Source organism: Anser cygnoides, chromosome 5 (assembly GCF_040182565.1).
Source record: "Anser cygnoides isolate HZ-2024a breed goose chromosome 5, Taihu_goose_T2T_genome, whole genome shotgun sequence".
Taxonomy (NCBI): domain Eukaryota; kingdom Metazoa; phylum Chordata; class Aves; order Anseriformes; family Anatidae; genus Anser; species Anser cygnoides.
In genome coordinates this window covers 53,062,227-53,124,352 of record NC_089877.1, presented here as the reverse complement: position 1 = coordinate 53,124,352, position 62,126 = coordinate 53,062,227, and the positions used below count along the sequence as shown (strand labels likewise).

The window sequence follows — 62,126 nt, the reverse complement described above, 5'->3', positions numbered from 1 at the left end:
AGAGCAAATACATAGTACCACAGGTAGGCTGGGAAAATGCAAGAACTTAGGAAGAATCTTTTGGGGCATCATAGACTGACTGCAGAGATCAGTGATCACATTGATCTCTGGGGAACTTAAGACGAGATTTTATAGCAGCTGGCCAAAATACTTTGAGATAACTACAAACAGCATGATCCTTTAACCTTTGCAATATAAATATCCTGTTGTTATCTGATGTGTTATGGCATTTCCTTGACAGAGAAGACAAGGATGGTATAATACGATATGATTAATGATCCTAGTTTTGGCATTCTGATATGTTCATAAATGTACTAAAGTTACAGGACTGTAGTTGAACCTTTAGCAAACTACAGTTATTCACCTCCTTTTATTCATGTTACTACTTAATCTTGCATGTGAGACTCAGACATCTCTTTATCAAAAATAAAAATCTTTCAGTCTGTTAAGGTAATCATTTTTAACAGGTTTTGTATAAATGATGCTAAATATGAAAGCAAAACAAAACAAAACAAAAAAGTTATGAAACAGGAGGCTGACATGCTCTTATTTTGGATTCCCTGACACTGGGCTTGAGCTCATTGTTTCAAGTACAGTAGACATTAATGTTGCTGTCAGAGTTGCTTCTGGAATAGCCTCTATGGTGTTCAGTTCGGGCAGCAATTAATGTTGATTCTGAGAGTGCAGCCAGCACAGTTAAAGGAGACCTCCTGAGCTCTGGGGCCCTAAATCTCTAGCCACTTGACATTAGTGAACAACATCAACTGTTTCCATTTCCCACAAGAAGAAAAAAAAAAAGACTTTTTTAAATCCCCCCACACACACACACTTTTTTTTTTTTTTAAAGCTAAAAGAGAGGTATGTTAGCAACTGATACCAATGTGACCTCTGTCTGACTGACAGAAGGTTCATCATTGCGTACTATACCTGTCACCACAGTAATGTATGGAGTCTCAGCTGCCCAGTGATTGCAAAGTGAAAATTCCTATCCCTGACCTAAAAGTGGTAACCTTTGGGTGCATTGCATGAAATGCAGCTTCACTGGTGTGCTATGCAGTTGTTGACAAGGTGTGGAAAATGAATATTAAAGAAGACGAGCGTTTTCCAACCTCACTATTCAACAACGGATTCTGAAAGTCCATTTAGCAAAAATCTACACAGATATAATAAAGGAGATAAAAAGGTCCTTTCTTCCAGAAGATGGTCTTCAAGGAATACATTTCTGGTGGGGTATCTGTTCTGTGTCTGAATACCAAAGGTTTTAGATGTCTTCTGTGTCTTGCAAATTATTAAATGACAGCTAAAATTATATGAAAATGTCTTTATTTTCTAGATGATTTCACATTCCAAATAAATTACTTACTGTTTTAACATTCATGGTCTAATTGTGTATAGAATATATTATTTTTTAATAAATTTAAAAAGCCTGGGAAAATCCACATGGAATTTGTATCCATAGAGGAGTTCTCATCAAACAACTAATATTGTGCTTTTGTCAGCTCAAAGTTGGAATGGTTCCTACACATTATCACTTGATTAAAGCATACAGATAGTGAATTCCCAAAGAAAATCAGAAATCATATGAGCATTTGGTACTGTTTCATACTGTTTCATTCTGTGTTCACAAGGATACAGGTGATGAAGCCAAAGAACTACAGTTTTACTGAGACTCGATACCCATATATTAAAAACAAGAAGCAAGCAAACAAACAAAGTCAGCTCAATTCTGGCTATATCTAGTGTTATAAAGATACTTTATTTGGCCTGGATTTTATGATATAAATTGAATTAAGCCACACATACATGCAGTCCATTTTTGATTTTTAGGTGGGAATCCTTCTAACTTTCTATTGTGATAAAGAAAACCATTAGATCTTGTCAGGGCGAAGAGAAGGGAAATCACTTTTATTGAAATAAGAACAAAATGATAGTGTCAGACACCGAATCCAAGAGATAAAATATTACATCTAATAAACATGTTACATATGGGATTAGACATGGGCCCCTAGAATTACAGAACAACAGAAGTTATAGGAAAACAGTAACATTAGTATTGAAAAATAATGACTAGAGCTCCTATCATGGTTAAGAAAGCAATATCTACATTTTTATTAAAGGAACATGAACAGGAGGAAAAACCTTTATACCCTTGAATATTAGAGTTTTTGGTTTAGGCCTAAATCTGTAAATCTTGCTCCTGCCTGTTGTCTCATTAATCTAAGTAGAATTATTTCTGTGAGTGACTGGATCACTTGGTGAGATCATGATCTTAACTGATAATATACAGTCTTCAAAGGCAAAAAAAAAATAAAAATATAAATAATAATGAAGAAGCCCAGCTCTTCTGGATAGTCAACATTTCTACCTTTGAAAATATCTCCCCCTCACTGTCCGTTCAGAGGCAGGTAACCCATTTATTGCCTGGGACTAAAAGCATGTTACAAATGTACACAGGCTTCACCACAACTTGATGTGGCCAGTATTGCTTAATTAAGCATATAATCAAGCATTCATGCCTGCTCCTCCCTCTTACATCTCTCTTTATCACTTTGTAATTTTCATATCCCTGCCAACATGGGGTGAAACTACGGCATCTAAACATCCACCCCCTCTTTTGTAAGCCCAGCATTGTGGTGGTTGTTTGTGTAATCGGTGTAAAAAATTTGTAAGCATGCATAGAGGATACCTTGAGATATTACTTGAAATGCAACTTTCTTTGAGTTCAACAGAGACCTTCCACCAGTGAAAGACCACCTGTCCTGTTTTTTTGAACAAGTTGCTGGTGTAATTCCAGCAGCTCTCACTTTAAGTTGGAATGATGAATTTGTGGATGCTGAAATGGAGGGAGGTAGGTGTCTGGTTCTTAGCTCCACTCATTTTCTGATGACCTTAAGGAAAACATGTTCTGCCCAAGAGAGGGGAAAAAAAATCAACAACAACAACAAAAAACACCACCAGCAACAACAACAACAACAAAACCAACAAAAAAAACAAAACAAAACAAAACAAAACAAAACAAGCAAAAATGCCTGTGTTGTCCAGGCAGCCCTTCAGTGTGTGACTCTGAGCCTGACATTCCTGTAACTCACCTACCCATCCATCCCATGTTGCCAGGCCCTAAGCCTTTACGGGAAGGACTCAGTCAAACATGTCTGATCAGCACCAAGAAGATGGTGTCACTTGACAGCATGACAGGATATGTGGCTGTTGCCTCAGGCAGAGTAAGACAAGCCACCCGTGTTCCCAGCTGCCCGTGTACATAGCTGGGGAAAGACAGACTCCAGCTTTCTCTCCCACTGTTATCAGCACTCCCACAAAGCCAGTGGTAGCCTAAACACGATCTGCTGTGCAGACTACGCGCAAGGTGAATTTGGATTCAAACATTGCTTTGCACCTATGCTTAAAATATAAAAAAATGTAATATCCACACCTCAGTTCTCTACAAAACAATGATAACAATCCTTTATTTCTCCCACCCGTTGCCTGTAATTATCTATTTAACATTCAGAACTTTTGTCTCTTCCCACGTTTTCCAGAGCCTAGCACAATTTGAACCTGATCATAGTCAGGATCTCTGGACACTGCTCTAATGCAAATAATTCTAATGATAAGAGTAATGCCCCAAGGGTGTTACAAACCTATCCTAATATCCAAACCTGATTGTAATTTTATTTAGATTTTATATTACTGACTAAGAGCGTTTATCTTCTTGCCATGTGCGGACATGTAGTTAGTGCACATTGGTTATGGGTTTCCAAGATAATGTAATGCAAACAAATCATATATCGTCAGAGAATGAGTCAGGCCCACATTTCAACTTGATTTGATTTACCGTCACCTGTGTTGCAATGACTATTAGTCTGTTGAAATAATGAAAGAAAGGGAATAAGAACTTTTAAGGCCAGTGTGGGAAAGTACCAGTTATATAAGCATCTTTGAAATGCAGGAGGAATAAAAAAAGATGGTTAGAAGACTTAGAGAGCACTGGAAATTAAACATGTGATGCCTCCTCTGAAAAAGGACTACATTTGCCTTGAAGCCAGGGTGGACTCCCCTGATAAATCTGGTCTGAATTATTTCTTCAGATTGACTCAGGACTGGTGGACACAAGTGGAATTCCACTCATGTTGGATTCAGATTAATCTTTAGCAATACACAGTACAGAACATTGGAAAAAAACTCCAAATTCAGATCTGAACTGGTGTTTCTCAGCAGTCACCACTGAGGACTAAACTGAACACAATGTTCCAAATCCTCCTGACTAGTGGAAGGACTGATACTCTCATCTGCCTGAGGTGGTCAGGCTTTGATCCAGGCTGTAACGCTAATGAAGTATGGAAGTTTAACAACTTCCCATACAAAGCATTTTGTGAGCACAAATTAGAAAATGGTGTATTAGGTGGTTTTCCGGAATGCATAATAAATACCTATTTTCCTAATTCCCTGCTTAGCAAAAAATCTGCCTTCACCCCACCAGCCCCAGCCATGCCAGCACCCTCCCCATGTGCTGGTTTTGTGTTTTGCCGACTGAACCTGGAACTGAAAGCTGTGTCTACTGGCACTCTATTTTGCTGGGTGTTTTTGCTGTGGATACACTCTGAACTGCTGGAATACCTGCTGCTCTTGAGCACAGATAACAAGGTAATGTAAGAAAAGATTTCAAAGGAGACACACAGACATGTTGTCTCATACCTTTTCTGCTCCTCATTATTTAAAGTCTGAGAGAGAGATGTGGGGGAAAAAAGAGTTCTTCACAGGTCCCATGGGGCTGCAAAGACATCAGCTCGTGAATATTTCACAAGTGTATCTCTGTCCTGTAACATTCTTGTACAGTTACCTGCAGTTCAAAGGTAAGCACAGCAAGGGATAGTGTACATTTCATTATTGAGCCAAATGTAAGAGCTTAATTTTTGAATTTATATTATCTGTTGTTTTTTTCGGTGATTAATATCTCAGTGACAATGAGATACAGTTTAAACTTAAATATAAAATCAATCTATGATCTCAATGTGCTTCATCTTCACCACATCTGGTGAATCTCTAACCTGTCAGCTATGGTGAAAAGTGGAAGACTTTGTTTTAAACAACCTCTAAATGGCAAAAGGCAAGGCTCCTTACTCTTTTTTTCTATTTTACAATCACTGTTTCAGCACATCTGAATTGATTATGCTTGCTATGTCTTTAGCTATTGAAACAAGTCTCAAATATGCAGCCCTGTTGCAAACTGTCCTACAATTATATATTTGAAAAAAATAAATAAAATTAATGGGTCCAAGGCTGTTCAGAATATGTTTGCTCTGGTGACTGTGACTGTGCAATCTCCAAATTTTGGGAAGCCTTGCTTATTTCTGGTGACAAGAGTGTATTTTCCATCTCAATTCCCTTCTCCTTCCCTTCTGGCCCCTTGCACATCCCATAAGGATTTGCCTTCCTCCCTTCAGCTGACTCTGATTTCATCAAACTAGTTCCGATAGTGAAAAATTCAGAAGAATTAGGTCTTTGTATACTTGACCTCATGAAAAAGAAAGGAAAGCAGGAGGAACCATACACAGGAAAAGTGCAATAATGAGCAAAATGAAAAATCCAAATTGCTTTTACCCATCTTGACTAGCAAACACAGCAAAACAGCATCAGCATGCACTGGAGTGCTTTGTAAGATACATATCATTAAAGAGCCTTGTGTTTTCAGTTAGCTGATTCTGTAATAAAAATTGTTGGTACTGGCAGCATTGCATCATTGTTCTTAGCAAGAAAAAGCAATTTGGCCTATTGTTTCCAGAAACAGTTTTCTCTTATAAAAACAATATAGTTGTTTAACCTAAATATAAACACACATGATGTCAATAATTCTATATACATTACAGACTGTTACATGGTCTTTAACAACTGACAGTGCTAACAGATAAATTCTACATGGCTGGTTTTGCTCATTTATTACCAAGAGTAAAAGGCACCATGACTGCTGTTGGCTCTCTTTGCTCTCTGCAGCACTGCTCAATGCTCCCTACACACACACAATTCTGGCCTTTGGGAGGCGGAAACTTCTCTCCATAGGACTAAATGTGCTGTTGTTGAGACTTCTCCCTTCCAACCTGACTGCTGCAGCCCAGCAATTTCTGGGGGTATATAATGACTATATTCAGCATTGGAATGGACTAGGAGCCAAAAAAAAGGAACTCATTCTAATATGGGCTCATTGGCCCCGGTCAAGCTGCTCTATTGTCCTGTCTGTAGAACAGCAGTATTGATTTTTGTCACAAGGAAGACTTGAAAACGAGTTAGTTAACGTGAAAGCTGTAGAGATCACCAAGTTAGTTGTCAGCTGGAGGTCAATATCTTCCAGTTCAGCAGACTACTTGGGCTGACTGAATTTTTTTTTTTTTAATATATATAGATTGCTCATACTCAAGCACCTCAGATTTCCTTCTCATAAAGCAGCTGGATGATAAATATTACTGATGACCTCGTATGATACTCACAGCATTAGGCCAAAAGTGACTGAATGAGTTGTAGGGAATCTTCCTCCCTGGCATTACTGACTCCTGCCTGCCCTTCACACTGCCACATGGTCACCACAGGACACACAGATGATGGCAATGTCTGCGGAAGAGAGGTGACAAATTATTTAGCAGGTTGCATGAAATAAGCTCTGGAAAAACAGTGTAGCCCACAAGAGGAAAGCATACTCCTGTGTGTACAGAAGATTTATTCATTCAATTGCCTGTGAGTGAGCAGAAATTCATGAACACTTGCAGAAGGGAGCTGTACCCTGGGATGGAAAGAAGTGATATTAGGGTTAACGAATCAACTCTTGCACAAGTGCTGTGGCTCTTAGAGTCTCAGAGTTCTTTAAAATCTGGACAGACCACAATAAAATTCAGTGTAGTCTCATACTTTGCCCTGATGATGTGCCAAAGTGTGTTGTTTCTGAGCATGGATGCAGTTGCAACTCACATCTGGTTGGTTCACTGCTTGCTAGCCACTCCAGGAGACACAGCACGCCCATACCATTCAGCAGGTTGACTCTGGATGACAGGGCAGTGACAAAAGGTATATTTCTGATGGTACCTCCACATTTTAGGAAGAAAATGGAGGTCCTGAGATGAAAGGGGATCTGGCCACACCTGCACAGCTGCTGTAGTCACGTCATTAGTGAGACCACAGATAAAGAGCCAAGGTTGGATCAAAACACTCACTATACTTTGGACTGCTTTAGTACAAATTTGGAAGCTGTTCATTGTAATACAATGAAAAGAATACAGTGGGACCCTGAAGAATATTACTTATAGAGGTGAGTGAGTGCTCAGGTGCTTAGACCTCCAAGAACAAAAGCATGCTCTTCTCATAGAAGTGGTAGGATCCAGTATTAAATCACTCTAAAGTACGCTCATAAGTATCAGTCACATGGTCTGATCCCCTCCTCCTACCTCCCAGCCAACTTTTCTTTAGCAAATCATAAAATGCTGGGAAGGCATACAACCACACAAAACTTCATCTCAGTTTCTCTGTTATAAAGACAATCAGATTTTCCTTGTGATTTCTTCTTAGATTACTAAGGCAGAAATTAGCAATTAAATGAAGAATTCCTATATTGTAACTAAAACAGTCTTACTACATCCTGACTTAAATCACATGAATGTGTTTAGGGTGTGAGAGAAGTGCCTTACAACTTCTTTAAAAAATCTCATTTACATATGACATAACATCAAGGCATACTAGGAGTTAACATGACATTAATTCTATGGAAGAGATAGGAGTTGACTGTTTAATAGTTTCTGTTTAATGCTAGGCCACACAGACAAATCCTTCTGTGAATTATCTAGAGAGCTGTTAGGGAAGGATAGATATTAATTGGTATGATGCAAAGCGGGAGGGACATGTAAGAAAGGGAAAATGAAAGGGGAGTACAGAAAACCACAGATGTAACTATCTAGTTGATCTGAACATTATTTTGGACTACTCATCATTGCAAAATCTTACTTCATCATTTGAAACATGTTTGGGAGCACTATTGATTTTTTGGGAAAAGGATCATTAGTCTTTTATTATAAACTCTTGATTTATACTACTCTTGGTTCATTGGTTCCTGGGGGAGAATGTTGAATTGATTGGTTGAGCTCTAGCTTTTGGGTGGTTTTATTTTATTTATTTTTTTTACATTCTTTGCTCTTTTTTTTTCTTTTTTCTTTTTCTTTTTCTTTTCCATGTCTTGTTTGTCTGATGTGATCAATGCAGGGATTTTGAAAGCTTCTATTCAAAAGTGTCTCAATGTTTTCTAGCTTTTATTTGTACCATTTAAAGAAAAAATGTTTCTATCTACGGTCAATACTTTATTTAAGAAGTTGAGTCTCTGTCTTCCAAACATGTTTATGATTGGCCAGATCCTAACCTCTGCAAAGGAGTAACTCCATGTTTAAAACAATGTAAATGTGTCCTGATTACCTAATTGCAGAAAGGATTCGACACAGTGTCAGCAATTTAGGTCAGACCAGAGCCTCAGCGTCATGCAATTTATCTTCCCTCTTTAGAGAACTGTTAAAAAGTAATAATAATAATTTAAAAAAAATGATATTTTATCCAAAGCAATTCTGAATATGATAGAAATACAAAAGAACTTACTTTTGCTGGTAGCATATTTTTCACCCCCAACATAAATTCTCCCTTTAAGATTGTTAACAACTGTTCTAAGTAGGGAAGAAAAGTCCATCCCCCATTGGAGAATCTTACTACCCTGTACTTTATAAACATGAATAAATTTATATCACTGCTTAAAAAAGGCAGAGGTCGTTGAGTAAGGATGGCCAAAAGTATGACATGTCAGCAGGCTTAATAACGGAGTTGTGTTCCATTCAGGGATCACAGAGATCAGTAGCTACAAATACACGACAGCGGAAAACTGTCAGAAGTTCAGCTCTTGAATTGCTTCAGAGTAAAGATGATGAGTGCTAGTGTAGTAAAATGCCTTGCAATAAGCACCAGACCACTGGTCCTTATGATTGCAGGACTATAGTGTACAAGCTATTCCAGGAGTTTAGTTCCTCTTTTAGTTCCCATTTTTAATCCAAACAGACTAGGGAAAGGAGGGGGGAGAAACATGTCTCACCAAAAATACCATAAACAAATCATGCAGAATAATGATGTAGGCTCTTCTCAGATGCATCACCCTGCTTCCTTTGATTCTGATAGTCCCATTAGTAATGTTGCCATTGCTGTGTGATTTATTTAGGGGCATTGTGTTTGCAATTCAGCTGTGTGGCACGCAGCTTACTATGATCTATACTAAGCGATACGGTTGAGTACATCTGAATAGTGTAACCCTATGGAATCTGGAGGCAATGTGTTGTAACTTACATATCTTCTTCTGGAAAATAATTATTAAAACCTGACTTAATTTTTACCTGATGTTTCACCTATTCAAATGAGACATTAAAAAAGGGGGGGGGGGGGGGGGGGGGGGGGGGGGGGATTTTCAGCTGCTGGCTTCTTAGAAAAGATCAACAGTTTCTGTAATTAATATGGAAGAAACAATTTAAAATAATGAAACACCTATAATATGTTTGAAGAAAGCAGCTTGTTGCTATAATTAGAACTAGAATCAAATTGTTCTGATGGCAAACACCATTTATTGAACTTCACAAGTGGAGCAGCTTCTGCAAGCAAACAACACAAGTGGGAAAATATCAGAAAAAAGTAGATGACATGGAAGAATGAGGCTGATGGGAAAATCCTACAACTGAACTTCCTGAGGCTCCTCCTCTAAAAGTACAACATACTCTGAGCGTGCCCACGTTCACGGCAGAGTACGTGGAGCTATGACCAAGTCCTGACAATAGTCACAGATTTCATGTGGTGACATGTGAACAACGGACTTCTCAGGAGATTGTATTATGTCCTTTCCACAGCAGTACTGGTACACAAGGTGAAAATTCATCTCCTATTCCTCTGTGTCATTTGCTTATTGTTTCAGTCTGCCCTGGAGAACTATGACAACTGGCCTGCCCTCCCAGCTAATGCTTCTCCCAACAATTTTTCTTGTGTGCCTTTGCGAACACCAGCTGTTTACCATGTGAAAGCCTCATGTGAGAATCTGCATGTTGGTGCAAATTTGGCTTTCTGCTTCTGGTGGATTAGAGCTGTTGATTGGTGATTTCTCAAATCTTTCTTTCAATGATGAAGCCTGAAAATGCCTGCAGGACCTTGGGGCTTTGGTCTAGTTTGTTTTTCCCTGAGCTTTACTTTCTGTGCTGCGTCACTTTGTAAAAGATACAAAAGAGAGAAGCGTGACTCCTCCACTCTTCTGATCTACAAACTCTCTGCTTCTTTTGCCAATGAATCCATATTTCACTGGTTAAGAAACAGATGAACACAGAGGTGCAATAGAATTTGGCCTGTGCCCCCTGACTGAGCTGTGTTGCCATTTGAGGAATTACTGCACTAAAATGAACTGTTCAACAATTGCTGGGGAGCAAAACACACAAAAGAAAACAAAATATGTTGATATTGTTTCATTGGTTTGGTTTCTGCTAATTAAGAACAAAAATCCTTGTCTGAGACTGATAATGGAGCTCTTAGTGTTTAGTGGTAGAGCATAACCACCCGTATTGCTACTGGGATGCAGGGCAACTTCTCCCACCTCTCATGACATGGGAGACAGTGCAAGCAGGGTGAAAGACCTCAGTCCCTTATCCTTGTCCTCCTCCTTCAAATAAACATGCACTGGTAGGGTAGGTCTAATCCTTAGTAGGGTTGGAATATGTAGAGAACCATGGAAAATATTCCTCTTTAACCACCCCTGAAAATATGCTTCATTATATTGTACTGAAGGCTTGGCTGAAGGGAATTGCTTCATTGCAAATTTCGAGTAACAGAAGGATTTCATTTATTAATTTTTTCATGTGTTTTAAAAATAGTTTTTAGCATAATGTCTACTTTGGGCTAGAACATTGCAACCAATAGAGAGTGTTCATTATTGGTAAGCATTTGCTTGTATTAACAACAGCATATGTGTACTAATACTATAGAAGATAAATACCTGCTTTGGTTTTAGCAGATTAGTTTTCTAAGGCATTTTCTTTTTTTAACCACACTTTCTACACACATCTTAGGATCTTCAACAGATTTTTGTATTGCTAAAAGGTTTAGAACATGTCATTTTTAATGAAATTTTTGCATATTGTTATACTTTCATTGTAAGTTTCATTTTTTCCTTGGGCACTTTGGCAACTGATATAGTGGGATCCTGTTCAAAAAGAAGCAGCAGCATTCCTAGAATTCCATCTTGTTGGGTGATACTGTTGCTGAATCTGAAAGACACAAGTGAAAACTGAAAACCCAGCATCCGTGAGAAAGAGCAAAGTTCTTAAACCATCGGGCAGAGCAAGCATATTGGAAAACAAACCAAACAGGTAGAAACTTCATATTTGAAACATCTTTCCAGCTTCTTAGAGTGCAGAATTGTTGCATGATTATAATTGATGATATGATAAACTTGTCAGACTTCCCCTGTTTATCTTTTGCACTAAACTATTCGTGATGTGAGGTGGTAACAGTAGCTGAATTCCTCCTACTCCAGCCAGATATTTACTTGCTAAATGGCCCTTGTCATCATGGTATCTGAATGCCTCTCACACACTAATGGATTGTATCCATAAGCTCTCCGGTGAGAGCAGGGGAATATTAGCCCGATTTCTACAAATGGGAAAAAAAGGTAGAAGTGATACTCTATTCTCTGAGTGTATCTCAAAGGAATAACAGAAACTTCTTGAATTAGACTTCACACCTAGACAGTAACTCAGAAGGGAGCGCTGTCACAACCATAGCTTTAAGGGACAAATAGCCCTCATTGTGCATAGGGTAGAAATGACTTTCCTGAGGTTATACTGAAAACCTGTGATTGAAGACGGAATAGAACCAAGGTCCCTTGAGTATTGTATTCAGCGAGGTTATGTTTCCAACTATAATTTCTATGTAACAGTTATTTAGTTAATAACATGAAGTGATTTTTTTTTTCCTGATGTTTTTTATCGTTAAGTGCATTTTATGCTCCAGGTTCACTGTAGCTCAAGAAAGTCTAACATATATTTATAAATCCAAACAATATATAATGATCCTGGAGACAGTATTGCTGTCCATGATGTATGAAGCAGAAAAAAACAGTTTGATTTTCATAAGCTCTAATGACCCTCCTGGGCAGTTGGAAATGTACATTGTTTGAGATAATCAGACAAACTGATTCCATTATAAAAAGACGTATTGTTTTTATTTTATGTTTTCACAAGCATTTTGTCTAATTATTGCTGACATTTCCAACCATATTGTGAAGTTTTTCAGGGGGAAAAGATGAAGTTTATCTCCATTAAAACTGGAAGCAAACTGATGCTAACTGTTTTTATAAACTGAAAACACTAAAATAAAATGAAATGCATTAGAGCAATTAGGAAGAATTATAGCAAAGTCTGTCTCGCCTATATTTTCTTTGTGAAAAAGAAAAAAAAAGATATAACAAAGATTATCTTTCTACAGTATGAGTCTGTTCTAAAAAAACACCCAGAATGTTTTTCATTAAGCTGTTTAGCAAAGGAAATCTGTTATTGTTTAACCCTTCCATACTCCAAGGTGCTGAAACATGTTTAAATGCTGAGATACGAATGCAGACAAATGATATGCAATCACTTAGGATTCAATTACTCTTCATGTTCCTAGTTATTTTTATAGAAATAGATATAAACTTCTTCTTGCGCTAAAATACCATACAGCATTTATCAGAACTGAAGGACAGTGCTTTGTTTAGTGGGAGTAGCTTGAACTCAGTGGTGTGAGATTTTCCAAGTTGCATGCCAATATCCTTTTCTGAAGTGACAGATGATTCAGTCATTGTTACTGGCTGACCAGCATATTATTGGTTAATCCCACAGAGTTTGTAAATCATGTTGAAAGCTTGATCGCAGTGCTATTATTGCGGGGAAGAACACTGTTAGTCATTTGTATCACTTGGAATTCAGTTTTAACTAAAAACAGACATGAGGTTTTTTTCCTTTATGGTAGGAAGTTGCAAGTCTAACACCTGGTTAAAAACAAGGGTGATTCCACATATCTGGCCACATCCTGCCATATAGAAATCATCATGAACCAAAATGGGGTCCTGCTCCAGGCATAGCTGCAGCAACGATCAGGTGGGGATGCCAATGGAGCAGTCATACCCCACAACCAGAGAACCCTCACTTTCCCTCTGATGCCAGCGGGTGAGGTGCAACCCTTCCACCATACCAGTCTCTACTGGTGTTGGGAAAAGTGTTGCTGTCACTAACTTCAAAAGGAGTTAGTTAGTTCTGATATTCTGTCTTCAAAATTAATAAGTACATTCTTATACAGTAACTGCAGGCTGACTACTTCTGAAGTTGTCATTGTCTATCAAGTTATGTCCTGTTTGTTTAGACAGTCTGGTCCCTGATCCTCCTTGGAGAGCAGATCTTCTTAGGAAAGCATGCTTAATCCTAGTAAGATTTTTCCCTAGGTTTTCTACTGCTTTTCTAGGAGAAAATTTACTAGAATTAATATAAGTGCAATGCACTTATAATGCCTGCTCAAAAATAAGGTCTGCCATTCTGACTGGAGTAAAACAGATATTTATCTGTTGGAACTAATCACTGTTCTTGATATTAGCTATTAGACTGCTTTTGCTGTTACATCTCCTTCAAAGAAAAGCCTGCTAATCTCATTTATCCAAAATATTTTGCAGGTCAAATGCAGCTATTGAAAGGGGACATAAACTGGGTGTCTCTAGAGCTTTGCCATATACCTATAAATCTTGTGAAACTTCTATACATCTGGGTTGCACAGGACACACCAGACTGAGAGCTAACACAGCTAAAAGATGTTAATGCAGTCAGACTAAAAATATATATATATTTTAAAATAAAAATCTAGATTTTGTTTGTTTGCTCTACATAAAAAAGCTGGCTGAGGTCTATTTTTCTATAAGGAAAAATGGAAACAAAATAGTGTAATTTTAATTATGCTCATTAATCTTGGCATCTTCCCAAGTTATCTCAGAGACTTTTAACAACTGTATATCCAGGTCTTGGACGGTCTGTCGGGTTCCTCTATGTTGGGGGGGGGGGATGATTGTAGATGACAATTCCTTTATAAGTCATGATAGATAATTTCTCACAACATATAATTTTGGTTGGGAGCACTTCAAGTTGAAATGTTTTCATTATGAGATATCTAAATGATTTAATTTTATCATTTCTGAATAGAAATTAAGGAAAAAGATATTCCTCAAAATGTTTGACATTTCAAATTTATTTTATTGATTTGTGAAAAAAAAAAAAAAAAGCAGATGCAAGAACACTGCCTTATTATTTGGAAGGGACATTGAATTTTTTGATCATCTGAATAGTGAAAAACTGAAAACTGGTCCTGATTACTGAGACAGTTACTGATTTTTTCCTCAATCCTACCAGAATTATATTAAAAAGAAACCCCAGAGTTGGGAAGGAAAAGTAGTAGAATGTAAAATTACAATAGCAGAAGGCTAATATTTTGTTCCATGTTTTTGTTTTCTGCCTCAGGAAACATACTGTGTCTGAAGCATAGTTTAAAAAAAATAAAAATTGTTTCTTTGAAGACAGCAGACAACACAATTTTAGTAAATATAATATTTATAGGACCTGGCAATTAATTTACAAAAATTTTACATTAAAAATGTATGTTGATGATTTTAGTCTTTAGGGACGACAATTGTCTCCTCAGTCATGTTTTCATACACTAAAGGCAATTATTGTTGCTTCTAGCTGTAATAAAAAAATAACTGAAACAGATAGAAGTGTCTTGGTAGAAATTGAGCTGAAACTCCCACTGTGGAAATAATCAGAAAATTAAAAGCTCTGCAATCTTGCAAATAACATTGCAACTTAATATTATTGGAACATAACATTATTATCTCTTTTTATAGGGAAAACAAACATAAATATATTTTCAAACAACACTGATGTTATGGTTTCACGTTACTGGCTAACAGAAAAGAAAAAAAATGAGAAAAACAATAACTTTTTAGAGTTGCATATCAAACAATCAACTGGAAATTAGAGAAAAATGATCAACAGTAGCAGAATTATATTTCTGCCTCTGTTAGGTCAGCATCTTCTCTACTAACCTCAGTCTCCACGACACCTATGAGACATGGCCCATCTGCCACCTGATGGGCTCTAAACTAAACGTTATTCATGTTTGGTTCACTTACTCTCTTATTAGCTACTATTAGCTTCACAATCTGAACAGGACAGTTGAAAACTCAAAGCAAGGAAGGTGCCAAATAATTTTTTTAGACTTATTTTTCTTTAGTGTTTTGTCTTAATTTAATAAGTAGTGTACCTGTTTTTTGTTTTTTGTTTTTGTTTTTTTCCTCCTAATGATTATATTGTATGGCTGATGAGCAGCACTCTATAACTCAGTCTCAAATAAAGAGAAACTAACATCACCAAAAATTTTTTCTTACTTAAGTGTAAATCTACTTTTGGGTCTATTTCTCCCCCATTTCTCCTAGAAATAGACCTCTAAAATACCTCACCAGCCATAGTGGACAGACTACTGATCTCCTGGCTGTGTGAAAGAGGAAAGTCACACAGCACAATGAATTCTCTGGATCTCCATTACTGCTGTATTTAGTAATTGCTCAAAATCCAGAAGGAAGTTGCATCCCCTTTATGATGGTGCCACACAATAAATTTGAGATTTGGGCCCAAAAGAAAAAATACGGAGGTTGTGACATTTGTTGGTGCAGCTAGCTTACAAGTTAATGCAGAGCGAATATTTAATTATGTGCCACTCTAGAGATTATTGGTAAATGTCATGGGTCATTTTTTTCACCTGTGTCCCAATCTGGAGAATGGTTTTAAAACAAACCATAACTCTCCTTCCTGTCAAACATGTACAGACTTTAGGAGCAGAATCATGTAAGAAAGTGTGGGAGGTGATAGGAACTGAACTGAAATTACACCTGGACAAAGTCAGACATTTTCCTTTTGTATTTCATTTATCTTGCACTAGAAGCATCTCATGGTCCACACAGTTTTTTTCAAAGGATAATCCAAAGGTGTGAATGACCCTATATGTCCAAAGTATTCTTTGAGACCTCACTGATTAAAAGGACCATGCCATATTTTTGGCTTTACCTTCTTTAAACAAAATACCTGGAAGCATACAGATGCACTCCCACAAGAAGACATGCACACATAAATATGCACACATTTTATTATTATTATTATTATTGTATTTTATTTTAATGAATCCTACCAAAAAAAAACCATGACAGTGGTTAGATAAGAGTATGAAAGGAAGAATAAGCCAGGTGGAAAAAATGTTAAATTACATCACTTAGAGCTACCTCAAGGTGCTTAGACCTTGTATTTTGGTAACAGCAGAGCAGGAGATGATCCCATGATAGAGTCATAGTGTCTTAAAAAGTTACCTTCCATCAGCTGGAAGTTACCTGCCTTCAGATGAAACAGTAGCTGACTGCACACATGCTTTTATTTCACATTTTATGCTGGCTAGGTTTGTTCTGCTGCTGGGAGGGAAAGGGTGCCCACATCGCTGTTTTATCTCAGCTTACAGGGGTGTAACATCTAGTGCAAGAGTAGTAATTGCTAACTTGATTATTACTGATCATAAGCACATTTTCCAAGAATTAGATCAAAATCCCTCTTACAGTAATGTTCACTGTATTTTCTCCCTAGAGGAACATCCTCATTGAAATATTTTTGGGGGAAATCAAGGAAAATTGCCTACTTTTACTGGCTTTAATTTTGAAAACACTGAATTACTGAAAATTTCTAATGCTCAAGGAGGTTTCTTTCATGAGGAGAGTTTAAATAAATAATCAGCAGTGTTAAATCTAAACCTACCACTTCTGGAGCAGAAAGACCTGGATTTGAGAGGAATGTAAGAATGCAGGTGAAAGAAAAGGTGCAGATGGGGTGCTGCTAATAGAGTGTGGACAGAGTGAGAAAAAATAAATCAGGTGCAAGTAGTGAATGACAAAAATATAATGCTGTCACCTTTGTCTGGACATCAACATTTTTTGAAGGATGTTGAAACCTACTCACAACGCAAAGTAAGTTTGGGAATGGAAAGGAGTATCTTCTGTTCCAGGTTTAATTTCCCAATAACTGGCAATACCTACAGGCATTGCTATCTAATATCTGACAGCATCTAGCATCTAAATATGATAGATAAGAGCCTGGCAGACAGGCAGGGGACTCCCTCCCTCTGTTTATTCATGTGAAATTGGGAGGAGAGAAAAACCTCCACAGGATTTCTGACCCCCTCCTTCAGCTCCACCCCTGTCAAAAGCTGAAACTAATGAGCTGGAAATAGGAAATGTGCAAAATAACTGACACTTCCCTATCTGAACTGCATTCCTTAGGAGTTTTTTTTTTTATTTATTTTTTTATTACTAGATAAATGCTTTGACATGTGTATTTATGTGAAGTCTGAATGTGATTTAGATACCAACTACCTGCTGAGCTAAGAATATTTGCTTCCTACTTAAACCAATATGTTTATTTAAAGGATCTTTAAGTTTTAAAATGCCCTTGGCTTCCAGCTCTGTAAATGGGTAACCTTTGTATGTGGAATGCATTGTGCACTCCATTTGTTATTAATATAAAGTAATATTTTCCTTTCGCTCTGCTCCATTCTTTTCTTTAGGAGCCCTTTTACTGTAGCAGACTTGTGAAAAATGTGCATATGCATGTATGGAAGAGGACAGAAAAGGCTGATTCTCAGAGCTTCTGCTTAAAGATGATGTCCACCAATCTTGCTTAAATAGCAAACAAAGGGTCTTTGTTGCTCTTGCAGAGAATTATTTTGAGAGGTAGGACATTTCTTTTGTTCTGTGTTTTTGTGCACAGCACAATAGGGCTAGAAGTTGTGGATGCTGCTTTGATGTAAAGAATAAATGGCAATGTACAGACCAAATGAGTTAATTCACTATTTTTATTAAGAAAGGTTTCATAACACTTGTACTTTCATGGGTGAATTCCTTGAATCTCTGCTCCTTGGTTATTCATGTTTAACGCAAGTTTCACTTTGCTCAACTAAGGTTCTCTTTAAATTCAAAGGAAAATTTGAGTAAGAATATACAGGTTTGCAAACAATTGCAAAAATTCTTTATTTTTACATTGAAAACCAAAGTACTATTTTCAAGTCTTCTGATCAGGAAATATTTGGAAAGCAGCCAGCAGTTAGAAAGCATGGTCATGATTTGAAATTTCCAGCCAAAATCAGGACACCTCTTTCATGAAAATTCATTTTGTAAGTAAAACCATCAATATAATGCAGGCTAATCCTTTCTAGAATGAAGTCCTCTGAATGTAGATGCATATAACAGGATATTTGGGTTCCTGTCAACAACACCACTGACACATGTGTTCTAAGGCTTTCACTTAATGTATAGAAGAGGCCAGCAATCTGCAATGCAAAGTTTTGAAGGCAATTACTCTTTCTTTTTAATTTGAGCCCACATTCAATTAAGTGGAGCAGAATTGCTCACATCCTTTCAGCCAATTAGTCACAGGCTTAAGTTTTTGTTTTGTTTGTGCTTCTTCCCCTCCCCTCCCTGCCATCCCCCTCCTCCCCCCAAGAAATATTCCCGCCTTGGATTCCCTAATGAACATAACCAAAACTGTCAAAACAAGTTTCTGGGTGTTAAGGTTTCAGACAGCAAGCTCTAAGCATCAGATCCACAGCAAAGCAGGTGCACCCTTTGGAAAACATGAAGCATTTGGGGTTGGGATCTGTCCTTGTGGGTGAACCACACCATAGCCTTGGGGTGACAGAAAGTGGCATAGCAGCGAGCGGGATCTTTGTGCAAGAGACACAGCAGTATTCACAGCTGAGCTGAATCAGATTGAAAAGGAACTGTCAAGTGTTGTGTGTGCCATAATTAACCTTTTTCAGGTTTCCTTCCCATCTTTTAACCAAGCTTCCTTGCGGGCTATTATGCCCTAAAGCCCATAATGATATAAAGCTGTGATGATGGAGCACTGACCTCTCCACTCTGCTCAGATCTGACCCATAATATTTTGAGTAGTGGAGATCTGAGCATTTGCTAATATTTTCATACCTTTGTGAGAAGGAAAAAAAGAAAACCCTCTTGACTTGTCTGTTGCATATTTCCACAACAATGAATGTTAAAAGTTATTTATTGGGCTGGGGGTGGAGTTCTAGGGCTCATTTTTAATATAATGGTTAGTATAATAATTCCTTGAAACTGTTCCCCTGTGGTGAAATAATTAAAAGTAACTGAAAAAAGCTGCAAGTGCAACTTCTGAGTGAAGGATTATTTTAAAGTATTCCTCTCCTTGTGATAGCTTCAAATATTTGTATAATAGAATTTGTTGCCCTGTCTGGATTTATAAATTATAAACACAGCTATAGCAGTATCCCTGAAAAACAGCCCTAAGGCTTTATGTACTGAGTCCACACAAACAGCATGATGTTGAGCAGGACATTAGTAAGAGATACTCATTCCAAAGCAAATATTTCACTGGTATCTGAATTCATAAAGTGATTTAAAAGATTATTTGCAATGATTTTATATGGAGGGACAAAAAAAAAAAAAAAGGAGGGAGTCAATTTTAATTTTTTTTTAGCTTAAGTGAAATGGTAAGGTCGTTATGCACACATGTGATTGTAAGCCACTAATTCCAATGAGACAAATCACACTCTTAAAGTTAGCACAAGGGTCTTGCTGAATTGGACCTAGAAAGCTCAAACACTTGTAAAACTTAGGGTCTGGCCAAAAAGAACAATGTAGAAAAGGTCTTTCAAAGTGAACAGAAATGCTAATCTGTCCATGGGGGTTGTTTATAATGTAATAGTTAATAATAGTTGATTTAAAATCAGCATTTGCCATTATAGTTTAGAAACTCACACAGACTGTTTGTCAAAGCCATTACCGCAGTTCTATAATAACACCCTATCAGTTTTGTAACAAGTCCAGTCTCTTAAGTCTTTTCTGTAAGGCTGGTTCAGAAAAACACTGCAGTAATCACATCACTTCACTTTTTAAATCCCGTCCCTGACTCCTTTTGCTGCTACATCAAATAAAACCAGTTTTAACACTGAGCTCGAGCAAACACTGAACTTCACATATGTGAGCCATCACACACTTAGGGCTGTTCACATCCCCACGGTTTTGTGAGTCTGGGGTGCCAGCTGTTCATTAGCTCCTGACCTCACTTCATGGCTCACCCAGAACTTTCCCAGCCTTTTTTGGTTCCTTGTGTGCAGACTGTCCACCTAGCTTTAGACGGGAAAATGACTGTTATAAAATTCTTCCTTTGAACCCACTCCTAGAATGATCCCTGCATGAAACTGGTAGCTAATAATGCCTAAATAAACGGCCAGGAGCAATTCTGAGGTGAAGCCTCAGTTCCACTTAATTTACCAGGGAATCTACACCACTGTCACAAAGATTTTCCTCTAGATCATATTGTTTTGTGTATGTGTATTTTAATTCTTTTAATTCTTTTAATGTGTCACCCTCCCCGCCCCCCCCCCCCCCCCCCCCCCCCTTCTTTTCAGCCATGCATTCAGCATGGCTGAAACTGACTGTATTAGGTCTTTTCATGTCTTCCCCTTTCCCTGACGGATTTAATCATAAATAGCTCTTTCAGAAAATATTTTCCCTAAGAAATGCACATGTCTGAGGATAACTTTGTGGCTTTTGATAAAGGGACATTGCTGTGAGCCGTAAATGCTTCATGAAATCAGGAGGGCTGACAGCAAAGTCCTTTGTTTTATAGCAAATATCTAAGACCACATAACTGATATATGGCTGGCTTCACATATGGCTGTCTTTCTTGCCAAGTCTACTGGAAGACAAGAAGACTGATCCAAGAGTTATTTTTTGCATGTGCTTGGAAGTCCTGATTGCAGATTCCTCCTACAGTAGGGGGACACTATTTCAGTATCAGTTTTATTGCACCATGCTGAGATTTTACATCTTTAACCCTATGTGCTGCGGCTGGCTTTGAAACAGGATTTGAATAGTAAAAAAAAAAAAAAAAAAAAAAAGCCAAATAGAACAGCTAAAAGTATTTATCTTGCACTTACTGTTTGAGGCAAAACTTCCATTTATTAAAAAGGGATTGGGATTCCACTGCAGTCCCTCCAGGGAAGTAAAAACCAACAATGTAGACTGATAATACTCAACCTTCTGTGCTTTGCCTTCCCCCTTGACCCCATGAGCGCGCCTTCTGGATCCATCCACTAGTGAAACACTAGGTGATGGGAAAGATCTGTTGGACACTAATTCCCATTGACAGCTCCCATTCTGCATGTGGGAGGCTGCTTCCATTGTTCTAAGAAGCACTTCTCTGTATTATCCACACTGTGATAACTGTTCACTGCTTCTTCATGTCTGGACTGCACAATGATAATTTGGGAAACAAAGCAGTTCTGTCATTTTTTTTCCTCCTGACTTTTGTTTTCATTTTCATTTTTGTTTTACTGCACCTGCATTGCTGAGTGAGGTTTGTTAATGTAATCTTGGTAGCAATTGCTTTGAGACTGTCATGCCAAAGTGTGAGGTGTGAGAAAGAAAAAGAAAGATCTGTGAGCCAACAAATAACACAGAACTGTAAAAGAAAAAAAAAAAAAAACAACAAATAATTCCAAAGAATAATAACTTATTTCTTACTTTTGGATTCAAAAGGAGAGTTTGATGCATTTTCATCCTTTTGTCTTTATCGTTGTATTAATACGGGACAGATCTGGAAAGACTTGATCAGGTTTTTCAAGATTTTTTCTTGGATTGGTGAAGACCTCACTGATGTGAGCTCCTCAGACATTCAAATATCCTACACGGGTCCAGTATTCCTAAAATGCTGAGCACCCTTCCTGGGGCCTGTGTATTAGAACAATTACCCAGACAAATATACAAAATAGCCCTTGTTGCCTCCTTTCACTGATAGAAAAGTGAGATTTATCTTACATCATATAGGGATCCTTCTAGTTCCAAGAAGCCATCTACTCTAGTACTTGTTCACTGTTGTGCTGAATGAACTGTCACATTGCAACTTTGACCATTTCACAGGGTTTCCCTGCTATTGGTTTTGTTCTGATTGCAGGGTAAGAAAGCCCTAAGAAACACATGAACATTAAGAACAATGTTTGTCTGCCCATCTGGGGAGTGAAAGCATCAAAACCTTTTATGACCACATATGTCATACATGTTTAAAGGCACACATCATTCAGGTTTCTGCGTTCATAAACAGCACTGTGCCAGAGACGGGGCTCTTATAGCGTAACCTAACAACTTCATGCAACTCGTGCAAAAGGCCACAATGTCAGCAGCAGAGCTGGATGCAGAAGTCCAGAGTCCAAAATGTCTTTTATCAAATTTAACCTAGGGTAAGCACAGAACTGTAAATGAAAAGAGAGATTTATTTTATTCTTTTTAATGGAGAAATATATAAAAGGAAATAAGCACACACAGAAGAAGAAATGGAGAGATAGTGAGGCTGACACTAACTGCTATCACATGCAAACAGGAGCAGCAGGAAACACAGAAGACACTTAATGTCAACTGCTGTGGAAAAAGAAAACTACAGCCACTTTTGAAGAGGAGGACGTACGCTATACTTGGCAACTGCTGTGAGAATTGCTAATATGTGTAGCTGGCTGAGACGAGAATGAACCATCTTGTTGGCACCTTTTCTGTCAGGAAAGGCAAAAGAAGCCAATATAAAATGGATTATGAGGACTTAAATTGAAAAAAAAAATATCAACAACCCAACCTCTTTAAAAAATGCAGAAACAATAATTCTGAGGCACATTAATTGAAATTTCTATTTCTCATGTCAAGATGTGTATCTCAGTGGAAGAAGAGTGAAGGACAGAGACTATTGACTGTGAAGCCCAGAAGACAGGAAAACCAAAAGAGTGCTCTGTCAGACGGGATACCTGGATCTCTGCCATAACCTCCTCCTCTTGAAGAAGGAGTTAATAATTTCCTTGCCATCATTTCACTGAAAAGAGCTCTATCCAGAAGAAGTTCTGCACATTGGCTGCTTAGGAAGAACAGAGCACTTTCCTAAGATTACCTTGTACATTACTTATTAATTATTCTTACTATTACAGAACTGGATCCAAGAGTTTTTAACAAAGGTGGGAATGGGACTCACAGTAAAACAATGTTATTGGGATAGAGGGGACAAGCTTATGTGTTGATTAAAAATAAGTTTTTGCCTTGGTCTTGAAACATAAAGGTGCTGTATTTGATGAAATACAACAATAGCTCTTGATAAAGATTTCAGCTATGCTTATTAAAATAATATCTTCTAAAGATGTATCTTGCATCTCTCTTCCCAAACCCTGATACTGAATAAAAAAACCCACACCTTTTACTACCTCACCAAAGGAGCTTGGTGCAAAGAGCCTGTATTAGATAAAGACAGGTGGTTGGTATGTAATTGTGTTCTTAAAGGGATTTTGGCTTGATCCTACCTTCTATGGATTCTCTCTCCCCAAATATCAGTTATGCCTATATTTTTAGAGGACAATGTTTATTTCATTTGATTAGAATTGGAATAAATAAACTGATATTGCATCGTCGTGTTTTTTTCACCCCCTTTTAATTTGAATGCCTTATAAAGTATTACATGTTATAGTTCATTAGGTTCTCATTGATTGGACACTTATTAGTTTCCTGAGCCTGCTTCATTGTTCTGCTGCTGTGCTTTCACCATTTGGTATTCGGCAGTCTGCATAATGAATAAATTACAGTTGAGCGAACGGACATCACCATATGGGGGTAATTTGTACTTTGACAGAAGGACAGGGCTCCTGGACTGGTCCTAAAGGGAAGCTCTGCAATCTTCAAAAATCCCTCTAATTTTTTTCAATTATTTACTTTCAAAAGGCCTTTTCCATCCCCAGTGTATGTAGATAGGAGCTTTGAATAGCAGCAAGCTGTGGGGACCAGGCATAAAAGTTCTAATTTTAATTGCAGGGCTTCTGAGATGCAGATGAGACAGTACATACACTGATTAACACCTTCATGGCTAAGGGTACTTGTATGCATTCTGGCCTCCTGGAATCCTGTGATTATGTGGGATATTTTAAACCTGAGGAACTTCATGTTCCTTGCATACTGTCAGAGAATATGGGAAATAAATTTTGGAAACAACCTAAATTTAACATTGGTACTGACATGTAGCTGTTATCTGGTCATGCAATCACACTTTTTTTTTTATTTTTTTTTCCACAAGAGAAAATAATAATATAATCTTAAAACCTAAAATCATTGATTTATGCCAGTGTTAATATAGAGAAAAAATGTAATCCATACCAGACAGTTACATTGTGAAGTCATTTTTATAGGGAAAAAAAAAAAGTGGAAGGAAAACTATGGTCAAGCTAAGAATTCATAGCACAGACCTAGAAAAGATCACACATAATGAGTCTAAGCAAACAACTTCCTTTCATTTGCCTCTTGCTTGCTTTGTCAGGACCCTTGAAGTTGCCCATTCAGCCTTGTTTGAGTTCCAAAACAGTCCCTTCAGAAAGAGGATTTAGCAATATTTTAAATAAAGTATTTATCATAATAATTTCAAGACTTGTTTGAAATGATTTTTCTTACTCAAAGCATCTTCATTTCATGTAGTTCTGACACTGTCTTCTTAGTTAACATACTGAGGGTAAAAATAGTGAGCTAAAATATCCAAGCTACTACACATCGAGCAAGTTTTCACACCAGCTATTTCATGACATCAGAGGGATATATTCTAGAGGAAAATCTCCTTCACCTATAGGATTTTCTCATCTTTTCATCTAATGTACTCAGCATGCTAAAGATAGCCTTCTGTTTTTCTTTATTTTTTTTATTCCAGGTTGAAATTGGGTCCCAAAATCTTGCTCATTCAGTGGCATCCCAGTCACACATGCAGCCACCCTTCCCTCATATAATGTGAAACCATATTCTTTCCTGAACACACAATTGGTAAAATTCAGACTTCAGACTTTGCTTGAGGAACATGTCTTACCTAATTTTTATTGATGTGTCTCAAGACAGTTACTTAGAAGGAGATAATGTCTCTAAAGAGTGAAGTCACCCATTTGTCCTTTAAGCTCCCTGCAGCTCATTCAGACCAGTTGCCCCATCCAAGGGAGAATACATGTGCAAACCGTATTTATTTCTTTTTTTCCCCTCACCACCAGTCAGACCACCTGCAACACAATATTGGCAAAGCAACTCTGTGCAAGCAATTGCTTTAGCTCTTCTTATAAGCAAGAAGAAATTCTCAGAAATTAAGAATTGAAGTGTTTAATTGCCATCTTTTAAACATGGGATAATCCAGATTGACCCCAAGAGTTAATACCACTGGAGCATGATCAGAGAGAGCAAAGCAAGCAACCCATATTCATATCCATAAGCTCTGGGTGTAATCCACTGCATAGTGAAACAGAGTCTATTCAAGACTGACATAAATGACAGCAGGGAAAAAAAGGAATATGTATTTCCAGCCAGACTGGCCACTCTCCAGGCATTTAGCAGCTGATGTTCTGTGGCTAATACCTTATTTACTACCCTTTGCTTACTCGCAAACATTGATGATTACTTCTGTTTCATGGTTCTGACTGAATTTTCTTTGCAGGTAAACAATAAGCTTAAGAAAGCACATTAAATAGGAGGACAAGCAGAGAAAACAATATGGGAGGCACAGAGTCCTATAGAAGTGTTCTGGATCCAAATTCATTGTCATTTGGTATATTTTCTCAATCACTCTTACAAAGATCTCCCCTTGGCTGGCTAATGCAATTAAGGGCCAGCTCTATATTCTAACAGCCTCACTAAATGCTATGAGTATCAAAGCCATAGGCTGTATTGGATCAGTAAATCTCTACTGGAGACTGTTGACAACCTTCTGAGGTTGATCATGAGCCTTCTGGTCACAAACAAAGAGTAAATAACTAGCAACCTGAAGAACACAACTATACAGTTACCTTCAAAGTTGTTAAGAATTTTATTTGAATTCAGAGCTGCAGGTTTAAGTTTTTGGCTAAGTTAAAGAAACTATAAATGCTTCTTTCCTCTTTTTTAATGTCAAAGCAAATCTCACTAAAATATATATATATATATATGTATATTTAACACTGTAGTCTTTTCAGTTAAAAAGGGAGGGAAACTGAAGTATTTGATAATTTCTATAAAATATCCTTTAAGAAAAAAAAAAAAAAGACGTGATGTAACTATATGGATATAGTTTCTGTAGCTTCTCAGATGTCTGTTTTTCATGTCGTGAAGTGTTCCTTTACATTTTTTGTATGTCTCTGTGGAGTTCAAAGCTTTTATAAGCCTTATTTACTGGGGTTAATGTAGATGTAAGCCCTTCAGCTCTTGGCTTTTGCACTCATAAAGATAAGTCTTTATTCAAAGTGCAAGCATTGTTAGGTGTCTCAAGGTGATAAAATTTGAAGGGGCACTGTTGTCTCATTTCTGGGTACCTCATATTAGGTACCGCTATGAAACTACCAGAGGAATAAGCAGGGCCAATATTATTTATACAAGAGAAGATCAGAGGGTGTGAATTGCAAAGGCGTTGTGAATAAATTAAAAGATGAAGTATGAGAACTGAATTTGGGAGACAGGTCGCCCACAACGAACAGGTCTCCCCCATACAGCCTTATATCGTACTTTAAGACTCTGATGCAGCTGTCTGTATTAATATATTCTTCACTGAAAGGATAGAAATTTCAAATTAAAGCAATATCCCTACTCCCTAATATTCAGAAATAATAATAATAAGAAAAACTAAACCTCTTGTCAGATTCTTTCAATTGCTTGCTGCTAGAGAAGTTCTTACTAACTTTTAAAGTACTGGTTAGAAAGATATTGATGGACTTTTTTTTTTTAAAAAAAAAAAAAGAAAAGAAAAGAAAAGAAAAGAAAGGAAAAAAAAAGGAAAAAAAAAAAAAAAGGTCTTCCCGGTCTTCCCAAAAAGGAAATATCTAATTTTTTGGGAATGGTTTCAGAATCTCTTTTTGATTCATGTGTTCTTTCATCTTAATATTCAGCTTTATTCATATGGTCTTATAAATATTGATTTGTAATCGGTCACAACTCTCCCCTCTCACTTACTGGGAACATTACAAATGAGAACAACATAAGACACTGCTTACTTAAAATGACCACATTCCCACACTACAATTACCCTTAATATATATTTTAAATTTAAATCAAATATTAAAGTAATATTTTTTCTTTCTTTTTGTCTCTGCAGTTTGTTGATATCACTCCTTCCTGACCCAGATTCTTTTATACAACAGGTAACACAGAAAATTAATAGTTTTTACAGACTGGAGTGGAAACTCTAAAGTTACTGTGACAAGACTCTCTTTCTGGACATGTTTTCCTCTACAGAAGAACAGTGTCTGCTGATACAGCAGTCTTTGTCACCTCATTGTTTTTAGATCATCTCACTTCGTGTCTGGGCAGTTGAAATAGACAACATCACTGGTGCAACCAGGGACATTTAATATTAGAAACTAGTTAGACCCACAAAGTTGAAATCCAATTCCCCCTAATATTGGAATGTTTAGGCTGGGAGATTTGTCCCAAGCTAGTTTTTATGCTTATGGGCAACTGGCATGATCTCACCCAAATGAAACCTCATGTTATATCTTTAATAAGAATGTAAACCCTCAATTATCATATTATGTGTTATGATTACACAGATTGCATTAGTCTATATACACAGCCCTACATAGAATCTAATTTGCAAATTATGAGTAAACTATTAATTATGACATAAGTACAAATACACAAGTATAGCTGTTAGACACGCAGTGGTTTTCACTAATTTTTACCGAGAATCAGTGATTTTGATTTCACTTGGTGCAACAAACTAAGATCAGACTAGACAATGAAAAATGTGACCTCCTCCACTGAAGTGGTCCATTTCTTTCTTAAAGATTATGCAACATTTTGTCAAAGATTGTTATCAATTCACACATTCTTCCAATGGAAAAGACCTGATTTTGTCAAAGATTGGATTGCATTAACTGAAGCCCTCACAAGTGCCTCTTCTGGAGCAAACTCTACATTTTAGGGTCAGAGGTGAGCTCTTATTTGTGTAGGAGGAAAATTGTTAATGAAATTTTGCTCAGTGAGCTGTGTCATCCTTTATTCTTGCTGTGCTCCAGGCGGGTCCACACTGTCAAATATCAGAAGAGGCTGGAAATGAGTGACACATGTCTTCAAGACCAGAAATGACAGTGACCTTCCAGCTCCTTTTTGCAAAGGAGCAGGGGTGTTGTACACAGCTATTAAGACGAGAAATGAACTCTGACATTTTAAAATTGTTCTGTTTGGTTCTCTACTGCTTCTTATGGCAGGGGTTCAAACTCTGCTCTTAGTTTCCACAGCACAAACTCACAGCAGTCCCTTCCAGGACACAAATCCTGACTTACGTTAGACTTGGTGAGGGCAGATCTCACCTGGTCAGCTCCATCGTTTGGATTGCTACATGTGCTGAATATTTGAATGCAAGCAATGCTCCTGTATCTTGAGAAGGGGAAACGAAGCTGTCCTTCTAACCCTGTGTTTGTAACCAGATACCATCAAAGCTTTTAGCCCCATTTTTTCCCCCTCACTCATAATTTTGTCTTTTTTTCTATGACAGTTTAATTTTTCAGTACTGCACTCAATTTTGCATAATATGATTCATATGGAAATTAAGAGACATTTAATGGAGGCTCCAGACACTGCAAATGAGCGGGGATAGGAGGAAGAAGGTGAAATGTATGTCCCTGCTCATTAACATCGAGAGAAAGATAGAAGTGGTTGGATCTTCCTTATCTTTAGGGAATGGTTTACAAAACACCTGCAGAAGTTGAGCTGAAAGGAAGACAGCTAGAACAGTCCAGGCAGAAATCTGAGACTGAGCTTGATGCATCAAGACATAGAATAATTTACAGTTTAACATACAAGGCTGAAATGAAAGGAAATGTTCCCGATTTACAAACCCTTCATGAGCATGGGCAGCTATTGATGGTTTGGATAGCAGCCCCAATCAAGTTACTTTTTTCACTTGGATTTAGAATAGGTGCAGGCATTTCTGCTACGTGTGAACTTGCCATTACCGTTACCCTGATTACATTAAAAATGAGGCCACTGTAGAGAGGTGTGCGTGAAGCTGTATCTAAGAGCCCCTAGAAGCTGAAAGCTAGTGCAGAATGTAGCAACCCATCTTGGAAGCTACACATGAAACTATGAGGCAGTGAGGATAAAATGACTCTGCTGATTTGTGTCTTTACAGTCCCCCTGGCAGCAGCTCTGAGACCAGCTTACTAACCACTCAAACTGTTTGCCCTCTGATGGTCCCTCTGGAGTATCCCCCAGTGTATGACAGAGAGGCAGGCAACATGGGAAGCTCCTGACTTCGCACTGATGTCTGTGTTGCTGTCAAGTGTATTCTGGACAAACTGTGCTCTGCCACACCCTGTCTAGGATGGCTGGAGCCTAACAAAATTTTCACCACAACTCTCCCTTTCAGGAAGGAAAGACATAAAGCGTTCAAGAAGTTACTTGGTAGAGAAGCCTCCATGAAGGCTGTAGCTGTTTATGACTGTCCTCTGAACAGGAAAAAAAATAAATGAGTAGGAGACACCAGTGTAATAGGAAAGAGTGGTAGAAGAACATCATCACGACTTAAAGGGTGGTGCTGTGCTAAGGGAGAACCCAGTAGTGTGCCACTCAGCACAATGCTTTTCTCTTGAGTGGCTTGATTGTGCAATAGTTGTATATAAAATGCCCCAGTCTGGGGAACCCTCACTTGGACAACATCTGTGAGGGACCTTACAGTGATATAAATATAGCCACAGTGAGCACTGTAGCCCATAACTTTCTGAAGACTGCAGAACTCTGCTACATGGAAGCACTTCACTGCTGGGGAAAAAACAGCAAAAGCTCCAGTGCTGCTGCTGTCAGAGATGGATCTTTGGCACAGTATTTTCCAAGGAAATGCTTGAGGTTGGAACTTTCTTTTCCCTGTGGTTTGCCAGAAACCAGACACATCAGTTTTTCAGTGCTTTAAATCAGGGATGTATGACACGAAAATGGGATACTGGTGACCTAGGGGGCCACAAGGCAGAGCAAAGCAGTTTGGCATCTGCAAGGGCACTATTCTGAGATCAATAAAGTATTGTGTGGGCTGTCCACTTGATCTTCTGGTTGATTTTTGGTTACAGTGCATTGTAGTTGCAAAAACACAAGATGCAGAATAGCATTTTTTTTTTGAAGTTTGCTGTAAGTAAAATAAAACTAATAAGCAAAATGCAGGAGTGTTTTCTCATTTCTATTTGACTTATGAACTGCCAAACCCATCATATAATACATAATTTTATAACAACAGCTTTCTAATTACCTACACAAATGATGGAAATACAAAGACAACACGAAACACCACCTAAGAAGTTAATGTCTGTCTTTTCACTCAGATTTCAATGGCCCTGGAGTATTCACTATCCTCTTCTGGAAACAAGATTCTTTCCTGGAAGTATTACCTCTAGTAGCCATAGGATGAAGTTCAAAGGGCAATATGGCAGGACTATGATGTCTGATATTCACCCTTGAGAAACAGTATTAATCCCTATGTATATTACTACTAGTAATATTCAAAATATTACAAAATATGCACCAGAAAAATTATTTTCAACATTCTGAAAATAAAAGAAAATGAAAAGTTTCATTTCCAAAAGATCTCTTAGAAACTATTTTATTTATTTATTTTTTAATAAGCTGATATTTGGGGGGATCGAGTGAAATGCAAATTCTGAATTTCAAATTTAATTTTTATCCAAGTAGCATATTTTTAAAAGTAAATTTATGTTCTGTTCATTTCTTCTTTGGTATTTGGCAAGATTGTAAACAGATGCTCTGTTTGGCATGACCAAGGGAAAGTTGTAACATAAATAAAATACTAATCTAATTAAAGTATCTTTTTTAATCTTGATAAACTTTGTGGGGTCTTACATATGAGTGTAAAATAGATCCAAATTCTTTCATGGAAGGAAGACATGCTAAGATTCCCCAAAGGGTCATTTTCTAATGCACCAAGCGTATCTGGTTGTTCTTTAGTAAATACCTGGGACCAAATCAAGCATGCATTAAATTTAATTTCAGTGAAAAGGCCTGATTTTTTTTTTTTAATGAATTCACCATTCTTATATACACTAAATACTTGCTACAATACTTTTAACTGGGTGTTCCTTAACCATAATCTGGTGTTTCAGATAGTTTGCTTCCTCTGGTAGCACTTGACAGCAGCAGAGAAGCAACTCCATTCTTACATATTTTCTCTGGTATACCATTTTGCCAGCGATATATTTTCACTTCTCAAAGCTGCTGTGCAAGGTGATAGTCGCTGTCCTTGAAGAAATTAGTGTTTGTTGCTTTAATTTTTGGAGGGAAGCTGGCATTTTGTCATTTCAGCTCACCATATTATGCATGTAATAATGTGACATGCTTGCTTAACTGCTAACTTCAAGCTGAACATTTAATATGGGATACACCTTCAGTGTTTATTTCAGATAGTCACAATCAGTGCTCAGAGCTTTCTTATCTGGAAAGATAAAGTCCATGGCCTGAACTTTTTTGACATGGACAGTTTTATTTTTATATGTTCGGAATATATCAAAATGTAAATGATAGGGACTATTCCACCCTAAATGTTTTTACAAAAGTAAAAGGTCGCTATGGATTTGCATGTGTATGTGAGCATGTGTGTTCTTGTGTGCTTGCATTTATGTTTCTATGCTAAATATTGTAAAGTATATTACAGAGGTCATTTGTGATTGTAAATCCCTGAGCAGTATATATATGAAAGAGTCCTCAAATTCTAGTGTGTGGATATGTCAAAGAATTTGCCAATCTTTTTGAATGGAAAACAAAATAAATCATGCCTTACACAAAATCTACTTTTATTTTCCACTTTCTTTCTTTCCTTGCAACAAACTTGTACTAAATTCCATGTTCAGTATTCTGCTCATCAGGAATTATTTCAAGCACACTGAAAAATAAAGTGTGTGTCTATTAAATTAATGTTTGTTATGAGGAGATAATGGGAAAATGAATCCTAAAACACCTTCTCCCCAAATTGGGTTGTGGTGAACACACACATACAGAGCTTCCCTGATCACTGCAGCTGCTGTCGCACTGAGTCATTGAGAAATCACGGCAGAAATTCCAGCACCAGAAGACAGCAAAAGGCATCCGTAGGCACAGGTGTGTGTAGTTTTACAGTGATTCAAATTAATTTAGGGCTATTTAAATCAAAAGCTAATTCCCGTCTAGGTTTGTGTTTGCAGCTTGGATAAGTATCTGCATCTGGCTATATGGCTTCATGGAAAAGCGTTATCAAAAAAAGAATAAAGACATCAAAATGTTAGAAAAACGCTGTAGTAGAAAACCAGAATGGTTGTACAAGTCTATAGTTGTGATCTTGCAGTAACCACTGTCGACTTTTTAATCCTGCAATAACAATCACAGTTGATGAAAGAGAGACAGACTCATGTTTACTTTCTGTTCAAAGACATATTACCAGGCTTGGGCAATTTCATGAACCAAGCGTGAGATTTGCTCCAGTCTCTTGCTCCAGTCCAGCTATGTCCCTGCCTTGTGCAACTGCAGGACAACCTCCCACCTTCTCCTCTTTTCTGGAAGCATTTAAGAGATCACCATGTGCACTTCCGCACATGTATTGGGTTTATGCGGCAAGGTTTTGGTATTGAGGGGGGTGGGAGTGGCCTCCATAAGAAGAGCCCAGCAGCTGTCCCAAGTTAGACAGGGGCAAGTTCCAGCTGGCTCCAAAGGGACGTGCCGCTGGTCAGAGCTGAGACAGTGAGAAATGCTGGAAATGAGAGCAAATTTAAGAAAGGGGAAGAAAAACCACCACCAACAACAACAGCAAAACTGCTGCACCACAACAGCTGTGAGAGAAGAGTGAGAAAATGTAAGAGAAACAGTCCTGCAGACAACTGGAACAGTACAGAAGGAGGGCAGGAGGTGCTCCAGGCATGGAGCAGAAGTTCCCTTACGGCCCGTGGAGAGGTCCCTGGTGGAGCAGGCTGTCCCCCTGCAGCCCATGGGTCCCACATAGAGCAGGTCTCCATGCTGCAGCCCATGGAGAACCCCCACACAGGAGCAGGCCCCGGGCCGGAGCTGCAGCCCATGGAGAGGGGCCCACGCAGGAGCAGGGGTCTGGGGGGAGCTGCCGCCCATGGGGGACCCGTGCTGGAGCAGTTTGCTCCTGGGGGATGGACTCTGTGGTACGGAGCCATGTGGGAGCTGTTCTTGAAGAGCTGCTGCCTGTGGGCAGCCCCCGCAGGCTCAGTTCGGGAAGGACGGCATCCCGTGGGAGGGACCCCACATGGAGCAGGGGCAGAAAGTGACCGTGAAGGAGTGGCAGAAACGAAGCGCTATAGACTGACTGCAGCCCCCATTCCCCGTTCCCCTGAAGCACTCAGGGGGAGGAGGTAGAAGAGTGGATGGGGGTGGGGGGAGGTGGGGGGGGGGGAGTTGTTTTTGGTTGCTTATTGCTTTTAGTTTCTCACTGTTCTAATCTTCTAGCAACAGGCAATAAATTACATTAATCTCCCTATGCTGAAGGAGTTTTGCCCATTTTGGTAATTGGTGGGTGATCTCCCTGTCCTTATCTCAAACCTTGAGCCCTATTCATTGTATTTTCTCCCCCTTTCCCTTTGATGAGGGGGAGAGAGAGAGTGGTTGGGGTAAAATTCAGCTGCCCAGCACAATGAAATGACCACATCACTATATGAACCTCCTGTATCAACACACTCTCTTTTGCATTCAGAACAGTACTAGTTGAGAGATCTGATTACAAAATTTTAGCCGTTAGGAATGTCCCAGCCCAATAAAGGGTGACAATGAAAGATAAAGCAGACTCGCACATTGACTTTCAACTTTCAGTTGGTCCAAGATCCAACTGAAACTTACTTACTTTTGATAGAGGAAACAAGAATAGCCTAGGAGTCTGGCTTTTTTAGCCCTCCCTGCTAGTCATCTGAGGTAAAGAATAAAGGCTAATTACAATGAGGCTATTTTAGAATCAGGGAGAGGGTCCCTCAGTGCATGTAAACTGTTTGAATTGCCTTTTTTGTCAGTCACTTGTGGTTGACCACATCTAGCTGAGGTTCCAAGTACTGGTTTATAGGTCTACCTGGGCAAATGTATTCCAGCTACTTTAAAAGTAGCTATGGATTATAATCCCTTTATGTCTATTTCTTATGTCAAATGTAATGCTTTAGAAATAGATACATTTTTTAGTTATTCCCCTCCCCCACACACACCATCATGTTTGCTTTGATTAATCAAAGTTGAAAAGTGGACTAATATTGGAAGCTCTTTTAAGTAAAATAGTTCCTATATTAATGAGATCCAGTCCAGTTCAACTTAAAAAAAAAAAAAAAATCTTTTTGAGAGGGAAATGTTCCTTCTCCTGTTATTAAAATGAATGAGAGCAGAGAGATGATTTTTTAATTTTTTTTTTTCAGCCTAATTGACTTGGGTTTTGCTCATCTATGGTAGGTTATGTTTTCTCATTGTAGAAGCTTTTTCCTGGTAAAATCATTCCCTTCACTAATGAGATCCATCCTGATATGACAGGAAGACAGCTCTTAAAACACCCACCGTTTTCTCCCATTCATTTGAATAGCAGCAAAGGGACATCTTTTAAAGTAATTTTTATCAGTGAGATTGGGCTGAATCTCATTAATAAAGAAATGATTTTACTCAAAAGAGCTTTCACAGTTGAGCTATAACCCAGATTAGTGAGATCTAGCCTGACTATAACTTTATAAGACATTGTACTTCTGCCATTCAAAGCATGCATCAACTATGTAGAGACCATTGATTCTGTAAAAGCTGTTTTAGAAGGGTGGGCGTGAAAGGTGAGGAAGGTGTCTGGAGGTGTCTTTCTCATCATTTCAATGTATCTTGAACATGGAAAGTGAATTCTTCCTTTTGTATATTAAGATTGGTTTTCACTATATGTATTTTTATTTTGCAGAGCATAAGAGGCTTGGATAAGTGGAAGTGTGCTAGAACACTGCTGTTTGACTTCACCAGACATTTACATAAGCCCTAGTCAAGTACCCACTTCTCTCTAACTTTGTCTCACAAAAAAACAGAACAAGCATATTGCTTGTCAAAGGTCACTCTAAGCAAGAATGTCTGACATTTTTGTTCTAAAATGCATTTTTTTTTTTAATTTCAGCATGAAAATAAGAAATAATTGATGAATAAGAAAGAAAATTCCCCTCAGCAAAGAGAAGATCCATGGTGAATTGCTGAAACTGTTAGTGGGCTAAATAGTTTTGGCACAACCCCATGGTAGATTGGAGGTAAAACAGTTTTCTTTCATTTCACAGGGAAAAAATTAAGCAGTCACCATAGTTTCCTTTCAAAATGTTTGCAGTTTATCAAAAATGATCCTTTGCAAATGGGTAAAGATTCTATCATAATGTGAGCTTTCACTCCTGTCTCCTTTTTCCTCAAACTATTTTATGACTTTTTTTTTTTTTTTTCTGCAGAGGAGAGCCAGAGAGAAAACAGAAGAGGTAGAGAAGAACATTTTTTTTTTAATTTGTTTTCAAATTAAAAATAAAATAATTGATTTGGATTTGAGATTTTTTTTCTTAAAAATGAATATTTGGAGAAATATATATGGAAGATTTTGATTTTTTTCCCTTTTTTTTTTTTTTTTTTAAGAAACAGGAATATCAGCAGTGAAAAATCTATGGAAGATTTCATTTTTCATTGACAATAAAAGAATCAAATATTTCAAGCTGCTGCTATAGCAGGTAAACGTCTGGGACCCACTGTTCATAAGAAGACTCCGAAAAGTTGATGCTTTCCAAGTACAAGACCTTCATCACCAAGACCAGCCAGCTGGGCTGTACCACTTCGTTACCTTTGGCACTGTTGAATCAGGGTATTAGACTACTGGGAATACTTGACTTTTATGTTAGGCTGTATTTGGCATGCAGCTTTGGTGCAGTTGCCTATTTGGATAGCGAGGAGTTTGCATCTCCGTAAGAACAATTCACCCAAGCTGGATGCATAATGCAGTCAGTGCAAGTACTGCACATTGAAGGACAGAATTAAGCTGAGTAACAGGAAACTTGAAGATGTATTTCAGAGCAATTGTAGAAAGTCACAGAGGTGTAAGTTGTGTAAGGTACAAAATAAAACACAAGTGTAAAAAGAATATTTCAATTGGACCTGTGTGAGGAATTATTTTCTTGGCACTATCAGACCAAGAACAGAGGTTTGTAATAAAGTAATATTTTGTAATAAAGTCCCCATTTTGTTTCCACAACATCATAACTCTGATTTTATGACATTTATATGAATAGCATCATTTTTAGATATTGCTTCCCAAAGATTTCTGGAGACAGAACAGAAAAATTAATAACAGCCTTTCTCAGGGGCGATAGCTTTCTCTATACAGCCCTCCTGGTTTTACTTTCCAAGGGAATTTCCCTAGAAAGAGCTAAGGACCTGTTTACTTTTGCCTCCTTTCTTGTCCACATGCTTACTTCAGCAGAGAGTTAGTGTGAAAGCATACCATCCCAACCTGGTACCATTTTGCCCCCACCCACTTCTTTGCACAAGTACAAATGGCTGAATTTGAGTGCTAGGTAACTGAGCACTTTGAAGAAAGGAGCACAGAAAACTGCTACCAAATTAGACCGAACAGTGTTTTTTCCAAACTGGCAGTATCTCTGTGAGATAGCATGGCATCTTGCCTGAATATTTATGGGCAGCTAACAAACAGCTGAACACTCTCAGTTGTCCTCAGTGAAGACTAAATAGGTTGCCCTGCTACTGAAAAGAAGCAGTATAAAGCTTACTTCTGTTTAGTCTAACGAAAGGCAGATACAAGGGGACAAGATATCCTAGTACCTTACTAGTACAGGATTACTCACGTGCCAGGCCACTGCTGTTTCATAGAGAGTCCTTTACATCAACATTTAATTCTCAATGAACTAAGTTGGGACAGATAATGTTGAACATACTCAATAACACCTAGCCTGCAAAAGCCAAACAATCACAACAGAACATCACAACATAGCAGGGTGTGGCAAACACAAACAAGGCATATCAAAAAGAACTGGTGATATATAAGTACTTTTTTTCACCCTACAGACTGCTGAAAGAAGTTTATTAGCTGTTTTCCTAGAAACAGCTACATCTAACCTGAGCCACAGGTTCTGCAAACAGCTGCATCAAAATGGACTAAGTTAAAAATGCCCTACCACTACTAAAGCATAGCACATCATAAAGGAGGGAACCTGGATTATCCTAGCAAAGCCTTGAACAATATTTTGAGAATACCATATTTATAGGAACACTCTACATTAAGATACAGCTGCTGTTTGAAAACTTACGTGACTAGAGATGGATGAAAGATCAACTGGCCACACCTGGGAAAGCTTAACCAGAGGGAAGGAAGGCATTGGTCAGGGTGGGCTTGAGGTATTAGGTGGTAATAGAGTTTACAGCAATAAGAGAGTGGGGGGAATTTAAGGAAGATATTTTAGTTCAAATAGACTGCATTTGAATAAACATAGGCAGTGGGAGCTGTAGTGTTGTGTAGCAAATCAGCTCTAGGTTTGGGGTTAGCCACTGAATGGCTTACTAGTTGCATGGCAATACTTCTAACATGTTTCTGCTCCAGAAACTGCCATGTTGCATACGTTATGGGAAATGTGGAGTCTTTGCAGGGGTTTTCATAATTTTCTATTCCCTACAGGAGAATGAAATTATTTATTTTTCTATAGTTAGTGCTTGCCCCCCATGTCCCCCTCAGTTCCCCCCTTCACTCAGCCTTCACTGTGGCTGAAAGATTAAGCCTGTGAGTCTGTTATGAGTTCATAAACAAATTAAAAATGACAGTAAGATCTAGATGGCTCCAGTTATTTGTATTATGAGCTGTCATTTCTTAGGTGAAGACCTCTGTTCTGTGTAGAGTTAGTACCCTCAGAGAAATAAGCCAGTCCTTCCTGCTCTCAGCTGCACATACCTATGTTCTCTGCAGAAGGGACCAAGAGTAGCTGAGATGTGCTCTGACATTTCAGAAGCAGAGTTTGACAGAAGCTCGCATAGCACCTGCTTGCTTTATCAGCTCCTCCCTACAGTGCACACTACATTCATTCACGCATTAAAAAGTGAAGTGCAATATTCTGCTGCCTGGTCTTTTTAGACTGCAGTGTCTTTATTCAACTCTCAGACGTTGCTGGAATGTGCCAAGCAATGAAATGTCAGTCTTTGAAATATAGTTCTTTGGAGAATTTTTCCTCTTAAGCAAGTTTATCTTATAATAATATTTAATGATGTCCTATTTAGTATTGTTCCCAGTTTGCTTCTATCAGCCTTCATTATGAATGCCATGTTGCATCTCAACCCCACTGCCTCTGAAATTCATGTCAATGCCAATATGTGGCTATTCTAAATACGAGAATGCATAAGAATCAATTCAGCCAGCACTCCTCTACTTTCTCCGAATTCATTGTGTCACCTCCGCCTCCAGTGGCCCGTCTTGAAGAGCCCCTAGGTAATTCTTGAATGCATGGCACTGCTGCCCCCAGGCTCCCTGCAATGCAGTTGTGCAAAGTACCCATTCTTTTGTGTACGTGTGAGAATATCTGTAAGCCAAGCAAGAAGAAAACGCCTGATATTTTCATGAGTCTATGAACATTTGATCCAGAGGGAAGGTTCAGATTTTCCACCTCTGCTTTTTAAAGTGGAAATTTTCACCTCTGGGCTAAATAGTTATTTTGTTGTGAACCTGCTGCAGGCAGTAATTAGGGGTGGGGGAGCCTTAAAGTCCAGGCTTGGGTGAGTATTGTAAAAGACTGGACTTTAAGCTGAAATTTGAATTGTTTTCTGCATGTTAACACAGAACAGCACTGTGACCTTTTGCACTGCCCAAACCCATAAATCCCACAAGGTATTTTCATTCCCACCTACCTACTTCTTAGCCTGCTAATGTTGCAGTTGCTTATATAGATATCTTCTATCATATAGAGAGAAAATAAATGCAGGAAATGTTAAAAAGGGTTTAATGCCTTGCCAGCTATACCCTTCACAGTTTTAAATGTTTGTGTAAATAATGGCAGCCATAAATAGGGACACTAAAAAGGAAATAGAATTAGGGTAGGTTACCACAGTCCCAAAGGAGGAAGGTTTTGGGAGGCTTTCATACCTACATAAAAATCCGGCAACCTTCTCCCCATTTCTGAGGTCTACCGATGGTGACAGATGTATGACAGCCAGTGCCAGTTGTCCTCTGATGAGTTCACAGATCGAACATATCAAGGAAGGGTAAAAAGCAGAAAAGGGAAGGCATGCACTTCCTATTACTTTAGGTATCTCGTAAGAAATGAAAATATTCCTGTCTCTGTGTTGATTTTCTGCATTCTTTAGGCCCCAATCCCAAGTCAGGACTTATTCTGAATAACTTCGTGATTTGAGGCTTTCTTCATCACAGAAGATGAAGCTACAATAATTACTGATTAGCTTACTCTGTTTTTCACCAGTGTTTCCCTCAGTCCAGAAACAAGAAGTGACTGAGAAGATGATTTCCATTCCCTTCCTCACTCGGACCATCAGTTTTGTTTGTAGCATGTTAAGAAAGGGAATTTTTAATTTATTTGAGAGAAATTAAAGACCCTGCTTTTTTATAATCTTGATCAAAACAGTGATTAAAAACTACATGCTTAATGGTAATTTAAAAAGCCATTTAAGGTCTAATGGGAGTTAACAGTTTTTGCAGTTTTTATTTTGTTTTGTTTTTATTAATGATTCTAATTGATCCTTGATTTAAATGGTAGCCATTTCTAAGTAGCCTGCTGTTGAAATGGACTTGTAGTAATAAAAAAAAATGGACATGAAATCTTTGGGAAACTTTCATGTATAAATCTATGCTTGAGCTGTACAGTTATTCTGGTTATTAATTTATCATATCAGAGGTTTAAAATCTCCAGATGAATAAAGAAAATGTCCCAAGTTACATAATTTCTGCATCTTTTCCTTGATAAGAGGAAAATCTTTTCCCTAATAAGAAGCAAGGTCTTCTCTCATATACTTTGTTTACAAATGTAGGTGCCAAGACAACTTGCAGTATATTTGTTCTAACATTTGAAAGTATGTTGAACTTTTAAAGCTAGCTCACAAGACATTTAGCCAAATTAATTTCTCTAAAAAGTAGGTTTGGAATTATGAAGAAGAGCTCCACAGCTTAAACTGGAGGATGTTTATGGGCAAGCTGCAACAGGGAACAATTCTGATAAAGAAGCTTCAAGGCAGTTACCACTAATACTATGAGTACAGTTCTATAAACCATAAAAAAAAATAGCAATTAGAGATTCATACTTGAAATGTGGAACCAAACTTTTATGCAGCTTACCTGAGTCAGATGAATCTCTAATATTTTCTCTCCACCTACAAAATTATAATTCAACAGAAAAAATAGTGTGTTCCTATTCATACTGTTAGGAATGTAATTCATATTTATTGCATTTATTTATACGATAGTTGGCTTTAAAGAACAAGATCATTACGCTGGCATGAAAAGCCAAATCTTCAACTGTTGTAAATAATTCCATTGGATTTCAGTGAGTTCCCCTGATTTATGCTGGACTGTAGTGTTTTTCAGATGTTCATTAACATTACTGACTCTTGTGGAAGCATGGGACAATTCCGTAATGCTCATTGCAATGATTTTAGAGCAAAAAAGAAATAGGGCTATTAGAACTAATGTAAAGGATTTTTTATTTTATTTTATTTTATTTTATTTTATTTTATTTTATTTTATTTTATTTTATTTTATTTTATTTTATTTTATTTTATTTTATTTTTATTTTTATTTTTATTTTTATTTTTATTTTTTTTTACAGTTAGCAATGAGCTATTCCAATAATTCTCGTGTGCTTACGTGCAGGCTATCAACGTGAGGACTAGACATCCTACAGTTTTCCAAAATTGTGGCTTGAACAGCGCAGCGTGGAAAGCAGGTGAAGTGACTGTGCTATAGTGTATTTTTATTTGATAGTCACGTTCACCATATGAAAATGAATTAGGAGGAGCTGCAAACAACACTGAGGACACTGACATACTACAAGATAATGAGGAAAGCCTTGGAGTAGTATGGTGAATTCCCTGACCTCATGAGGTCCTTTCAGCCATGCTTCCCTGGGATTCAATGAATACATGGACAGTTGGTATAGAGAAAGGGAAGAAAACAGCTTGAAGGATTTAGTTTGTAAATATGCAAGCTGATGCATGGGTGGGAAAAACAATATGAAACAATATGTGTAAGAAATGGAAAAGAGGTCAGAGTGGCAGCACTAGAAAACTTGAAAACCTCAAAGGTCAGAACTGAGTTAAAGAAGAAAGGAATATCCCATTTGAGTTTGCAAGGTTAAAATACAGGAGAATACCATTCTGAGAACAGTAGAATACCTCCTTCTCCCCTGCCCACAGCTTCCTTCCTCTTCGCTGGTGTAATGGGACCTTTCCCTCCATACATTTCAGTCTCCTCCGCTGCTGTTAGTATGGCCATGTTGCAACTAGGAGCAATCTGCCCCATCTATGCTAGTAACCATGTGTCCTAACCATGCTAATAAATGAAAATACATTGAGTTTCTTTTCTCTCCTAAGTCCATCAAAGTTGGAAGCCTATCCATCTGTATAAGACTTTCTTACTGTTGGGAAGAAAAAATGGCTTATAATAAAATCAAAATAATTGCTATTCTTTTTATGCTTGCATATGCTGTACATTGTGCCCATGAATAAAAAACATTCTAAATCAGCTGTATCTCTCAAAGTGTCCAGCAATAATTTAAGCATTATACCTAAGGTTATTTTATATTGGATAAAGCTGGGACAAAACCTAACCAAACCAAAACCAAACAAAAACCAAGCAACCAAACAAAAATAAATGTATTTACTTACCTAGAGCCAGCAGGACCACTAGCTGTGTTGGACATAATTTCTATTTTCCTTCTCTAACCGCAAGTTCACATGACTGACATGTTCCTTGTACGTGACATAATAAGGACTATGGTGAAATCTTGTTTCCTTTTAGAGGGTAATGTGTGATATCATGGCAATGACAAGCATGAATGAAATGCCAACATTTGGCACTCCTTGGTGAGCAGTGAAAACATTATCAGTGAGAGGTGTCCAGCAGCGTTAAAGAGGAACTGAATCAGGACAAGTTCATGTCTGAGTCAACATCAACTTGATAGAATTGCTGCTTTTGGCAGTTAATGTTGACAATTAGTACAGTGCCCTTATTGTATGTGTGAGGGACTTGAGTTCCTTTAGTGGACACAGAGTACAAAAGCCAAGGAAACAGCTGCTGGGCACATAAATGTCTTGTTAGAAAGAGATGAATGTATTTAGAAAGATAGATTTGTGTTGCTGGCCTTAATTCCTTGCCTTAAGTGTCTTCTTTCTGATGGTCAGACAAAGCAGTGCAACTGAATAAAGGGAAGCATTTTTGACTGGCTAGTGTACATCAGGTGCTGTACGCATACTGACTGCATTCACGTTACTTGTCACTTGATACAGTTATGAGATCTGAATGATTTTCAGTCACTTCAGTGAAGGCTGTATTTGAAACCTGGTCCCAAAGCCGCAAGGCAAGTGTATTACATACCTGTCAACTAACAAGACTTGCCAAAATGAATCTACTCATATGAACACATGATCATTATTGCTGTTCACACTGTGAAACACTATATACTGTGACAAAAGTAAAAAGCAAGAGGATTATTATGCTAGACAGTCACTTACTAAATATATTTATTGTGGATAAATGAATACTCCTTTTATAACAAAAATGTGAGCTTTTGATAAATTTCTAATATTAAAGAATGTGATATGGCCAATTTAGTAAAACTTGACCTTTTCCTCTTGTAAAGAATAAGAAAATATTTACATTTCTTGGTTGAACAAAGCTTTTGTGCTGAAGACTACTAAATATTCCACACAGCAAGCACAAGTAGAAGCAAATACTTACAGCTAACAATTGGACTACTCAGGCCATTTTTTTTTTACTTTTTTTACTGAATACTTAATAATTCATCATATGTAAGTTATAAACTACTTACTAATTAACAAAACCCTACCATTGTCACACCAGGGGAATGTATAATGTACTGCTTGTATTTTGTAGATTTGTGTGAGAAGGATGGATCAGTGAATTGGTGAAGCTGACAAGAAGTTCACTGAAAAAAAGAATTGAATCAGCTCCTTGAAATGGAATTCGGAAATGTACTTTCTTATATGAAACTCCCACAGGAGAGAAGAGAATCTAAGGGTATAGAAGATTTAGAAGTTAGTTCCACTGTCAGGTCTAGAAAATTGACTCTGTCTTCCAGATGTCTTCAGTGACCAAGGACTAAAGAGATGTCAGAGATTTCAGCTAGCCATGTAAGAGCTTATGAAATAGAGATGAATACCAGGCTCTTGCACAATGTTAGTTGATCACAATTCCAACAATTTCACTATGAGCAGAAAAAATGCAAAATGCTTAAGAATGCGTCAGACAAAATATTAACCTCTGTGTTTTAAGATCCATACTGCAAACTAACCCAATAGTAGGCACAATGCTACTTTATCTGCAACGTACTAATTTACTTCCTGCTATTTCCTTATACATATTTTATTAATTTGAAGATATTTTCCCTCCCTCAACCACAAAAACTTTATTGAAAATGAATGTTACAACTCATTAAGTCCACTAGGCTTCTTAAGTGTAACATCTAGATATTAGTAGCATTTCTCTTTCTTCAAGAATAAAGTAAAAAGAAATCTAGTCATTACTATTGAAAAAGATTATAAATAGCTTTGAATAGTCTTGTTTGAATTGCATCTAGTATGAATGACAACTTCAAAAATAACGTACTACTGAGTATCCTCAGGAGAAGCCAATGGTTTCTTTGTTAGAATATCTAGTGAATAGTTTAGAAGATAGAAATTACACAGCTTATAAACACAGTAAAGTTTTGTGCATGTGCAAAAGCTGGAGTGATCTTTGAGTAACTAGTTAAGGATGTAATACAAAATACATAATAAATGAATACTTTTGATCGTATCAGTGTTTTGTATTCCCTTTCATTTGGTAAGAGAAAACCAGCAGCTTTTCTGATTCAACTCTCTTCTTTAAAAAGAAGGTTGTCAATTTAATGACCACAGATCAACCACAGCTATCTCAGCCTCCATACTTTTCTCCAATGTTTTCTGGATTGTGCTCGCTTCTTGATGTGAGAAGTAGAATGAACTGGTGAATAATTATCTCGTCCTTGTTCTGTCTGGTCTTTCTGTAGTTCTCAACATCATGGGACCCAAATGATTTTTAAAGAAGATTTTCATTGAGTTTAGGCCTTCTTCTAATATAATTAGAAGATTAATTTCCAAGTAGTTAGTTCTCGCTGAAATCTTTCCAGTTCACTCAACTGTGTTGCCTAATTTTTATGTTAAGCTAATCAAAGGTGCTGACAGACACGCCAGACAGGGGGCTATCAAGGTTAAACAACTAATAGTCCTTCATTTTATTTTGTGCAAGACTTGGATTTTAGTGTCATACCTCTCCATATCATCAAGTGATATGAGTATTTGGATAAAGAAGTGGTTATAACACCATTAGAGAACATGGAATGGGAACAGTTACCTGGTTCATCTGTTTAGGCTCTGTAGTGATGGCAATGATATATAAGCTGGGACCTTCTCATCTCACATCATGCTGAAACTATAAAAGGCAACAACAACAATCAACCAGCCAAACAAATAAATAAACAGAAAAAGTCAAGCACATGCGCACAAAAAGACCCAACAGAGTTAGAACCTTATAGTACAGAATTTAATTTGTTATGGGTGTGTATGAATTAGTTAATTAATTATCTGTCTCAGCTACAGAATTTTTTTCTACTCACTGTATTACACTGTGTTACAAAGCCTGTGTGAGAGGATGCTACTCTGGGTCCAAAACACTATCAAAATCTCTTTTTAAAAGCTTTTTATTAAAAAACAACCAACCAAACATACAAAACCACCTCAACCCCAATTCAAAACTGTTCAGTGTTTAATATAGTGTGTTCAAATCTCCTTAAAGAGTTGACTAAATATAATTTTACTTTTTCGTATCATTTGGAAAAAAAAGGGCAGCTGACTAACACCCTTTTCTTATTTAAAATTGATGAAAAATGTATCTGTATAGTACAGATGAGAAAAAGCCCCCACAAATTTTAAGATACTGATTAATTATATACAAATAGATGACTGATTACTGTTGTCATAAAAGATCTGTACATTGATCCAAACTAATGAGTATGTAAAGAAGATTCCCATTGTCTCTTCCAGAGGTGAAATACCAGTTTGGTTTTGGGACTGAGGCTGGTGGGAGAGGACAGGAATGGGGTTACAATTAGCTGTTGTTTACCATTGATTTTTTTTTTTCTCTTCATCTTTATAAATATTTCAGAGACTTCTTTTTGTCCATTTGCATTTGCACCTCTGAATAACTATATTTAGTATTAGTGAATTTTTGTGGTAAAATAGATTTAAAGCTTTTATAAGTAAACATCTCTAAAACTTCAAAATCTCAGCCTCTATACATTGCACTAGACAGGTCTGTGAAGGGGAAGAGAGAAAGAGTATAACTAATAAATGATTTAAGAATGTGAAATGATTTTAAATTGGTCCAGTCAACAAGGAAAGCACGCATTTTACCCAGTGTATCTATCACATAAGTATTGTAGATTTCTCCTACTTCTAACAGCAGCTTCTCTTAGTCAGCCTGCTATCAATATATTCCTTTTGTTTGTGACACAATAGGCTTTCCACTATAATTTAGCAGGTTTTACTTCCAAAGAGAAATCCTGTGTGTTCTTTCTCTCTCCATATATGCACAATCACTATGAGGAAGGCTTTTACTTATTGTTTTTGTTGTTGTCGTTTTTGTTTTGTTTTGTTTTAATTTCACATTTACTAATAATATGCTTTTCAGAAAATGCAGGTTCTTTTGCAGCATCATACAAGTGGTGTGTTTTGAAAGAGCAATACATAGCTTGTTGCCCTTTGTTGTAAATTTGTGAAGAAGATAGATTATAGCATCAAGATATTTCTCTGTGCATAATAAACTACTGAGGACAAAGTTCATGGCTGAGAATTGTGTGGGATACAAGTGACTACCTTCACTACAATCAATTATTAGGATGATTATATTGTGTCTGAAGAATATGATGTTAATGACTAGCTAACACTTAGAATAGACACTCCTGACTTGAAAACCAATGACAGTTAAAAGCAACAAGGGGAAAGGCCTATATGTTGAGCTAGCAGCTCTCTAGTGTTGATAATAAATAATTAAAAATAACAATCTTTATGTGTGGCTTGACAGTATACATGTCCTTTAAGTATATTCTGCTTTGTAAAGAACTTGGCACAATGACAGCCTAAGACAGGCATACTAGTGCATCCCGCACAAAAACTGCATGGGAAAGCAGGGAGTTAAACACCCTCGCTGTTGGGAGGGCCTAAGCAGGATTAGCTATGTACTTATTGCTAACCTTCTACTCCCCTGTATTCCAAACAAATAAATAATTGAAACCCATTACCTCTTTTAGGGGTTTGCTCACATGCTTTCTATATTCACATCAAAGCAGAGATCAGTGTCAAAGAGGCAGCCACATTTAGCTGAGTCTCTCGGAGACTACTGATTAATTAGTTTTGCATTTTGGAAGTGAATCCAAAGATGTTGTAAAATAGTGTTTGTTTTTGCTATTGCCAAAACTTGTTTAGGAGAGCTCTGGAGGATGATGGTGATGTACTCAAGATGGTTGTAAAAGAAAAGGGCAATCAGTTCAGGTGTGCATTTGCCAACATTCCTCCCCTACCCCCCCCCCCAGGTTTCTGCATGAGTTTTCAGAGTGCCTAAATGAAATGCACACTGGTATCAATAGAAGGGAAAGGATGGGGTGGAAATGCAAGTTCCAACATTTCCCTTAACCAACGCAGTGTAAAATGGAAGTTACACCAAGACTGACAATTCAGTTCTTAAAGAAAAAATGAAATACTGCCTTAGATAAGGGAGATGTAGGGGCTGTAAATCCTGTTTAAAATGTTGCCTTTCAAAAGTTGTTAGGCCTCGTTTTTTGTATTTTTTTTTATTATTTTTTATTTTTAACTGAAGTGTGGTGATATGATGTATGGGGGGTACTCAGTTATGGCAAATATTGCCTACAAAACTGTGTTCATACTGTTATTTGCCTTTCTGTCTCTGTCTATATCAACTCCACATGCTGCTCTGGTGGCCTGCTTTGTACTTAATATAACTTGTCAAAACACATCTATCAGATATATGAAAAGGCAAACCTGGGTGGCCAGACTAGTCCAAGCCTGGCGTGGATTGCATTTTACCAAGACCACAGAAATCTCTTCTCCTCCATAAGATTAAGATGAAAAGCAGAGTTCATTGTTGTGCAACCAGATTTTAAAATAATTACACGTACGCTAGTACATTAGTAGGCCATTTGTGTTTATTTGAATCCCACATACTGTACTTTTATGTGGATTTTAAGTGATTTTTAAAGCTGTCAGTACAAAAAAAAAATAATAAAAAAAAGTAATGTTACCACTTGTTTTAGGTTGCCTTGTTATTATTACTTTTTTTTTTTTTTTTTTTAAATCCCTTCCTTTATTTGCTTCTGTAGTGGGTTTACGTGGCAAGGTTTTAGTAGCAGGGGGCCATAGGGGTGGCTTCTGTGAGAAGGATCTAGAAGCTGCCCCATGTTTGGTAAGGGCCCCACCGCTGACCAGAGCTGAGCCAATAAGTGATGTTGTTTTGTGCCTCTGTGAGAGCATATTTAAGACAGGGAAAAAAAAAACCAACGCTGCACCACACAGCAGCTGGGAGAGTGAGAGGAGTGAGGAACAGCCTTGCAGGTGCCAAGGTCAGTGAAGAAGGAGGGGGAGAGGTGCTCCAGGCGCTGGAACAGAAGTCCCCTGCGACCTGTGGTGAGGACCATGGTGAAGCAGGCTGTCCCCCTGCAGCCCACGGAGTACCACGGTGGAGCAGGGTTCCACGCTGCAGCCTGTGGAGGAGACCACGGTGGAGCAGGTGGACCTGCACTGACGGAGACTGTGGCCTGTGGAAGACCCCTGCCGGAGCAGATTCTGGGCCGGACCTGTAGCCCGTGGAGAGGAGCCCACGCAGGAGCAGGTGACCTGGCAGGAGCTGCTGCCCGTGGGGGATCCAGGTTGGAGCAGTTTGCTGCTGGGGGATGGACCCCGTGGTACAGAGCCATATCTGGAGTAGTTCTTGAAGAGCTGCTGCCTGTGGGCAGCCCACGCCAGATCAGTTCAGCAAGGACTGCATCCCGTGGGAGGGACCCCACAGCACAGGGGACGAGAGTGACTGAGAAGGAGCGGCAGAGAAGAAGCGCCATAGACTGACCATAACCCCCATTCCCCTGTTCCCCTGTGCCGCTCGGGGGGAGGAGGTGGAAGAGGGTGGATGGGGGGGAAGGTGCTTTTGGTTTCTTTCCTTTGTTTCTCACTTCTCTAGGTTGTTAGTAATAAGTAATAAATCTTACTGTCTCCCTATGCTGAGTCTGTTTTGCCCGTCACGATAATTACTGCGCGATCTCCTCGTCCTTATCTCAACCCTTGAGCCCTTTTCTCCCCGTTCCTCTTTGAGGAGGGGGAGTGAGAGTGTGGTTGTGGTGGAGCTCGGCCGCCCACCCAAGTAAAACCACCACAGCTTCATGCTGAGCTGCTACCATCCCAGTATCTTATCTCTGTCCAGAAAAGGTGGGCGTATGTGGTTCCCTGTGGCTATTGACAGACATCTGTCTCTCTTTTGAACCATGACCAATGCCACCAGAATACCTTACATCTATGATATGCTCAGTATTCACTCTCTAATTGCCTGGGAGCTCATGCTATGTGATATAGAATGGAACATAATTTTGAATACAGAGTGGAACTCACTTGTTGGTCTGATGATATCTCCTTCAGCTCTCACATGTATATTGCTCTGCAGCGTGTAAATATGCTTGATTGTTGCTCCAGCACATTAACTGATTTTATAAATTTTCCTTCAAATTTCAAGATTAAAGTATTTTTAGGGAAATTAAGAGTTGCAAAAACATTAAAACCCCGCACCCCATACAGCTCCATTTGCAGCATGTTTATGCTTACCTTCCCAGTGCACAGGTGGAACAAACTATTTTAAACATGACTTTCTGAAGAAAATTTTGCTAGGATTTCTCAAAGGAGTCCCAAATCCTATTGAATTTATGGGCTGAAAATCACTTCCTCTCCAACCAACAAGGGATGCAATCATTCTATAAAATTGTTGCAGCCTGGGATCTCCTCGAAAGTGCAAAATGTGCAAAAGAATGACCATGAAAATATATTAACATTTTTATCCTGTTTGAGCAGCTATTACACTTGCATTCAAAGAAATGCCTGAAGCACAACTATTCCAGCACAGCTAGAATCCTTACAGTCTTAGGTTTCCACAGTGTTTATAGGTTATTTCTCAGTCTGCAGAGTGAAAAGCATTGAAAAACACAAGTTTCTTTAAGAAAGATAACCCTTACCTGCCAGGTAGATGTATACTGAGTTTCTAGCTGCTGGAGGGAGAGGGATCTCCAGGAGCAATGCAGTATCCATCAGTGCTTCAGAATAGCTCCACATTCTCTTGGCTCACTGGGTGGCTTCGAGTTGGTTGTGAAGTTAGTGATTATCATTGAGTGCTCTGTAGTTGTGTAAGGGGGGAGAAGAAAGGAAATTGGAGGCATCCTGCCAATATCCTTAGTGCTTATATGCTAACCCCAGTGGAGGACAGCAATGTGAGTGAACTGCTTAGGAATGGCTTGCTGGATGTCATTACAGTGACACCACAAACAGGAAAATTGACACAGAGAGGTAACATTTTTAAGCTTAGTGGAGACATAATAAAGTGGAGTTCTGCTGGCTGTTCTGGCACTGAGAGAGTCAGCAGCAATCATCTTTATTCTAATAACCAAATGTGCTGAACACGAGCTGGTTATTGCAAACACAATTATTCGGTAATTGGATAAGCCTAAAATATCTTGGATACATCCTTGATCCAAGAGCTGGCAGCTTATTGATTATATCATTGTTTGGCAAAGAGGCCTAAAGGCTGCAGGACTCATAAGATCCGTACCCAGAGCAGACTGCTGGACCTGCTATCATGGAATAGGCTCCAAGTTACTGATTCAACTACATTGTCGGAGAACTGGCACAGAGCCTGCTAGGCGTAGACACAAAATGCTTTAAAGATCTAAATATTAAAGATCTAAACACTAAACAAGAGCTGTGTAACAGCATTCTTGCAAGGCTCGCCTGCCCAGGACATGTAACAGCACAGGATGGTGAGGGGAAAGCATTATAGGACTGCGTGGCACACTGGGACGTTGCTGATAGAATTGTTTTTGTCAAAAGTCATCATTAGGTCCAGTTTGATGTTTTAATCAAAACCTCTGCTGAGGAAAAACAAAACAAAACAAAACAAAAAACAACAAAACAAACAAAACCACCACCAACAACAAAAACAAAACAGCCTTAGCTTCTTCTCTGCTTTCCCATTCCAGGGCAAAGAAAACACATTAGAAAAGCATTAGTCCTAAAGCTCAGGCAAAAACTGAAGTGAGTGTATGCTCAGCAGTAGGGTAAGGAAGCTGATGAAATTTAGTCTTTTTCAGACCAATGTAATACAAAACACTTTTAAGGAAAATTGTAGCTAAAGGTGAAAAATGATTACATAATTTGAAGATGCTGGAGAGGGAAGTTGTTATTATGGCTGAATGTGAAATTAGGCAGACCCAAACAGGTGGGTTGAGGTGGCCCTTAAAATCTTACTGGTTTTAGTTAAGCTAAACATATATGTCTAAGTATCTCTGCCAGATTTATTTTCCACTTCTGAATAAGGGGAAATAGCTTGAATTCAACAAATTTTGAGGGTATCTAACTGCAAAAACATATTTTGATACCTAAGGCAGTTGACAAGATTTTAAGTCCCACCTGTACACGAACCTCAAAGGATTAAATGAATGGGCTTAATTCAGATAAAAATTCAAAAAGCCTAAGCAAAGTTTATCCAACATAGACAGTACTACCTGAGTGTCTTTCATATGCCTTTATTTACTCTAGGCTCAGATCTCAATTATGCTATGTGAACAAAGGAAATGGATCTCCTTGCCATGCAAGGAATAGTCATCAATACGAGTAAAGCTGGCAGTATCAGGATTTTAGCACAATGGCTGAAAACTGGTAATAACACAACTTTATCTGACTACTGTAAGTCATCCAGGCCTATCAAGCAGTAGCTTCAGCAAGGGTTTCTAAGCTTTAATCATTGTCTACCAGGCTGTAGTCTCTAACTTATTGAAACAGCTGATCTGAGTGACCTGTCTGGTGGCATTCGTGGTACCTGACCTACTTTGCAGTACTTCCCTTGGTACCACCTCATCATCTGATGTCCCATGAAAGCACTCAGAATCGGAACTCACTCCCAATAAAGGATGATAATTAAATAAAAATAAAAACACATTTGACAGCCCACAACAAAGGCAAATCTCAATGGCTCTTGCATGTGTTTGCCTGCTGAATCAGACAGCAGTTCCTGTCCCCACAGTGCTGCTGGATGATGGATCACCAAAATGACAAAAAATCAGAATAGTACTTTGCACTGTATTCTTTCTCCTCTCTGAACTCTTGGCAAAGTCAAACATGCTAATTAATCCTGTTTCCCTGAGGTTTACTGTTAGACCCGTTTAACAGGTGGGTAAACCAATGCACAAAAGTGTTGTGACTTGCCTTCTCTGAACTCTACACCCACTTTGGGTCAAGATGCTCCAGCACTCCAGGCTTTATTTAGAACAGTCCCCTCATTTCTTTAATGGTAGGCAATTTCCCTTCCTTTAGGATGAATCTTACATCCTCCCTATTTGCAATTTAAATATCATGGGAGATGAATGAGTCAGTGGTAAAACTCCCATTGAGTTTAAGGAGTGTAAGGACATGAAATTTATTTCTGAAGAGCCTGTGTGCTTGAAAGCATTTGTTTTTCTTTCCCTCCCCCTGGCCCACAATGTTATTAACCAGTTGAATAACAAGTACTGCCTCTCCCTGCAGACTTGTGCCTTTGAGCTCAGTGCATTCAGGTTTTCACCCACGTAGCACAAGACCACATCATATTTGGAACGGAAAGGTAACTGCCATGTTTATACAATAATTTCCAGTTTAAATTGTGAGTACTGTCTTGGACACTTAAACTTTCCTAACCAGGGGATTCATAGTGCAGTGTGAAAGAACATTCCTGTGAAGGTAAGATTTCTAAACTTCCACTTGCATCTGACATGGTAATAACTATGACCCCCAAATTATGTCTGCGGATTGCAACCCCATGGCATATACCAGTAGACATTACCCTAAGCTTTCTCAGCTTTACAGATTTTCCTATAGTGAGTCCATTCTATTAATCAGGAGATAACACAGTAGTTTCTGCCCACAGTCTGTGAGCTGCAATCAGTGGCACACATGATTTCAAAAGCCATATCCCAGCGGCTTTCTCACCAGTCTCAAGTGTATGGGGAAAAGTCTCATCCCCTTAATCAAACAAATTAGTAAGGTAGATTTTATTTCCACTTGGTGCCAAAATACTGAGGACATTGGCACTTCCATTCTCCTTCTGTTATCTTTTTGGCTTTTCTTGTGCCCAGTGTTAGTTGATGGCAGATGCCAGTTTCAGCTAACAGCCTCCTGGACAGTGCCTAGGACAGCTTCCACAGAGAAGGGGGAAGCGGAGAAGCTTACATGCGGCGGCGTAACCCTTCTTCATCCCTCTGGGAATTGGTTCTTGTTCTATTGTGGACCTGAGAGGCTGCCTTTTCACTCAGTTGATTTAATTTAATTAGCCTCTGTGAAGCAGAGGCTTAAAGTTGCTAAACCAAAGCTCACAAGAATCTAGTTGACAAAATGCAAGGCACAAAATCAAAAGCTAATTTTTTGCAAAGTTCACTTGTGGACCAACGTGAAATACATGGTAAAGATCAAAAAGTCTTAGACATTTGTCAAAAATATGAGGCTTCAAAGACAGAGTAATTTAGCTTAATTCTGAGGAGCATTAGCAGACCCGCAGTAAAGAATTAAGTCTTGTCTCTGGTGCTTCAGTAAGATTTTCAGATGTGTGGTTCTGTAATTCAGCAAAATACTGCACAGTATGTGCAAAATAATAATAAAAATATCCCCTGACCCATTTTCTTAAGCTTCATTCCCAATTATCTTTAGTTGCTTCTGAAAAAGAGACTTTTTATTGCAGCTATGGAATATCTGAGGCTGCTGTACTTTAAAAGTTCTTCCTATTTTGAAAGAAATTATGTTATCTAGCTGTATTTTCCATTTAAATTTATCACTCTTTGATTGTATCCAGCAGGTTTTCCTCACTCTGATGTTAGGTGTTTGAATCTATTTCAGTTTCCTCGTTTATTTGCTTGCTGTCTTCTGAGGTTTGCACCAGCACTGGACGGTCAACCAGAAAACAGCAGGAGCTAAACCCTTCACCTTTACTATCAACTTCCTTTCCTCTTTGAAGACAAATACTGGCATACATTAGAGCTTTTACCTCTGTTTTGATGAGCTTTTTGAAACAGTGTCTGTAATCCTAGATTCCACACAGCCCCAGTAATTTCTTATCTGTGTAACCTCACCAAGGATGAAGGATTATTTGTCTTTCTCTCTCGTAAGAGTACTTTGCAGATCCAAATGAGCTTTCTTCAGCAGAAAACTAGTGCTCGTGAAAATGTCTCTCTCACTATATAGTTCTTTTTGTGTTACATTTTACATTGAGAAGTAGTAAATGAAGAGACAGTGATGGTTCAGTAAGTCAAAAGCATGAAGAAGCAAGAAAAAAACAATTTAATAATAAAAAAAAGTTTAAATCTTTTTCCTTATTTTAAATATGCTTTTCTGAAAATATCAAAGCAGAATGCTCTGCTTTGTCTACATTGTATTCACACTAATTGATTTAGTTTTTATTTCATACTCTTCATTGTGGAGCATATCACATTCTATCTCCGAACTCTGGATGTGGAAGTGATTGTAAAAGTAACAGGTTAGACCAGTACAGCAAACCTGTCTCTCCCTCACAAGTTACTGCACTAAGTCACTCAGTGTCTTTCACTTAGTTGAATTATGTGGTGGCCAACTCTCTTCCATACAATGTTTTTTGAAAGACTGCTGAATAAATGTTTTCCGCATGGTCTCATTTAGCAGATATTCCCATGTGGCTTCCATGCATCCCCATACTAATACTGTTCTCTATGTAAACACATGGATTGCATTACTTGCTGTCCTTTTGATCTAAACATAAAATAAATAATAATAGTTAAAATAATAATAATAATAATAAAATCCCAAACTAATAAGAAGCCAGGTTTCTTTTCAAGCTACTGGGCAACAACACAATTCCCCTCTTCTGGGTCCTTCACCTGTGGCTGCTGACTGCTGCAGATCATTTGTGCAACCCTAGTTGCATTCTGAATCTCTCTTTTCTCTTTTGCTGCCACTGGCTGTTCCCTTGAATTTATGTGTGTGTGGTTTTTTTTCCCCTTTCTCTTATTTTTTTGGCCTTATAACCTCCCTTGAGTCTTCAACCACTGTTAAAACACTGTGTATCAGCTCTTGTCCACTTGCTCCTACTGGGTGGGAAAGCATTAAAACATTGGGAAGGATGGTTATTCTCTCTTTGCCAGCCTGTTTTTTGAGGGAGATTCCCCACTGGTGTAAATAGCTGAGCTTCTATGAATTCATGTTACTTATGCTGAGGATCTGGGCCTTTGATTTACTTTTCCCAGCTGTAGCCATACTGGCTTGTTCATTTACTTTTATAACTGTGCCATTCAATTCCATCTGAGCACTACTATGGCACTGTGATTTAGCTTAGACCCTACTTAACACAGAATTTATTGTCTCAGTAGATAAATGATGACTGTATACTCTTTCTCCTAATAACTTGCATACTACTGATAACATAATGTGTACTGCACGTTTGATGCGTAAGGGTCCCAGGTGCTTTATAACATAGTATATGAACTATATAAAAAGATAACTTAGCTCCCTGCTGAAATGCAGCCATCTCTGCTGTGAAGCATGCATAACCACACTGCAGAACAGTTTGGGATGCAAAGTGGTGTCCAATTGAAACTGCAAGGGGAATTTTATGTAAGTAGAATATAATTACCCAAGCTGGATGTCAGCCAGGATTCAGGGAACACCCTGGATCTTGGAGGAACTGCCAATGGGAGATGGAGATGTTACTACAAGCATACATGTTCTTGTTTCTTGATCAATTCCAAGAGGATAACTTGTTGTCTTTTAATTTCCTCTTTAATGCTTATCTTTTTTTATCAGCTGCTCTTTCTGTAGCCTTATTATGTGTCATGTTCTGATTTCTCTCTTCTTATATTTCCTCTCCTACATTTCACACATCCCAGTATTTCCTCACCCCCCCCCCCCAACTCTTTCATCCAAAGCACTTCTAGTCCTAGCAAAAAGGACAAAATTAGCTGTTTATATCATGTTGTTGAATAAAATGTTTGCTATATGAGGGTTCACCATATAAGTACATACAGAATTTGCACTATCAAAAATAACTAAAACATGTTTGTTTGCTTGTTTTTCCCCTGATACTTAAATGATTTCTCCCCCTGCCTTGCCAGTATCATGCTATCGAGGGAGGGTGAAATTCCCTAAATGTAATGTCCATACCAAGAACCCTACACACAACCCCCTCCACATCTCCTTAAAGCTTACACTGAAATCAATGGCAAAGCTCTTCAACCACAAAAGGGTTTGCTCCTGGAAAGCCATATGATGCTGAGGTGAATATAGGTAGTAATACAAATGAAACAGTTTAATTTTTCAGCTTACTATATAAACCAGCCCTCCATTGGCTTCTGAGCTGTCCCACAAACACCCATAGCATAAAGCTTGTCAGCTCGTCCTGGTGCAGCTGCCCTTGGGTAAGGCTTTCACTCCAAAACAGGTCACCAGGTGTCATGGGTTATATTTCATTTTGCTCCATCTATGCTTAGCTGTCCAACATTTCATTAAGGGGCTTTGGCCAACTTGAGAGATTCGGAGCAGACTTCATACTGCTTTGGGCTAGGAGTCATTACTGGTCAGAATGGCTGGGAGTGCTGTTTGTGTGTTTGTGGAAAGAGAGGTCTCTGTCCTCTGCAGGCACCAAAATCTTGGCAAAACTAAAAATCTTCTCCTATATCTTAAAATATTAACTATTAAATCTGTGAAACATTTAGAGAACAGTACGCTGCCTGACCCTGGTCTCTTCCCCTCAGAATAGCGTGCTCCCCTTCCTTACTCTAATACAATTTTTCACTCTGTTAAGTGAAATCAAATGTCAAAGTTCACTAAACTATGCTTGGTGAAATGTGATATTTTTCTCTTGACTTCGTTGCAACATTGTCTCACTTTCTGTGTGAAATGTTCCACTCAGCTCCACTCTGTAATCAAAGGCTGATGAAATATCAAGGCTCAATTAATTACTACAGTGCCTAGCAGCACTGCTGAAGTTGGTGGGTGGAGAACTCATTCCTTTTAATTTTGCATTGGGCTCTATCCTGCTGCATGAGTTCTTGGGTCAGGATCTCAACATGCACTTTGTGGAGATTTTTATTTGAACTTCACACATTGGGAGACATGCTTTTCTATATCGATACAGTCCTAAAGTAAATGTTTATTTGTTTTCCTTTGTTTTCCCTGACCTGTGCACCTTGAATCCCTTTGAAATTTTAGTGTTATTGTCCTGTTTGCTGAACTGATTGTCAGATGGTTTTCTGTGAGCATGACAAGTCTCTAGTAAATTGCCAACTAACTATGCAACTATGTGAATAAGGGGGATGATGGTTACAACAAGAGTTGGAGTATTTTAGAATGAAAAATAGAAAAATCTTCCCTGTCAGTATGTCTTTCGCTTTCTTGAAGCAAGAAAGAATCAGAGATTTCATTTTGGCTGGAAATTCTGCAGATGTTCATTTTTGTGTATTTAATTGGCTGCATTGTCAGTGACATGAACTTTTGCTAAGGGAAACTAAAAATACTTGAATAATAAACAGAAATGGAGTGTAATAATTATATGTGTTATTTACTGGAAAGTGTCAAATTTATTATTATGGACATCACTGTCATCAGCGTTATTGCTGTTGTTATAGCTTTGCTGAGATACATAATTCCAAAACCCAGAGGAGCTGACTGTGCTGTGTACTGGGTGAACACAAAATAAAATCTGGTCCCTGCTGCAAAGAGCTTGCAGGCTAGGGAAAGAATTGGTAGTACAGATTTTTTTATTTTTATTTATTTATTATTATTATTATTATATTTTTTTCTGAAATAAGAATTTGTTTGTGATTAAATATCTTTTATATTCTACCAGATGATTTATAGATGCTTTAAAAACTCTGGGACTGCTCTAAACTCCATTGAAATCAATGCAAAAGCGCAGCTAGGACTGATTTATTCCTTGTCATGTGGAATCCTACAGCTTATACGTACCAGAACCATTTTCTGTAGCACTGAAATGCGACCACTTCTGGTGTGGAATATAGCAACTTTTACACAGTTTCTTCCAATAATAATAATAATAATAATGATAATAAAAGCTTGACTCTTTAATGACAGAAAACAAAGAAGACTATCTTTATCTCATCAAGCTTCTTGGCAGAGTATGAGCAGATCTGGCCTAGTGCAATTGTCTTTTGAGTTTGCTGAGGACACTGGCATAATATCTCTGTTTTTTTTCCATCTGATCTCAAGTGACCGCAACTGTTCAGAGCTTTGGTTTTCTCTGATCTAAATGATTGCAGCTCAAGCACCAGAGTGTCCCCAAGCACCATGCTGGGAGGCTGGCTCCGCACTGACTCAGAGGGAGCATTCCCATCTAGCTGACTCACCAGCACTCAAGTGCACTGCCAGCAATCCAGACATTAAACTGATTCTCCATCAACATGGGGAGGGGGAGGGAAGAGAACAGATTAGTTTTCAAAAATGAAATACTGATGGTACCGAGTGCATCAATTGGACCGTTTTGCCATATGCAATAGACCAAACAAAACAACTTAAATGGCCAAGTTCATTAAGTTTGCAAAGCAGATGCTGTGCGGGCTTCTGCTTTTTTTTTTTTTCCACAGGGTTGTTTATTACATATTGCATCCAGACAAATTCATCGTCCTTTCAATGGGACTGCACAAGCTGGGCTTGCGAACTTAATTTTTTCCCCTCCATCTCTAGCTAGACTGCGTGAAATATGTGTAAAGAGAAGGTTTGTAAAGTCATTATCGTTTATTAGATCAACTGTTACAGTTGGTAAAAACCAACAAACTCTAAGGCACAAAAGCCCTTTGTCAGGTTTGACACTGTAAAAAGGCAGCAATGATAAAAAGTAAGCTCTATGTCTTATTATTTTTGTTTATTTACATTCTAGGCTTATAAGCTTACTACCAATTAACAAATAATGCTTTTGTAGTAGATCTGTCATTGGTGTTGGATGATGTAAGCTTCTATCATCTTTCAAAAAAAAAAAATCAGATTTCCTTTTTTTATTTTAATTTTTATTTTTTGTGTGTATATGCGTGTTTTTCCCCACACAGAAACTGAATGAAATTGAAATCAATGTTGCCAAGCAAAATTCTGAAGACAACAGGTTCAGAAAAATGTTCAGGTAAAGAAACAATTTTTTCTTTGATATCTTGACCATTTTAAATTTTCTAACAGCTTTTACTCTAGTGTACTTCATTTGATAGCAGAAATTTATTTCTAAGAAATATAATTCTGCTTTTTTAAAACAAAACAAAACAAAAACAAACAAAAACTAAAACTTTTTTGACTAGAAACAGTTGACAAGATTGACTGCATCCTATTTTGATTTGACACTGACATGCTCAGATGGCAAAACAGTTTTCAAGAAAACCCTGAGGAGTGTTATACATGACAATATAACTCTGAATTCTGTTTTAGGAACTTTTAGAAGGGTAACTTTAGAGCAGTATTACAGAGCTGTTCCTGCCTTGATGATCTAGGATTGTATGGTGTTTCTTTTTTCAGTGGAGAGAAAGTAAATCTTAATTTTGCAAGTATAACAAGAATATTTAGGGAATGTATAGGAAAATATAGCAGAAGGAGCACAGGAAACACTAAATTTCATAAGGGTTATCACTGTTGTCATGATTTAGAATAAATTCTCACTTAATGGTGCAAATTAGAAGAGGGTTCCTCAAACATCATCTCTTTCTATTCTCTTTCCTTCCCATTTTCCATCCCTACCAGTAGGGTCCCACAAGATGAGTGCTTATTAGATATTTTCCTCTGGCTGAAATGAAACACAATTGTGAATGTTAGATGGGAAGTCATGTGTCTTCTATTATTCTACATGTATAATTTAGCTCATGGACAAAGGCCCAATAATGGAGCACAGATACATCAGATACATTAGGAATCAATTAAATTGTTAGATCTTGGCCTCCTAGGCACATGTAGGTGAGATATAAGAAAGTAACAGAAACAATACTTTTTTTTTTTTTGCTATATATTAAAAACAGTTTTAATATACAATTTGCTTTATAGCAGTACCAGATCACAAACCTTTACTGGCAATTAAACAATGTATAATAATGGAATTCTGATTCACAGCAATAGAAAAATACTGCTGAAGCAAATATTTTAATGAAGTTCATCAGTGGAAGTAAAAAATATTTTTAAGGCAGATAACGAAAGGAAAGAGGGAAGTGACAGTAGCCAGTGAAGGCAGCCTGAGTCTGGCCATTCTCCCATACCAAGAAAAGACCCAAACTTGATTGCACATTAAGGGGAAAGATGTGGTAGTTTGATTGAGAAAGCGTGCTTAGTTTTTTAACAATAGACATTAAGCAGCTGTGGGGTTTTGTGCTAAATCTTATTACTAGAGTTAGATTGTTTAACCTTTCTTTGGGAAAAAAAATGCATAGAAAAAATGAATAAAATATTTGAGTTCTTAATACCTCAGTGTATGTTGGAGAACCATCCTTCTTTCTGTAATAACACATGAAGTGCAGTGCACTAGATTGCATTTTTAATGCTTCAAGAACATTACTTTGCAATGAATGTGCTTCAGAAAAACAGTTTTGCTGTATATTTTATTGGCTGAGTTAACACAACAAATACTATAAATCCAGTAATTACTAATTGCCTCCTCCATTATAATGTAAGAAATGAATCATAAACCTTTTATTACTTTAACGGTGGACTACAGGAAGGATTAATCTTCCAGTGAAGCATTTTTCATATTTACCTGGTTTCTTCTGTTATACTGTACTCGTTTGCTCTTCCCTGTCTTCCTATTTAATGCTCTGTAGTGGCCCCTACTGGGAAAGACATGCCTGGAACTTAGCAGAAGCCTTGGCATCTGGTGATAGATCTATTTAGCTGTTGGTGGTTTAGCAATTACCCCTTGGTGGGGAGAGGAAACAAAATTAGGAGGCAATTCTAAGTAACCTTTTACCATCCATTGCTCTAGCTGTGGCATGCACACTGCTGCTACATCTGTAAAGCACCATCTCAGGGTGCCTGAAAGCTGGTGTAAAGATGAGCCTGACAATGGGAAACTGAGGAGCATGAAGTACTACATAAATGAATACTATCAGGAGAGAAGTATTATAGTCAAATATTTATGCAGATTTTGTCTTGAGCCCCTGACATAATTTAATCATGCAACTAGATGAATTTTCTTTGCATAAACTCATATTGGTTAATAAATCTGGGGGTTGCTCTTGAATTTGAGATGTTTACAGTAGTGTTCTGAATGTATTTTTCATGTGGCATTTACCTTACTGCTGTTGTTATTTTTATTATTATTATTAAAGATTTTGGATTATAATGTAACCTAGAAGTCCTAACTAAGATTTGACCCTGTCTGGTAGAAGATATATAAATGTATATGAAAAGGTGGTTCAAGCTCCATAAAGTTGTAAGTGTAATGGGAAGAGAAGGAGGAGTTTAACTACTTTCCTATTAAGTCTGTGGTTGAACAAGGCAGAGAATAAAGATCATGCCTAGTTAGAAGTTTTCTCTGTTCTGTACTATTTCCTTCCAAGGAAAACACACAGATGAAATCTTTTACATTACTTACTATGCACTAAGGATGCTATCCAACATATATAGCCCAAATGGTCCTGATTAGAAGAGAAATTCCTTGTAAATATTTTATCTGTTTCAAAACTAGACTCAGTTGTAAAAGTAATAAGCGACCTGCGGCAGAAGACTATTTTTTTTTTGGGGGGGGGGGGGCAGAGTGTCTTCTATAGATATGTACTCATCTTTGAGCTCTCTTTATCAGTGAAAATCAGAAGCAACTCCCCTGAAACCAGTGTGTTTATGGCATTTTAAAGCTATACACTGACACAGAGTTCTAGGTAAAGTACCCAGTTCTGGAATTGGAAAATACAGCAAAAAAAAAGGAGCATAAGAGTCTGAGAAAACAAAGCTTAGGAGCTTGAATTAACTTAAAAGAATTGTTTTAGGGATGATGTTTTCCCTCTTCAAATACCAAAAAGGTGCGAGCAATCAAATTAGGTTGAACACATTAGTTTAGTGGCATCAAGGGTCAGCATATCACAAGGATAGATACCACAGTGATTGCTACCAAAATGGATGCTGCTTTATAGTTTACAATCCAGATCGGTTCCTGCAAACATCTTTGTCATACAGGATCCTTTGTTTCCCCCATATTTCCAGAAATGAATGATCTGTACACATAACTAAACACTTATGTGAAAGACTGAGATCTTAAAACTTGGTGAGTAGCAATACACAGCACATGAAGCTAGGTAGGAGGAAAGGATTACAATATAAACAGCGATCAGGAACAAAAACAAGAAAAAAGTTCTCCAGAAGCTCAGCTTGCTCCTTCTGTTCTTGTGCTTTATTGGTGTTTAGAACTGTACAG

At 38.0% G+C, this 62,126-nt stretch overlaps 2 long non-coding RNA genes across 2 annotated transcripts; one reads left to right on the top strand and one right to left on the bottom strand.

Annotated features, from left to right (window-relative positions):
- Window positions 1-1,420: 1,420 nt before the first annotated feature.
- On the bottom strand, window positions 1,421-49,925 carry LOC136790984 (uncharacterized). Its single transcript, XR_010831995.1, has 4 exons — window positions 49,708-49,925; window positions 44,775-44,852; window positions 6,480-6,600; window positions 1,421-2,905 (listed from the first exon to the last, which is right to left on the bottom strand). It is a non-coding gene; the product is annotated as an uncharacterized lncRNA (long non-coding RNA).
- LOC125183551 (uncharacterized) lies at window positions 35,075-36,475 on the top strand. The gene is made up of 3 exons (XR_007165765.2): window positions 35,075-35,433; window positions 35,623-35,649; window positions 35,801-36,475. It is a non-coding gene; the product is annotated as an uncharacterized lncRNA (long non-coding RNA).
- Window positions 49,926-62,126: the final 12,201 nt, after the last annotated feature.